General features: G+C 38.6%; 1 protein-coding gene and 1 long non-coding RNA gene across 2 annotated transcripts in view; one reads left to right on the top strand and one right to left on the bottom strand.

Moving 5' to 3' along the window:
- The window catches only part of LOC104243405 (carbonic anhydrase 2-like), a 6,301-nt gene extending 486 nt beyond the window's left edge, over positions 1-5,815 (top strand). Inside the window, exons 2-7 of the mRNA XM_009798585.2 lie at positions 1-24; positions 4,147-4,263; positions 4,436-4,489; positions 5,059-5,144; positions 5,404-5,509; positions 5,648-5,815. The exon at positions 1-24 is cut by the window's left edge and continues 25 nt beyond it. Coding sequence (XP_009796887.2) covers positions 1-24; positions 4,147-4,263; positions 4,436-4,489; positions 5,059-5,144; positions 5,404-5,509; positions 5,648-5,815 — 555 coding nt within the window. The remainder of the gene's footprint in view (positions 25-4,146; positions 4,264-4,435; positions 4,490-5,058; positions 5,145-5,403; positions 5,510-5,647) is intronic.
- Positions 5,816-46,994: 41,179 nt separating this feature from the next.
- Positions 46,995-65,432, bottom strand: LOC104219129 (uncharacterized). The gene is made up of 5 exons (XR_709168.2): positions 64,911-65,432; positions 49,672-49,755; positions 49,524-49,598; positions 48,640-48,763; positions 46,995-47,235 (listed from the first exon to the last, which is right to left on the bottom strand). It is a non-coding gene; the product is annotated as an uncharacterized lncRNA (long non-coding RNA).
- Positions 65,433-72,089: the final 6,657 nt, after the last annotated feature.

The following is a 72,089-nucleotide window of genomic DNA, read 5'->3' as shown; positions in this document are numbered from 1 at the left end:
CTCGCAAAAGATCAAAGCCCAAAGGTAAATAATAATCTATACTATATTAAAAGTATGAATACTCTTAATAAAATGTTGTTCGTCTTTTTACCTTTTAAAAATAAATTTAGTATTTGAAAAAATTATAATTTCAGTTATCCTAATATTTAGGAATTTAAAATCAATTAAATTTTTTTATTCAATCTTTCCTTATTGAATTAGGTCCTAATATTTAGAATTTAAAATTCAATTGAGATTTTACCTCAAATAAGAAAAGGATCCCTTTTAAAAATAAATAGTACTATTTCATATTATTTTACAACTCTGACAGATCTAATATAATACCTTTATATAGTACGAATGAAATATATAAACAGAAATATAATAGGCAAACCGATTTGATTTTATCAAAGTAGGACTTAATTTGTAGAGGTTTTGAGTTTTGACTCTATTAAATTTGGGTCACGACGCATATAAATTAACCTTTCGAAAGTTCCACAGTGCCATTTTCTTGAAATCTCTCAAGATTCAAACAGAGAGAAGTGAAATGTTATCCCCTCAGATTATAACAATTTTTACACCAATAAAGTATTCTTTAATTTTATTGTAGTATTTTATAACGTTTTATGAATATGCTGAGTTTCTTCGTTATACAAACTGAGAAGTTGACAACCCTCGTATATATGAGCCCAAGTTGTGACGACCCAAAGGGTCATTACCTGTTTTCTTACTCATTATGTGCTTTCGAGACCTTGAAAACCTCATCTAGAGTCGCTTCAATTTGCGTGCGCAGTCTGGGCGCGTAGCCGTAAAGCTTAAATATGAAATTCTGTGAAAAATGTTAAGTCTTGACTTTAAAATGAATAAATTTGACTTCGGTCAACATTTTGGGTAAACGGACCCGGACCCGTAATTTAACTGTCCCGGAGGGTCCGTAGGAAAACATGGGACTTGGGCGTATGCCCGGAATCGGAATCCGAGGTCCCTAGCCCGAGAAATGAATTTTTAAGTGAAATTATTTAAGGAAATTCGAAGTGAAAACTGATTAGAAAGCAATGGTATTGGGCCCATATTTTGGTTTCAGCACCCGGTACAGGTCTTATATATGACTTAAGTCATTCCTGTGAAATTTGGTTAAAAACGGACGCCGTTTTACGTGATCCGGACCTTAATTGAGAAATTTGATGTTTAAAAGAGTTTTGAGAAATTTTATTGATCTCGAGGTTTAATTCAATGCTCGTGATATTATTTTGGTCATTTGAGTACACAAATATGTCCGTAGGATATTTTTGAGGTTGTGTGTATACTTGGGTTGGAGTTTCAAGGGCTCAGGTGAGTTTCGAGTGGGCTCCGGAATGCCTTAGGCTTAGAAAGTCAGATGTTGCAGGTTCAGGAAGTTGAAGTCTCTGAACTCTCTAGTGCGGTCCGCGAGAAATCGCGTGTGACCGCGGAGGGGCCAGCGCGGTTGCGGTCACCTTTGTGCGGTCCGCGGTGGAGGCTGTGCGGCCGCAATCGCCTTTGTGCGGTCCGCCTAGGGTGCTAAACTGCAGGTCTTCAGGGAGAGGCCAGCGCGATCGTGGTCGCCTTTGTGCGATCCGCGGTGGAGGCTGTGCGGCCGCGGTCCATTTGATGCGGTCCGCACTGGGGGTTTGAGAGGGGTATAAATAAACGAGAATTTCAATTATTTTTCACTTTTCAAAACCCCAAAACATAAGAGGCGATTTTTCAAACAACATTTCTTCTCCAAAACGTTGGTAAGTGATTTCTAACTCATTCTCTTCACTCCTTAATATCTTTTAACATGATTTCAACTTCAAATCAAACATTTTCATGGGGGAAATTGGGTGTTTTGGGTAGAACCTAGGTTTTCTAAAATTGGGGATTTGGACCTCAATTTGAGGTCCGATTTCAAAACAAATTATGTATTTTGATTCGTGGGAGAATGGGTAATCGGGTTTTGGACCGAACCTCGGGTTTCGACCACGTGGGCCCGGGGGTGATTTTTGACTTTTGGGTAAAACTTTAGAAAACTCATTTTTATGCATTGGGGTTGATTCATTTAGCACCTATTGATGTAATTAAGTAACTTGTGACTAGATTCGAGTGGATTTGTGGTGGAATCAAGGGGTAATGCTATAGTTGAGACTTGAGTGGTGATCAAGGCATCGAGGTAAGTGTTGGTCCAACCCTAGCTTGAGGGATTAGGAGTTGAGTCATACTTGCTTCTTGTTTCTTGTTGAGTACGACGTATAGGCATGGTGACGAGTATTTATACGTTGGTGTCTAGCATAACCGTGAGTCTTAAATTGGAAGTTGTTGTGTTCTTGAATGACACTTGGGTGTTTTACTTAATGATCTTCTATGATTGAGCATTCTCAATAATTAAACTGAGTACAAGTTGAGTTGAGGTTGGTTATAGTTGATTCTCCCTTGCCGGGATGACTAATTCAATATTGTTGTTCCCTTGCTGGGCAAATTATAACATTGTTGTGTTCCCTTGCCGGGAAGTTATTATATTATTTATATTCCCTTGCCGGAATTTCTTGTGATTGTGTGATGAAATGTAAAAGGGAGCGGGTGGTACGTCTACCACAAGATATAATGAAATAGGAGCGGGTGGTACGCCTACCACAAGATATAATAAAATGGGAGCGGGTGGTACGCCTACCACAAGATATAATGAAATGGGAGCGGGTGGTACACCTACCACGAGATATAATGAAATGGAAGCGGGTGGTACGCTTACCACAAGATATACTGAAATGGGAGCAGGTGGTATGCCTACCACAAGATATGAGAAATGGGATCGGGTTGCACGCCTGCAACAAGATGAAAGTAAAATTTGCCTTATTTCCCTTTGGTATTCTGTTTTATCTGCTACCTCCGGAGCATGCTTCCCCTTTCCCAACTTTGATTGCTTATTACCTGTTTACTTTTCCGCCATATAATATATAACTGCACAGGTTTAACTGGAGTCTGGTCCTAGCCTCGTCACTACCTCGCCGGGGTTAGGCCAGACACTTACCAGCACATGGGGTCGGTTGTGCTAATACTACACTCTGTGCTCTTTTGCACAGATCCAGGTCTTGGACAACAGCAGTAGCGCGGGAGCCAGCTTTCAGTCCAGTGAGACGCCGAGGTAGCTTTGCAAGCGTCCGCAGGCCCGACGTCTCCTCTATCTTTATTTCAGTCTGTTATTTCATGTATTCGAGACAAACAGTTTATATTTTTCTTTCAAACGGTTGTATTTAGTACTCTTAGAAGTTCGTGAGTAATGTGACATCAGTTCTTGGGTAGAGGCATATGTTGATTTTCGTATTATTGTTTAGTTTCTTTAATTTAAGTCTTCCGTACATTTATTAAATTCCGTTGTTTTTATGTTATCACTGATAATTGTTAAAAGAAGTGATTTGTTAATGAAGTAAGCTGTTAAGGATTGACTTGCCTAACTCACATTAGTAGGTGCCATCACGACTCCCAAAGGTGGAAAATCCGGGTCGTGACACAAGCTAAGTAACGTCTATGTTCATTTCTTATAAACGAGGTAAGACTATATTGAGTTCAACTTTAAAGAGCAAAGGTGTCACTTATTTAAGACAATATTGATATATACTGTAGTTTAGTCTCTGTATATGAACTGATTTTTTTTCCCTCAATATATTGACCATGATTGAGGATTTTTATGTGGAAGTTTTTTTTCCTTATTGAGTTAGCTATATAGAATTAATATTCATTTTCAAAACTCATATTATTATTTATTTATTTTGTTTTTATTCATTTAGATAAGATCCACGCATAAGCAAATACTATTGACTACTAGTAGTAAATAGTTACACAGCAGTAGTTGAGAGTTTATAATTCATTGATCATGCACTTGGTTGATGGGGTAATTTTCACAGATCTTATGTGTATTAAAGTATGAGTATCGTTTTAGGATAGAACAATTTAACTTATATACATCAATAATGAAAAAATAATTATATGGATTGTAGCTGATTTTCTGTTTTAAGCTTATTTTCCAAGTAACTAATTTCACTTCTTCTAATTATCCTTTGGTTGACCTCACAATAACAAATATAAAATTCTTAGTAAAAATCTTGTCCCCGTTTCTCAACATATTTAGGCAATTAATAAATGCTTATAATTTCTCAATAAAAAAATATGCAGTTTTTGGTATTCGCCTGCTCCGACTCTAGAGTGTACCCATCCCACATACTTAACTTCCAATCAAGGGAGGCTTTTCTTGTTCGTAATATAGCCAACATGGTCCCTCCTTATGACCATGTAAATTATATTATCGTCTCGGTCAATTGTATATCAATATATGTCTGTGCTAATTAGTAGTCAAAAAATTTGACGGACGTTACTATTTATTTTCTTCTGCCTTGTGTGGAACAAGAAAATTACAACTTAAATTATATTCTTTGTAATATTTCCGAATATTATACGAGTACAGATTAAATATTCTGGAGCTGGGGCATCTATTGAATATGAAATTGTCCACTTCAAGGTTAATCTTTTTAACACTTATGGCGTCGTTAATTCCGAATATTATACGAGTACAGATAACACTTGCTTTCATTGTTTATACATAATCGATAATACTTGCTTTCGGTATTTGTACAAAATTAAATACATGACATGTTCTATTTATATAATGTTTTATCGTACAATCATAATTAAGCTAAAAAACAATTCTACTAATACTTTAAATATTTGTATATCAATGCTTCAATTAATAATACTATCATTCATATTAAGAAATAAAAATGAATATCAAATCACAAACCATAAAGATAAATTTTAACCTCCTATTTCTTTGATATCGAGTACTTGATTGGCTTTTATTTAAGAAAGCTATTTTAATATTTACTGACACAGATAAACTTAAGTATTTTATCCCGTGCTTGATAGAAATAAAAAATATATTACATTACATTTGTTCATAATTTCATGCTTCACTAATTAGAGATTTCTTTCCACACTTATTTTAACTTAAAAACCTTTTAAATTGCCTGCATTTTTCTTTTTCTTCCTATCTATTTCTAGTTGTAAATAAAAATTAAACTTGCATTATAGGTGGAGAATATTTTGGTGATGGGGCACAGCTGCTGTGGAGGTATAAAAGGACTCATGTTTATCCCTGATGATGGGTCCATAGACAGGTTGGTTCTTCCTTAGAAGAATTGTCCTAAATAGTCGCTCTGCTTAAATTAAAAATAATTAGCGATTATGTAATATATATATATAATCGTATATAACCAATATATAATTTATATATACCTATAAAGAAAAGTAAAAAATGAATCATCCTGACTATTTGTGTAAATTCATTTCTCTTTTTTGATTCCTGATAATGATTGAGAGTTAAACTGGACTTATTAACATATGCCACGTCTTAAACTTTTATTATGTTGGTTGCAGTGATTTCATCGAAGAATGGGTCAAAATCTGTTCGATATCAAAGGCAAAGGTAAAGAGAGAACATGGCGACAAGGATTTCACTGAACAATGTACAATATTGGAGAAGGTAATTAAAGTAGTAAACTAATTCAACTAGCTATGCTATCTTTTAGTTCAATAATTGAAACTTTACAATTTCGGATACTTAAGAAAATATAAAGTTTAGGATATATATTAAGTTAAATATTTGTGTGACATTGAGCAGGAGGCAGTAAATGAATCACTAGCCAACTTACTGACATATCCATTTGTGAGGGAAGCTGTGATGATCAAAAGCCTTGCTCTGAAAGGTGGACACTACGATTTTGTGAATGGTTCTTTTGAGCTCTGGGATCTTGATGAGTTCAACATTAGCCATTCCGGTTCACTCTAATTCTTGCAAAACTGACACTTTTCATGGAACCTATTGTCCACTATTGTTTCAAGTTTCTCTTCCATTTGTATTTTGATGTAATTGTATTATGGAACCACGTTTGTCACCAATCCTCCCAGACCCCATTTTCGGGAATGCACTAAATATGTTATTGTTGTTGTTGTTTGTCACCAAAATAAAATTTTCTTGGCTCTTTAGGCCTTTTGGGCTTATTCTATGATTTTTCTTGGACTGACACTCATTTCACAATTTTTACTTTGAGATTATTTTTGTCATGATCCGGAGTTTCCATCGTCGGGACCGTGATGACGCTTAACATTTCACTTGCTAGGCAAGCCAATATTAGAGATCATTAAGCCAATCCTTAAACTTTTCAGTTATTAACAACAATTAAACCATAACAAGTTAAAAATAGTGCGAAAACACATAACAATCTTAATATTTATACACAACTACCCTGAATCTGGAATCACAATCCACGAACATCTAAGATTTAACTATAAGTAATTTGTCTGAAGGAAATACAATTGTTTTCGACGCAAAAGAAACAGTAAAGAGAATGTATAGAAAGGGACGCCAGGGCCTGCGAACGCCAACAGGACTACCTTGGGTCTCCAATCAGATGACGTTAGCAGCTAACTCAGGATCAACTCGGTCCAGTACCAAAATCTGCACAGAAAGTATAGAGTGCAGTATTAGTACAACCGACCCTATGTACTAGTAAGTGTCGAGACTAACCTTGGTGAAGTAGTGATGAGGCTAAGATAAGACACCTGCAAATAAATCTGTGCAGTATAACAATATATATACCAATAACAGTTATAAAAGAAACAAGACACGTGATATTGGGAAGGGGACATGCTGAGGGGATCACAAGATAAAGGATCACAATAGAATTAAGGACTTTGATCAACCGATATAATTAGAACAGATAAGGACAAGTAACCATAGCAAAAGAAAGTACACGACATCACCCTTCGTGCTTTTACTCTCAACCTCACCATATGAATCAAATAAAAATGGCATGACATCACCCTTCATGCATTAACTCTCTCATAATATGGCACAACATCACCCTTTGTGCTTAACACTCACAACAAGGCACAACATCACCCTTTGTGCATTAACATTCACAAAATATGGCGCGGCATCACCCTTTGTGCATAAACACTCTCACTCACCAAAACTAGGAACAATGACAACATGGAGATAAAAATATCAAGAACAAGTCTTGCTTCAATATTTGGTTTCACAATATCAACCTCAACTTTGAATCTATACTCAATCAATACCAAAATCCGTAAATATGATAAGAATGATCAACATAACAATAAACTAGTCTAAGCATGAGTAATATGAACACAAAAAGCTACAATTTCATGAATAAGACTCACTCGCTATGACTCGACAATAATGCATGGGTACTCGTCACCTCACTTATACGTTATACTCAACATTCAAACACGTAGCAAAGAGGCAAATAAGATCTAATCCCTCAAGCCAAGGTTAACCACGACACTTACCTCACTCCTATGGCCAAACTCAAAGCTCAACCACAGTTTTTCCCTTCAAACAAGCCTCTGGACCAATAGAATCTAATAAATTACCAACTAAACGATTCAATTTAAGCCTTGGGAACTACCCACGATTGCAAAGGATTCAAATTAAGCCATTTTGAAAAAGTCAAAACAAGGTCAACACCTGGGCCCGCTTGGTCCAAACCCGAAATTCGGACCAAAATTTGATTACCCATTCACCCCCGCGCCCGGAAATATAATTGATTTTGGAATCCGACCTCAATTTGAGGTCTAAATCCCCAATTTTCGAAATTCCTAGTTTCTATCCAAAAATCCCCAATTCCACCATAAAAACCTTAGATTCTAGGTTAAAATCTTGAAAAATATAGTGAAAGAATGAAAGAAACTAGTTTAGAATCATTTACCTATGAGTTGGGAAAAAAAGGTTCTTTGAGAAATCGCTTATTGTGTTTCAGGTTTTAAAAATTTGAAGAATGGAAGAAAAATTCTATCTAAGTCATTTTTACACAGATGTAGATGTTGCAAAGGAGACCTGGGCTTCGCAAATGTGAAGCCCGCAAATGCGAGAAAGGTATCGTAAATGCGAACCTGTCACATTTATGCTGCCTTCGCAAATGCGAACATATTGTTCGCAAATGCGAACATATTGTTCGTAAATGCGATACTAGAGGATCACAAATTTGACCTCCTTCTTCGCAAATGCGAATATGCTTTCTCCCAGACCAACTTCGCAAATGCAGGGTTTTCTTCGCAAATGCGAGGCAGATCTCACAAATGTAAGACCTGCAGATCTGATGCGCACCAACTATGATTTCTACGTTCATTTCACTCTGTAGCCCATCCGAAACTCACCTGAGCACTTGAGGCTCCAAACCAAATATGTACACAAGTCTTAAAACATCATACGAACTTGCTCTTGCGATCAAATCACCAAAACAACACCTAGAACTACCAATTTAGCACCAAATCAAATGCATTTTTCCTGAAAATTTTGAAACTTCTAATTTCTCAACCGGACGTCCGAATCACGTCAGACCAATTCCGTTTCTCACAAAATTTCACAGATAAGTCATAAATATTATATTAGACCGGTATCAGATTCCGGAATCAAAATATGGACCTAGTATCAACAAGGCCAAATATCAATCAATTCGTAAAAACCATTAGATTTTCAGACTTTTAATTTTCAATAAAAATTCATAACTCAAGCTCGGGACCTCCGAATTTGATTCCGGGAATACTCCTTGCCCCGTATTTCAATATGGACCCATCGGGACAATCAAAACACGGATGCGGGTCTGTTTAATCAAAACATTGACCGAAGTCAACTAAAATTAACTTTTAAGCCAAAAATTCTTGTTTTTATCAGTTTTTAGCATATAAGCCTTCCGGGTCAATATCCGGACTCCGCACATAAATTGAGAAGGGTAGAATGAGTTTCTAAAGGCTTCGAAACATAGAGTTTGGTTCTAAATCACAAGATGACCTATCGAGTCATCACAATTTTTGTATATATATACATAATCAGAACAATATTTAATCGGTTTAATTAGGTTTTCCTATTTATAAAAGTAGCTAATGTTTCTTATAATATATATACAAATTCTTTTAAAAACTATAATCTATATACAACTTGAGTATAACTTTTTATTGTACATAATTTGGACAAATGCTATGTAACAACCCGACCGGTCGTTTTGAGCTTTTGCACTGTGCTCGCCAGTTCTCGGGCATAACTAGCCCCTTATGATGTATTATGACTTATATAAATCATCGGTTTTGGTTTTCAATGTAATCAGAATGAATTTAGAAGAACAGTTCTCAAAGTGAAGCTTAAATATTTGAAAGGTTTGACCAAATTTTGACTTGTTAGCATATGATCTCGGATTGGAATTTTTTATGATTTGTTTAGCTTCTTTAGGTGATTTGAGACTTAGGAGCATGATCAGAATGTATTTTGGAGGTCTGTTGAAGGTTTAGGCTTGAATTGGCGAAATTGGAATTTTGGCATTTTCTGGTTGGTAGGTGAGACTTTGATATAGGGGTCGGAACGGAATTCCAAAAGTTGGAGTAGGTACGTTGTGTCATTTGTGATGTGCGTGCAAAATTTCAGGTCATTCGGACGAGGTTTGGTAGACTTTTTGATCGAAAGCAGAATTTGGAAGTTCCTGGAATTCATAGACTTGAATCCGATGTGATTTTGGTGTTTTAATGTTGTTTTGAGCATCACGAAGGTTGGAACAAGTTTGAATGAGGTTATGGGATATGTTGGCATGTTTGGTTTAGGTCCCGAGGGCCTCGAGTGTGTCTCGGGTGGTTAAACGGATCATTTCATATTGATGGAAATTGCAGAAAGACTGTTGTTGGTGTTGCAGGTTTTTGACCTTCGCATTTGCGATGCATTTCCCGCATTCGCGAAGGGTTAGGGTGTGAGACAGTGGAGTGTCGCGCCCCATTTTTTCCATCCTTGCGGAGGGAGGTCCGGGTTTCGACATTCATGGGGGTGCGTTAGGGCACCTAGAGCAATAAACTCTTGGGTTGGTTTGCATTACCAGAGATTAGGGTAAGGGCTCGAAATAACTTCGAGGGGAAGGTGTTAGGCACCCCTCGGTCCACAACTGTAGGTCCCGACCGAACTTATATTTACAAATTAGTCCATATAAACAAGTAAGTTGTAAAGCTTATTGAACAAGTCAAGTAATGAAGTAAAGGTTTGAACAAATTATAAAAACGAAGTTTTAAATAAGGAGAGGATTTGGGGTAAGAAGGGGTCCTAGGTTGTTTATCCAATAGGATCACCTCACGCAATGTCCGGTAAACACTCCTCAATGAGGGGCTACATGTGACATTAATGCGTAGTCATCATATCCCATGTCTACCCTTTCTATCCCCTTATTGGTCATGCAAAGCGAGTGTTTAATCATTGATTCCTATTGCGTGTTGCTACCCGTCCCTACTTAATAGTCTCGGAGGGAGTTGGGACCTCTACCTATAGGTAGTTCTAGATGTACCCCTAAGGTTTTAAAGGCAAAACTCTAAGGCGACAGTCAAAAAGCATCTAAGGCTTTCATATAATGAGAGCAAGTAAAAGGCTCATAGTTTCCTCCGCAAACAAGCAAGCATGCAGCACGACTCAACCACAAGTAAGGTCTTTAGTAATCAAAGTCCTAAAGCAGGATTTCTAAGTGATTATGCAGAAATAAACCACTTTCAGATACAGAAGTCATAACATTATTAGCTGCCTAGGACCTCTTTTTTAAAAGCTTATTAGAATTCAGAGACGTGGAGTGACAGAAACAGCTTCAGAGAAATGCAAGTTTTGAAAATGCCTTAAGGCTTGCATATATGTAAAACTGTGTCTATGTTAATGGAAAAACAGACAAATTTTCGAAATAGAACCTTTCAACACCTATAGGCATAATATCTAACGGGATTAAAGAAATTATGAAAGGACTAGTTTTAGAGAGTTATCACTTGACAAGGCTAGTTTTAAGAAGTAAACTAGGTGAGATAAAATCGACTCATTAGGATAATTAGATTGTCAGACATAATTGCGAGTAGAAGTCCCTATAGGCATGGTATCTAGGCGTGTTACTGGTTTTAGGCAATTTGCAGTAACTTATTGAATCAGAATTATGTCCTATTGGCATGGTATTGAATTAGTTTAAAACATGATGTCTTGGAACCTGGAAACATGGTTTTTAACATAACAAATGCAGGATTTGTGAACATGGTTTATATCTAATGCAAATGACATTAAAAGTGAAAACCTATAGACATGATGTCTATTATGCAAAATGAAATCAGATTCAATAAAAGTCACACCCTATGAACATGTTTTCTATTGAGTAAAGTAGGTAGATTTGAAAGTAAAATCCTAAGAGCAGGATTTCTACCCATATTACCACACAAAGTATACATCTACCACCCCTTTTACTAAATTCCCCTGAATATCTATTTACAAAATATTACAAGCCAACAAATGAATTACATAAATGAAATAGATAACTAAGAAACTAATCTATAAGGAGCTTGCAATCAGGCCCAAGTTTCCCAACACCTCCAATGGTCTTTCAAACATCATCTCCATAGACAAATCAGGGTCTAGGTGCATCAAAGTTCCTTAAGGGTCTCAAGAACCCTGGGCAATGCTTATACCTAGACTTAGTAGCCAAGCATTAAACCAATGCAGTGTGGAAAGCCAGCCTCAGTATGCTAGAGTTCCAAGGGTTTTCAAGAGGATCCCAAGGCAGTACACATACTATAGGGGGCAGAACTTATTAACTAAGAGTAGAGTGAAAGTGCAGGACATATGTTTGAAAGAAGTTTATTAAAGACTAGACTTAAAGGTTTGTTTTGAAAGAAAATAGAGGTTGTTTGAAAGAGGTTGGAGTAGTAAACAGAGTTCAAACTCTTCAGGATAAGACCACACACAACAAGTTCACGGAATCTAAATGTATTCTGTAATTACACAGGGGTTAAGGGGTTTGAGGACACACAGACATTGCCTGCAGACACATGACCCCAACAGGAGTATTAGGACTGGTATGGACATGCTCAGAGATAGCTTGACACTGGAATAATCACAAACCAGTCATGAGGAACATAAACATTTAGAGGGGAATAGGGATTTGGGATTCACAAAATGGTAAGTGCACAGTAGGTAAAGGAAAACAATTGTCCAGACATGCTTGAATCACACAAGGGAATACATGAGCTTAAAGGGAGGGGTGTCATACTAGCATGTTTAACTACAAACTGCACAACAAAACCATAAGTAAAAGCAGGCTAGAAATAAAAGAAACTGAAACAAGAAAAGAAACATGTTGTTGTTGTGGCTATAAATTAAACTAGGACATACCAATGAATATAGAAGTAAGCAGAATGAAAGAACCAAAGAGCACAAATGATTAGCCTTGTCTTGCAACCGGCTAATAGTAATAGAATAACAAAGAGATTTTAAATAAGAGAGGGTTTTTTTGGAAGCCAAGTGTGTCTTGTTTGTGAAAGACTTAGGGTATTTATAATTGAAAGTAGATAACAGAATAAGGTAAAAAACATAGTAGTATACCAATTTAAGAACTCAAAATCAATCACTTAGAATATCAAGGAAGTACTTCTTTGAGTTAGGGGAATCAAGGTCAAACGGAAAGATTCAATACCATATAAGGGGAAGGAGGAATCAGTGCATAAGTAAACATGGAAAGGAGCCAGAGTCCATTAGGCATAAAGTAGTCGATTAGGACCAAATTCAGAAAGACCCAGTTAAGGAAAGACTAAGTAAAACCAAGTATCATAGTAAATAAGGTAATAAAATCAGTGAATTCAAACAAATGAGTAGAATTCTAGGGCCTTGAAGGAAAATCTTTCAATTACCAACAATTAAGGAAAATCAGAATCAATTATGAGGGGTCATGATTCTGCGTGTTTCAACATATAAATAGAGACGAATGAATAGAAGTAGCAAATAAAACAAGGTCAATTATATAGGCAGAAAGAAATAAAAGATGAGCAAACACAATCATATAGAGGTTATGTAAGTAGGCTGGAGATTCAGCAGAACATATTTGAAGCATGGTGACCACGAGAAATTAACAAGACCAAAGCAAAGAAAGTTATGCTAACAGACAAAGCCTAGGCAAAGAGAATCATGCTAACACACAGAACCAAAGTGAAGAAAATCATGCTCACACACAGAAGAAAGTAAGTGGAATCATGCTAACATACATAAAAAACAAAGAAAATCAGGCTAACACACAGAAACAAGTAAATAAAATCATGCTAACTCACAGAAACAAGTAAAGAAAATCTTTTAAAAAATAGGGCTTTTTAATAGAGTAGAGTTAAAAAGCAGTAGGAACATAAAATCGGTCAAAATAAACAAGGGAAAAAGGTTTAATCATGAAGAAATCGGTTGAACCAGGTATAGAAAGAATTCCGAGAAAATCCTAGTTTTCAAAGAAAGTAAGAACGGTTTAGACTAGAGGATCTTTCAGAAAAAAGCTCGAAAATAAGCAAATCATAGAAGGAAACAAGTTTAAAGCATGAAAATAACACAGATATGAGAGATCCAGAAGAGAGTTAGGGTTTCAAAGGAAACCTAAGTAGAAATCGAAAGAACCTGTTGCAACTTCATGAATCGTAACACACATGGTGTAATTTTGCTCAAAACAATATCAGAGAAGCCTTGAACAGCAGAATCAGAAACCCTAGGTTCAAATCGACATGGCCCAGGACTCTTGAATGCCTTAGAGATGATACGCAGGGTGATGAGAATGACCATTGGAAGCTTGGGGTTTGAGAGATAGTCACCGGAGATGACCGGAGAAGGAGTTGAGTGGAGGATTCTACGGTTATGTTTGAGAGAAGAGTGGAGATGAGAGAGAATATGAAGCTGGTGTCTTTGAAAAAGTGACTTAGGGTTAGGGGTCGTTTGAAAATTAAAAAGGAAAGTAATTATTTGGACCGTTGATGTGGGAGATCAACGGTGAGGATTAAAACGGGTAGGTGGGTTCGGGGTTTGGGTAAGGATTAATAGGGTATGGGTCGGGTGATTTGGGTGTGAAATTGGGTTGGAAAGGGGTCCAATTTTGGCGATAATTGAAAGCCAAATTTGGATGTTATTTAAATAGCCAATTTTCCCCTATTTAATTTATAAAAAATAATAGGTAATTTATGGAAAATAAATTAAGGTACCAAAATGATTTAAAATACATAATTAACAATTTAAAAATATAGGATCTAATTTTATGCATATAAACATAATTATATCTAAAAATGGGCTAACATTGCAATTATATGCAATTTAGCTTTAAAAATACCAAATGTAATAATACATAAAAATTACATTAGCCATATTTTGGCATAAATATAGAAATTAAATAAAATGAATTATCAAAACAATGATTTTGGAAATACTTATTGGGGTTTTATGGATAAAAAGGGAGAATAAATCAATTAAAACCCTTAAATTATGGGAAAAATAATAAAAACCTTGGGAATCCTTATGTATGTGTGTGTGTATATATATATATATATATATGCTATTTTGAAGGCTTTTATGCATATTCAAAACATATAGGGAAGAATTGGGTATCAACAGCTACCCCTCTTTACCCGGGAAGGATGAAAGAGTTTTCGGGTAAAGAAATGATGGCCAATTTTGACCGGACGGGGTGTTTTGAAAGATAGAGGCCGAGCTCCGGTTTCCAAGTTGCCTACATATCCCTGGTTTTACAAGAGTCAGGCAATGTGTAGTTCTGGATTCACCTGCGGAGTATGCTGATGGAATCATTGTAAGAACGAACACGAGATGTGGAAGCGGCTACAGTGAGCGTTTAAAGCTCGCGGCGGTTGTAGGGAACTGGAGCGAGATTGCTCCTGCTAGGATAGCAGTTGCTTACTGGTTACCTGCAGATAAAGATGCTACAAACGTGTTTACGAAAATTTAAACATGATGGAAATTCCCTTTGGACAATGAAGGTTGTCTTCGGATGGTTAAAGATGACCTCCTTGGACCATGACGTCCTTGGACATGAATTGTTTAATAAGGGATTCACAAGCCATGAAATGATGTTCTCGGGCCATAAAAATGGTGCCTCCGAACCATGACGCCTTTGAATAATGATATGCAAATTTGAGTGATCCTCAGGCCATGGCATGGTGTCTTCAGGCTATGAGGATGGTGCCTTTAGACTATGACGCCTTTGGATAGATTGGTGATGTTTCAGCCCATGATATGCAATAATATCATGTAACAAGACAAGGCTTAGTCTTGAGAAATAGAGGGCAGAACTTAGCCCGATTGAAAAGTAGGTAAATAGTAGTAGAAAATACAACAATATTGGTGCAATGAGGGACAATGCTTAGTCCCATTCAAGTGGGGAGGCAAGGATTATCCTTATTCAAACGGGGAGGCAAGGATTAACCTCATTCAAATACGAAGTCAGGGCTTAGACTCATGCATGTATGGAGGGAAGGATCAGCCTCATGCAAATTTAGAGTCAGGGATCCGACTCATGCAAGATTGGAGACATAGCTTAGTCTCATGCAAAATTCGGGACGGTGCTTAGTAGCATAAAAATGGAAGACAATTCTTAGCCTTATACAGATATGGAGGCAGGGCTTAGCCTCATGCAAGATTCGGGACAGGGCTTAGTCTCATGTAAAATAAAAGGCAATGCTTAGCCTTATGCAAAATGGAGGCAGGCTTAGCCTCATGCAAGATTCGGGACAAGGCTTGGTCCCATGCAAATATGGAGTCAAGGATTAGACTCATACAAATGTGGAGTCAAGGCTTAGACTCATGCAAATATGGAGTCAGAGCTTAGACTCATGCAAATATAGAGTCAGGAATTAGAATCATGCAAATGTGGAGTCAAGGCTTAGGCTCATGCAAATATGGAGTCAGGGCTTAGAATCATGCAAATATGGAGTCAAGGATTAGAGTCATACAAATATGGAGTCAAGGCTTAGACTCATGCAAATATGGAGTCAAGGATTAGAGTTATGCAAATGTGGAGTCAAGGCTTAGACTCATGCAAATATGGAGTCAGGGCTTAGACTCATGCAAATATGGAGTCAGGGCTTAGACTCATGCAAATATGGAGTCAAGGATTAGACTCATGCAAATGTGGAGTCAAGGCTTAGACTCATGCAAATATGGAGTCAGGGATTAAACTCATGCAAATATGGAGTCAGGGCTTAGACTCATGCAAATATGGAGCTAGGGCTTAGACTCATGCAAATATGGAGTCAAGGATTAGAATCATGCAAATGTGGAGTCAAGGCTTAGACTCATGTAAATATGGAGTCAGGGAATAGACTCATGCAAATATAGAGTCAAGGATTAGACTCATGCAAAGAGAAAATAGAAGATAAGGGTAGAGTATATCTTAACTAGGATAGGTTCAGCGTCTAACTGCTGGATGGATGGTGAATTTTCTTTGTGTACGAATGCTATCATCAAATGTGCCTGCATTCAAAGAAAAATTCTAAGTTTCATGAGGGGAGGTTGGTTCTTGCTTTGTCTGCCTGCCTTGCTTTGCTCCGCTCTGGAAGCCCCCTTTGAGTTCCCTAGGTAGCACCTGAGCGTTATGAAAAATAGAATTTTCGAAAATATGCATTCATTGATAAAAAAAATGGAATTATTTTGGAAGCGTGTTGATATATCAAGTAATTTTTGATGAACTAGCGTCTGTGACACATTTCAAAGGCATTGCAGCTCTCTTATGTTGGAATTTTGAGGGTCCTCCTCAAAATTCTGCCCTAGTTTGGTAGATGATTTTTAACCGTTTGTGGATGGCAGACCTTGCTGAATCTTCTTCGGAATTTTGAGAATCCTTCTCAAAATTCTGCCCCAATTCTTGATTGATGACTGACTTTCAGGCATGTGATGGCGCTGGCTAGACTTGCTCTAGAATTTTGAGGACCCTCCTCAAAATTCTGCCCCAGTTCTAATTTTGGGGAAAATGAAAATTTTATTATGATATGACCGAACCCATAAGGCTGCCTACGTATCCCCTCTTAAATAGGAATTAGGTCGAGCGTAGTTCAATTACATCACAAAGGAAAATGTGAAATAATCTAAGCATAGTATCTCTTGACTACGTCTGAATTGATTGGTTTTGGCCAGATCTCTCCATCCATCTCTGCAAGTATGAGTGCTCCTCCTGTCAGTACTCTGTGAACCATATACGGACCTTGCCAGTTGGGAGAGAATTTCCCTCTGGCTTCATCTTGGTGTGGAAAAATCTTCCTCAATACCAGTTGTCTTGGTGCGAAATGCCTTGGTTTGACCCTTTTGTTGAAAGATCTGGACATTCTATTCTGATAGAGTTGGCCGTGACATACTACGCTTATCCTCTTTCCATCGATAAGGGCCAATTGATAATAGCGATTTCTTACCCATTCCGCATCGCTGAGTTAGCTTCCTGCATGACTCTTAAAGAAGGAATCTCTACCTCGGCTGGGATGACCGCCTCGGTACCATAAACTAGCATGTAGGGGGTTGCCCCAGTTGACGTGCGAACTGTGGTGCGATACCCTAACAGAGCAAAGGGTAACTTTTCATGCCATTGCTTCTGATTCTCTACCATTTTCCTTAGTATCTTCTTAATATTTTTGTTCGCGGCTTCTACGACCCTATTCATCTGAGGTCTGTAGGCGATGGAATTTTTCTGCTTGAATTTGAAGGTTTCACATATAGCTTTCAGCAGATCACTGTTGAGGTTGACGGCATTGTTAGTGATAATGGACTAAGGAACCCCGAATCGGTAGACGATACGATCATTGGCAAAATCTGTGATGACCTTCTTGGTTACGGCTTTGTAAGATACAACTTCCACCCATTTTGTGAAGTAGTCAATGGCTACCAGAATAAACTGATGTCCGTTCGAAGCAGTGGGCTCAATCGGACCAATAACATTCATTCCCCAGGCGGCGAATGGCCAAGGTGAGCTTGTTGCATTGAGCTCGTTTGGTGGCACTTTTATCATGTCGACATGCACTTGACATTGAAAGCATTTGCGGACATACTGAATACAATCCGTCCCCATGGTCATCGAAAAGTAACCTGCCCTGAGCATCTTCTTGGCCAGAATGAAGTCATTCATATGCGGACCACATGTCCCAACATGTACGTCCTTAAGTAGCTTAGAAGCTTCCTTTGCTTCGACACACCTTAGGAAACCCAAATCTGGAGTTCTTCTGTACAAGTTCCCTTTTTCCATGGAAGAAATGATTTGACAACCTCCGGAGTGTGGGTTTCTAAATGTGATTTGCGTGCTCCATATATTCTCCTTTTGATAGGTACTCCTTAATGTCATGGAACCAAGGCTTTCCATCTGCTTCTTCCTCGATATGTGCATAATATGCCGGCTGATTATGGATCCTCACCGGAATGGGATCAATATAGTTCATATCTGGATGTTGTATCATTTATGACAAAGTGGCTAATGTGTCGGCAAACTCATTCTGGATTCTGGGCACATGTCAGAATTCTATCTTTGTGAACCTCCTTTTCTATTCCTGCACATGGTGCAGATATGGCAATATCTTGGAATTCTTGGTAGCCCATTCTCCTTGCACCTAGTACACAAGCAAATCTGAATCGTCGATCACCAATAACTCCTAAATGTTCATGTCGACTGCCATGTTGAGCCCTAGTATGCAGGCTTCATATTCCGCCATGTTGTTGGTGCAGGAAAATCTGAGTTTAGCAGATAAATGATAATGTTGACCCATTTCTTACAGCAAAACTGCTCCAATGCCCACTCCTTTGAAATTTGTGGCTCCGTCAGAGAATATCCTCCAACCGTCATATGCTTCCGTAATGTCTTCTCCTATGAATGATACTTCTTCATCAGGAAAATATGTTTTCAAGGGTTTGTATTCTCCTCCCACTAGATCTTCGACAAGGTTATCTGCCAATGCTTGTCCCTTGACTGCTTTTGAGTTACATAGACGATGTTGAACTCGCTCAATAGTATCTGCCATTTAGCCAACTTCCCAGTAGGCATGGGCTACTGAAATATGTACTTCAGAGGATCCATCCTCGATATGAGGTACGTAGTGTAGGCATAGAAGTAATGCCTCAACTTCTGGGTTGTCCAAGTCAAAGCACAACAAGTCCGTTCGAGCAGAGAATACCGTGCTTCATAAGGTGTAAATTTCTTACTCAGGTAGTATATGGCTTGCTCCTTTCTTCCTATCTCATTACGTTGTCCCAAAACACATCCGGAGGCTCCATCTAACATGGATAGATAAAGTAGCGGTGTGGACAGGTATTCCTTGATCTTATCAAAAGCTTTCCGACAATCCTCAGTCCAACTTGTCTCGGCATCTTTCCTTAGCATCTTGAAGATGGGTTCACATATTATTATGGACTATACTATGAATCAGCTGATGTAGTTGAGCCGCCCCAGGAAGCTCATCATGTCCTTCCTACTTTTGGGTGGTGGCAGCTCCTAAATAGCTTTGACTTTAGTCGGATCCAGTTCGATCCCTTGGAGACTGACAATGAATCCCAATAACTTTCCTACAGGAAACCTGAATGCACACTTTGCGGGGTTCAACTTCAAATTGTACCTCCTCAGCCTGTCGAAGAATTTCCTCAGGTCTGCTATGTGATCTGCGGACCTCTTGGATTTGATGATGACGTCTTCCACATATACCTCTATTTCATTGTGTATCATATCATGCAAGATGGTTGTCATTGCCCTCATGTACGTGGACCTAGCATTCTTTAGACTGAACGGCATCATCTTGTAACAGTATACACCCCTAGGCGTAATAAAAGTTGTCTTCTCGGTATCTTTTTCATCCATCCAGATCTGATGATAACCTGCGAAACAATCTACAAAGGATTGGAGTTCATGCTTGGTGCAGTTATCGATCAGGATGTGTAGATTTGGTAGCAAGAAATCGTCTTTGGGACTTGCTCTATTTAAATCCCGATAATCGACACATACCTTGACCTTCCCGTCCTTCTTCGAAACTGGCACAATATTAGCTAACCATGTTGGGTACTCAACCACTCTAAGAACCTTGGCTTTGATATGCTTGGTAACCTCCTCCTTAATCTTCAAACTCATGTATGATTTGACTTTTTTGAGTTTCTGCTTGACTGGCGGGCACATGGGATTGGTAGGCAACTTGTGAGCTACTATAGATGTGCTCAAACCGGTCATATCACCATACGACCATGCGAAGATATCCTTATATTCCTTTATAAAATGGATGTACTCTTCCTTCTCTGTTGGTGACAAATGAATGTTGATGAGAGTCTCTTTGACGGTCTCTATGTCTCCAAAATTTACTGCTTCTGTTTTTGTCCATGTTGGATTTAGGCTTGTTCTCAAAATTCTCAACTTCTCTGACAATTTCCTCAGGGATCTCATCTTCTTCCTCTGAGTCACTATTCTCATGTTGTGTTGACTCATTACATGTCACAATCACTAGTTCATTAGGAAAAGTAATAATAACATTGTAGAAAGAAAAAATATAAAAATAGTAATGAATAATGATAAAGTATAAATGCATTAGATTAAAACTGAGGAAATTGTTCAAACAAAGCTTGGCTCGGTGGATCGAGCATTTATTTTAAAACTGAGAAATCTTAAAACAAAATTGCTAAAAAATTAAAATGCCTAGAATGACTATAAATTCTGCCAAGCTATCCAAAGACTCGGTGGGCTCGGGATGGTGAGACGGTCCAGTTTCTAAGAACAACTCCTTTTGCCACAGTCTGAATGGAGAGGCCTTCTTCTTCTTCCTCCTTAATTACGGCACTGCAGTCGATATCCTCATCTTCCAAGAACAAATCCTTCAGCCTAACTCATGCTTCTTCTTCAGGAATTCCCCATATTGTGTCCGCCTGATGGAAAGCCTGTTCCAAATGGGGTATCAGTTGCTCAAGAGGGTAATATGGTTCACGCCATGGGGGCGACCATTTCTTGTACTCCTGCCATGTATACTGGTATCCGAGCTCAAAGGTGGTACCATGATTTTCAGCCGTATCGGCTTGGTCATACCCTGGACGTTCTTTCCCAACCCTTTGCCGCGTTCATATTCGGACCATGCTAGTATGCTTTCTATTTTGTTACTCTACCACTTATCTTTCTTGAATGCATTGACCCATTCAATTTGATGATAAGTTTCCCCTCCTAGCCTTCTTTTATGTCCGATGGCCGGGATGGTTTGACTAGTGTAGATGGGATTGTTCCCGTCCCAATGAATGATTACCTCCTAGCAGTTCCATTCGAATTTTACGACTTGATGTAGTGTGGAGGGTATGGATCCAGCAGCATAGATCCATGGGCGACCCAACAAAAGATTAGATGAGGCTAGTATATCAAGCACTTGGAATTCAACATCGAACCAAGTTGGTCCCATCTGCAAGCAAAGGTTGATTTCCCCAATCGTGGCCCTCTAGGACCCATAGAAAGCCTTCACATTCATGCTTCCGGTCCGTATTTCATGGAAACCTTTGTCCAACCTTTCAAGGTATCCAGTGGACAAATATTTAGACTAGACCCTCCATCAACCAGGACCCTGGCAATGAACTTGTCTTCAAATTGTACCGTAATATGAAATGCTCGATTGTGATTCAGACCTTCGGGTGGTAGCTCATCTTCGTGGAAGATAATCTTATGGCTCTCTAGCACTTGACCAACCATGTTGGCCATTTCTCCACTGGTGATATTATTGGGTACATAAGCCTCGCTCTGTACTTTCATCAAGGCGTTCTTGTATGCCTCTGAATTCTGTAGTAGTGATAGGATAAATATCTGAGCAGGGACTTTGTTCAGATGATCAACAACAGAATATTCTTTTGCCTGTAATTTCTTCCACAAGTCATCTGGTCCTGTCTCAATGACAGGTTGTCTAGCAGCGGTATCTTTGCTTGAACCTCCCAGATGTTTAGGTGTGCAGACTCTTCCAGTTCTAGCCATCCCTTGTACGGCGTCAAATTCCTCCATCTTAGTCTTCCCTTTTTGCTGAGCCACGGTGACATAATCCCAGGGTATGGGGGTGTGGTTGACACCGTCACAGTAAAGGTGTGACTACTTCTACTTCAAATGGAGCATAGGCGGCTACGGGCAGAGCTACTTCCACCTGGAATGGAACTGATGCAGTCACCTCAACGTCAATAGGTGCCTGAGTCTAAACCACAATGGGAGTAAGTGTAACTGCAACCTTAAAGTCATCGCCTTCTTGGATAAGCCCGATTGACCCTTCGGGGTCCCATTCTTCATTTGTTTCTATAACATGTACACCGTCACCTCTATGATCAGGGAGGGGATTCTTGCGGACATTAGGTGCGGCTTCCTTTGCTTGTATGATCTTGTTGTCAATGAGTGTCTGAATTTTATCCTTCAATGTTCGGCACTCAGCAGTGGTGTGCCCCTTCATGCCGGAGTGGTATGCATAGGTTTAGTTCGGATTGACCCATTGAGATGGATTTTCTAGTGCCATAGCGGGAATAGGAGTAATGTAACCTGTGGCCTTCAACTTTTCATACAATTGGTCGATGGGCTCAGCAATGGTGGTGTATTGTCTGGGTGGCTTGCGGTCAAAATCAGGTCTTGGTCTTGGATAACTTTGGCGATTTGGTGGTGATTAAAAGTGGGATGGTTGGGAATTATAGGTGTGATGGACAGTGGCTGGTTGAGAATATCTGGAGATGAGGGTTGATATGTAGGTGGTGATGCTTGGTATGTGGGCGGAGATGCTTGGTATGTTGGTGGAGATGGTTGGTATGTGGGTGGAGGTGCTTGGTATGTGGGCGAAGGTGTTTGATATGTGAGTGGAATTTTTGGGCCCTGAGCTACCATTACTTCCCTAACATCTCTCTTCTTCGATATGCCACATGATTGTAGTTCCTTGTTCACGGCTTGCAACGCCTCAAAATTTGTTACCATCCCGCTCTTGATTCCTTCCCCAATTCTTTCCCCAAGCTTGATGATATCAGGGAATTTGTGATTTTCGATGACCATCAGTCTCTGATAATATTGTGGATCATGTGCTCTGATGAAGAATTTATTGATCTGTTCTTCATCCAAAGCGGGCCTGACCTTGGCGGCTTCCGACCTCCAATAAGTAGCATATTTGTAGAAAGTCTCAGTGGGCTTCTTCTTAAGATTCTAGATGTAGAACACATCAGGTGCATTTTCTGTGTTGAAGCTGAACCAGTCCATGAAATATGATGCCATGCTTACCCAATTAGATCATTTCTTGGGATTCTGGGTGATATACCAAGACAACGTGTCCCCAGTAAGGCTCCTCATAAAGAGCTACATTCGAATCTTTTCATCTTTTCCAACCCCCACAAGCTTGTCACAGTAAGTCCTTAAGTGAACCCTGGGATCACCTGTATCGTCGAACATTTCAAACTTGGGAGGTTTGTACCCCTCTGTCAATTCCACATCGGGCTGTATGTACAGATCTTCATAGTTTAAACCTTTTATTCCCATATCGCCTTCGACACCTTGAACCCGGCTTGTTAACTTCTTGAGTTCTTCATCCATGTTCTTAATGAGCAGGTCCTTTTTGGAGGGTTCCGTTACACAGGAGATCGGCTGGGTAGATTGTGGTATAGTTTTCACATATATGGGGTTGCTCTGATGGGTGGCAAGAACTTGAGTATAATGATGTTCATTGGTGGAATTTTGTAGATCTGGAATGAGTGGTGGTGTATTTTGGAGAGTGTGGTAAGTGGTGGTTGGTGGGTATGGAATTGGTTGATGTTGTAGTGGAGTTGGTATCGGTAATGGATAGACATTTTAAGGTGGAGTTGCGTATTGATTTTGTATGGTAGAGTTTTGTGGTTGTTGGTTTTGAGGAGGTGTTGGGTTATTTGCATTCTGTTGGTAGATATCAGGGACATTGTGGGTGAGTGACAAGTTAGCCAAATTGCGGACCTGCTCAAGTTCTCCTTGCAGTTCTAGTATCTTTTGTTCAAGTCTCAAAATTAGGTCATTCGGGGCCGGAGTACTACGACCATCAGAGGTCTCTGCATGTTTTCCTTTCGAATTCCACTTAAGTCGTTCATCTTTGCTTTCCCTCTGCCTTTTATGTTTGTTGGAGGAGAAGGAGGTGGAGGGCCTCTAGATCTGGTATGATATGCTGATGAGGCCAGTATGTATGAACCAACCTATGGGGATGGGAATAATAATAATAATAAATAAACAAAACAAAAAGTAAACACACATAGTGCGAGATATAAATTCGTATCCTAATTTGGGAGCCTCATTGTACCCGATATAGGCCTAGCGACAATTAAATTTGGAAATTAAAATGCCAATAAATGTTTAATTTCATAATATAAAAATAGACCAATCTAAAGATGATACTAACATAATAATAGAACAAGTCACTACTGGCACTTGGCCTTATTACATTTTAAGAAAAGCAAGTAAATCTAATCTATTTGGTCCCAGAAGGACCTTCCCCAGATTCGACCTTTCGGACTCCATCAAACAGATCTCCCAGCTCGCACGGTCCCAGCAATAAGTAGGCTCGAGCCAGATGTCCTCCCTCGGCTCCTTCAGCATTCTGACACTTTTCAATCCTTTTTATGACTTTGCCCTCTAGTTCCACTATTCCTCACTCTAGGTATTCTAGTTTTCTGTTGGAAGTGACCGCCATCTCTTTCTATTCCTCGATCAACCTCATGTTTCTCTCATGTATCTCCCGGTTCTCATTCTCAAAGTCATGGACTCTCTTGCGTAGCCTGTTGTACTTGACTTGGGCTTCAGCTTCCTCGTCTATGATTTTGTTCCCTCAACTAGTCACCAGTGTGACCAGTCCTTTCAGATTGTCCTCCAACCATGCAGGGTAGAGAGGCTCGCACCACGCGTGATATTTGTCTGGCTCGACAATGCTTTTCTTCATAATGATATTGTAGTGCCACATGTGCTGAGCTTGGCACTTGTAAGTTATGTCATCGTCTTGGAAATCTGCCCTGAAATGATTCATCTTGATGACCCTTGGTACAACCTGCTTTCTGCCTGCTTGCCTCATAACTCGTATAGGAATATATGGATATATCCCTCTCAAACCAATCAACACCAAATGTGGAGCATCCCTGGACCTGATAATGAACTCGTCCGTTGGAAACCATTTAACCATCCACTGCACCTGTTCCTCGGTCAGATTGTTGAAGCACTCTACCCATTCACAGGTACTTTTCGGCTAAGAAAATCTATCTGAAATATAGGTCATCTGCTTAGGGTGATGGAAAGCGATGTGATCGTTCCAAGCCCTTCACGGAATTCTTAACGATAGCGACCCTTTTGGAGATGCTCTAACAACCATAACCGTAGCAGCAAGTTGCAACCCTCGAAATGTTAAACCCCTCTTTGATAGCACTCTAGGGCCCTATAGATATCAGCTATGATCATGGGGACTAGGGTATACATCTTCCCATTAATCCCCTCCATCAGATTTTTGGCGTCCATGGCCAACCTGATGTGGATTCTTCCCTTTTTCATTGGGAACACTATCATCCCCAGAAAGTACATAATGAACACGAACACTCTACGGTAGATGTGACCTAGTAAAGTGAGGGCGATATCATCATGATAAATGCGGAAGGACTTGTTGTGGCCATACCTCTCGTAGATATATTCGAAAGGTATGTACGAGTCCCATACTAAGTCGACATTCTTTTTCAGTCCCATCATTTTCAAAAATCCCCTACCTGTACGGTTTTCTGGTACCAAAAACCCGGAGTTGTCACAAGTCAACTCGGCAAGTCCTCCTATTTCCTCAAGGAGCAATGTCATTTCTATGTCGCCAAATTGGAACATGGCTCTTTCACTGTCCCAGAATAGAGTGGAAGCCTCGATCAGTTTCTTGTTTGGTTCAATATCTAGCAGGGAAGGCAAATTACCCAAGTACTTTTTCACATGCTTCTTGTCACTTGAGGGAAGATCTTCCCACCAATTTAGCAATAATGGAGGGATATTTCTAACCATACCGAATCTGGGGACTTCGTGCCTTATTTTCTACAAAATAAAAGGGTTAGGCCTTACCCCCACCGGACTCGACTACTTATATATTTACGATCAGTATATCGACATTTAGTCCTCCAAATTAATGCACAGAACGTGATTGCTTCCATTGGGATTATGGAAAACTCGATGGACTTTGAATAAGGCTTATCTTAAAGGATCACTATGTGAACAACATAACTGATCCAACTAGGTTTGACCATGATGCATGCATAATTTAAACAGAGTAAGGTTTCTATGGGGTTTTAGACGGTACCCTCAAGCGGACAACTTGAGGGGGAAGGCACGGAACCATCGACTGCACCGCTGATCGACTGCTTTTACCGCAAATAAGCCTTTCCGAATTTAAGAGTAACAAATAGGAAGAGCGCAACCACTCATTAAAGCGTTGCTATAGGATTTGAGACACACGAGTGGAATATGATGTGGAGCATAATTTATGCAGCAGTTAATAACATGCAGGCAAGTATTTTCACGTAGGAAAAAATAAATACAACATTTAAATAATTGAAAAGACAGTTACATAAAAAGAAAACAAAGAGACAAGTCAAGTTTCAGGGTAATAAAGGAATCATAAATGCTTGAAAAAAAATAAAATAGACAATTAAATCCAGATAAGGGAGCAGGGTATGGGATAAGCATGCTTGGACTAATTTGTAAAAACAAGTTAGTTATCATAATAGCATAAAGATATCCCCACCAGATTCGACATGCTGTCGCGCCCCATTTTTCCCATCCTCGCGGAGGGAGGTCTGGGTTTCGACATTCATAGGGGTGCAATGACTCATTTCCTTTTGGGAATTGGGTATTTGAAGAGTCGCCACCTAATGGATTATGGTGATTTAGGGCACCTAGAGCAATTAACTCTTGGGTTGGTTTGCATTACCAGAGATTAGGGTAAGAGCTCAAAATAACCTCGAGGGGAAGGTGTTAGGCACCCCTCTTGGTCCACAACTGTGGGTCCCAATCAAACTTATATTTACAAATTAGTCCATATAAACAAGTAAGTTGTAAAGCTCATTGAACAAGTCAAGTAATGAAATAAAGGTTTGAACAAATTATACAAACGAAGTTTTAAATAAGGAGAGGATTTGGGGTAAGAAGGGGTCCTAGGTTGTTTATACTATAGGATCACCCCACGTAATGTCCGGTAAACACTCCTCTATGAGGGATACACGTGACATTAACATATAGTCATCATATCCCATGTCTACCATTCCATCCCCTTATTTGTCATGTAAAGCGAGTGTTTGGTCATTGATTCCTATTGTGTACTGCTACCCGTCCCTTCTTAATAGTCTCAGAGGAAGTTAGGACCTCTACCTATAGGTAGTTCTAGATGTAACCCTAAGGTTTTAGAGGCAAAACTCTAAGACGACATTCAAAAAGCATCTAGGACTTTCACATAATGAGAGCAAGTAAAAGGCTCATTGTTTCCTCGGCAAAAAAGCATGCATGCATCACGACTCAACCACAAGTAAGGTCTTTAGTAATCAAAGTCCTAAAGTAGGATTTCTAAGTGATTATGCAGAAATAAACCACTTTTAGATACAGAAGTCATAACATTATTAGCTTCCTAGGAACTCCTATTTAAAAGCTTATTAGGATTAAGAGGCGTCGAGTGACAGAAACAAATTCAGAGAAATGAAAGTTTTGAAAATGCCTTAAGGCTTGCCTATATGAAAAACTGTGTTTATGTTAATGCAGAAACAGACAAGTTTTCGAAATAGATTCTTTCAATACCTATAGGTAGAATATCTAACGGGATTAAAGTAATTATGAAAGGACCGGTTTTAGAGAGTTATCGCTTGACAAGTCCAATTTTAAGAAGTAAACTAGGTGAGATAAAATCGAATCAATAGGCTAATTAGATTGTCAGACATAATTGCGAGTAGAAGTCCCTATAGGTGTGGTATCTAGGCGTGTTACTGGTTTTAGGCAATTTTCAGTAACTTATTGAATAAGAATTATGTCCTATAGGCATGGTATCTATACTTGAATTGATTTAAAACATGATGGCTTGGAATCTGGAAACATGGTTTCAAACATGACAAATGTTGTATTTGTGAACATGGTTTATATCTTATGCAAATAACATTAAAAGTGAAAACCTATAGATATGATGTCTATTATGCAAAATGAAATCAAATTCAACAAGAGTCACACCATATGACCATGTTTTCTATTGAGTAAAGTAGGTAGATATGAAAGGGAGGGGTGTCATACTAGCATGTTTAACTACAAACTGTACAACAAAATCATAAGTAAAAGCTGGCTAGAAATAAAAGAAATTGAAACAAGAAAAGAAACATGTTATTGTTGTGGCTGTAAATTAAACTAGGACATGCCAGTGAAGATAGAAGTAAGCAGAATGAAGGAACCAAAGAGCACAGATGATTAGCCTTGGCTTGCACCCGAATAATAGTAATAGAATAACACAGAGATTTTAATAAGAGAGGGGTTTTTTGGAAGCCAAGTATGTCTTGTTTGTGAAAGACTTAGGGTATTTATAGTTGAAAGTAGATAGTGGAATAAGGAAAAAAAAATAGGAGTATACTAATTTAAGAACTCAGAATCAATCACTTAGTGAATCAAGGAAGTACTTCCTTGAGTTAGGGGAATCAAGTTCAAACAGAAAGATTCAGTACCATATAAGGGGGAAAGGGAGAATTAGTGCATAATTAAACAAGGAAAGGAGCCAGAGTCCATTAGGCATAAAGTAGTCGATTATGACCAAATTCAGGAAAGACTAAGTAAAACCAAGTATCATAGTAAATAAGGTAATAAAATCAGTGAATTCAAACCGACGAGTAGAATTCTATGGCCTTGAAGGAAAATCTTTCAATTACCAACAATTAAGGAAAATCATAATCAATCATGAGGGGTCATGATTCTACGTGTTTCAACATATAAATAGAGACGAATGAACAGAAGTAGCAAACAAAACAAGGTCAATTATATAGGCAGAAAGAAATAAGTGATGAGCAAACACAGACATATAAAGGTTATGTAAGTAGGCTGGAGATTCAGCAGAACATATTTGAAGCATGGTGACCACGAGAAATTAAGAAGACCAAGGCAAAGAAAGTTATTCTAACACATATAGCCTAGGCAAAAAGAATCATGCTAACACACAGAATCAAAGTGAAGAAAATCGTGCTCACACACAGAAGCAAGTAAGGGAAATCATGCTAACATACAGAAACAAGTAAAGAAAATCAGGCTAACACATAGAAATAAGTAGAGAAAATCATGCTAACCCCTAGAAACAAGTAAAGAAAATCTTTTAAAAAATAGGGCCTTTTAAGATAGTCGAGTTAAAAAGTAGTAGGAACATAAAATCGGTCGAAATAAACAAGGGAAAAAGGTTTAATCATGAAGAAATCAGTTGAACCAGGTATAGAAAGAACTCCGAGAAAACCCTAGTTTTCAAAGAAAGTAAGAACGGTTTAGACTGGAGGATCTTTCAGAAGAAAGCTCAAAAATAAGCAAATCATAGAAGGAAACAGGTTTAAAGCAGGAAAATAACATAGATCTGAGAGATCTAGAAGAGAGTTAGGGTTTCAAAAGGAAACCTAGGTAGAAATCGAAAGAACCTATTGTAACTTCACGAATCGTAACACACATGGTCTGATTTTGCCCAAAATCACACCAGAGAAGCCTCGAACAGTACAATCAGAAACCCTAGGTCCAAATCGACATGGCCAAGGACCCTTGAATGCCTTAGAGATGATGAGCAGGGTGATGAGAGTGACCATTGGAGGCTTGGGGTTTGAGAGATAGTCGTCTGAGATGACCGGAGAAGGAGGTGAGTGGAAGAGTCTAGGGTTAGGTTTGATAGAAAAGTGGAGATGAGAGAGAATCTAAAGGCGACACCTTTGGAAAAGTGACTTAGGGTTAGGTGTCGTTTGAAAATTAAAAAGGAAAGGAATTATTTGGACCGTTGATCTGGGAGATCAACGGTTAGGATTAAAATAGGTAGGTGGGTTCCGGGTTTGGGTAAGGATTAATAGAGTATGGGTCGGGTGATTTGGGTGTGAAATTGAGCTGGAAAGGGGTCCAATTTTGGCTATAATTGAAAGCCAAATTTTGCTGTTATTAAAATAGCCAATTTTTCACTATTTAATTTATAAAAATAGTAGGTGATTTATGGAAAATAAATTAAGGTACCAAAATGATTTAAAATATATAATTATTATTTTAAAAATACAGGATCCAATTTTATGCATATAAACATAATTATATCTAAAAATAGGCTAACACTGCAATTATATGCAATTTAGCTTTAAGAATACCAAATGTAATTGAAAAAAATACATAAAAATTACATTAGCCATATTTGGGCATAAATATAGAAATTAAGTAAAATGAATTATCAAAACAATAATTTTGGAAATATTTATTGGGATTTCATGGATAAAAGGGGAGAAAATAAATCAATTAAAATCCTTAAAATTATGGAAAAAATAATAAAAACCTTGGGCATGCTTATGTATGTATATATGCAATTGTGAAGGCTTTTATGCATATTCAAATTATATAGTGTCACGACCCGGATTTCCCACCATCGGGTGTCGTGATGGCGCCTACTATCGGAGCTAGGCAAACCAAATATTTAAAACACCTTTCCTACTTTCTTTCAAACAATATAATAAACGAGACAAAAATCTAAGCGGAAGACTTTAAATCTAAAGCAACTGAAAACCAAAAGTGCGGAAGTTTGAACCAAAATGCTACCCAGAGTCTGGTGTCACTAGCTCACGGACTACTACAGAATACTACAATCAATGTCTGAAGGGAAAATACATCATGTTTGTCTGATACAAGATAAACAAACAAAAAAAAACATGGAAAGGGACTTCGGCCTGCGAACGCCAGCTAGGCTACCTCGAGAGTCCCTGGACTGAAGATAGCTCCCAGAAGTCCTACTGCTGCGGTCCGTAAGCTGCTCCCTGATCTGTGCACCAAAAATGCACAGAGTGTAGCATCAGCACAACCGACCCCATGTGCTGGTAAGTGCCTGGCCTAACCCCGGCGAAGTAGTGACGAGGCTAGACAGTACCTACCACAATTAACCTGTACAGATATATATACAACAAGTGCAAGAAAACAATAACAAGATAATACAAAGTAAAACTGGGAGGGGACATGCTATCGGGGAGTAACAGATAAAAATGAAATATCGGAAATAAGCAGAAGAGACTCCGGTTCCCATATATATATATATATAGTGGACGGCGTGCCACACGATCCCATAATATCATATATAAGTGGACGGCGTGCCACACGATCCCATAATATCATATATAAGTGGACGGCGTGCCACACGATCCCATAATATCATATATAAGTGGACGGCGTGCCACACGATCCCATAATATCATATATAAGTGGACGGCGTGCCACACGATCCCATAATATCATATATAAGTGGACGACGTGCCACACGATCCCATAATATCATATATAAGTGGACGGCGTGCCACACGATCCCATAATATCATATATAAGTGGACGGCGTGCCACACGATCCCATAATATCATATATAAGTGGACGGCGTGCCACACGATCCCATAATATAGTTCATAATATCTGACTTCATATAGTAGACCCCTTCAGGGGAGAATAACAACTCAATACCTTTAACCCGGCAAGGGTACAGCTAACAGCCCAAAATATCCCGACAAGGGAGAATATATATATCAGTCTACACATCCCGGCAAGGGAGTATTCACAACACATTCTCCTTTTAAATCATTCTTCCTCAACCGTTCACATTATATGAAACTTATCAAATAAACAAGGAGCTTGTGTCACATTATTCGAATTAAAAGCAATCAAGACTCACGGTCATGCTAGACTCCGGTGCATAGATAACCGTCACCATGCCTATACACCGTACTCCACATTAGCAAGTAGCAAATATCATCCTAATCCTATTCCCTCAAGCCAAAGTTAGAACAAACACTTACCTCGAATGCTCCAAACTCAACTCACGCTTCTAGTATAGCTTTACCTCTTGATTCCACCACCAATCCGCTCGGATCTAGTCATAAGTTACTTAATCACATTAATAATTACTAAATGAATCATCCCCAATGCATGAAAATAGATTTTTCAAGGTTTTTCCCAAAAAGGTCAAAAATACCCCCAGACCCACGTGGTCGAAACTCGAGGTTCGGACCAAAACCCGGTTACCCATTCCCCCACGAATCCAAATATATGATTTGTTTTTAAATCGGACCCCAAATTGAGGTCCAACTTCTCAATTTGTAGAAAATCTAGATTCTACGCAAAACACCCAATTTTTCCCATGAAAATCTTTGATTTGAAGTTGAAATTATATTAAAAGATGTTAAGGGATAAAGAAATTAAGTTATAAATCACTTACCAATCATTTTGGAGAAGAAAAGTTGTTTGGAAAATCGCCTCTTAGGTTTTGGGTATTTTTAAAATTGAAAAATGACTGAGATTTCCGAACATGTATACCTTTCTGAGGACCTGGCGCGGACCGCACAAAAATGTGTTGCGGCCACGCCGAGTGGGAGAAAAGTGGGGCTTCTCTGAACCCTTCCAGCGCGGACCGCACTGTTTTGGTGCGCGGCCGCACTGGCTAACCTGAAACCCTAGCCCTTAGACTCAGCCACGCGGACCGCACAAAAATGCATCGCGGCCGCGCGGCTCCAGCGCGGACCGCGCGGAAATGACCGCGGCTGCGCTGGTGTCTGCAACACCTGAACCTGCATTTTCTTAAGTCCAAGACCTCCCGGGCCCCATTCAAAACTCACCCGAGCCCTCGGGGTTTCAAACCAAATATGCACACAATCTTAAAAACATCTTACGGACTTACTCGTGCGATCAAATCGCCAAAATAACATCATATACATAGGATCAAGCCTCAAACACATGATTTTCTTTCTTCAACTTTCATAACTCAAACTCTCCATTTTTAGTCCGAAACACGTCATATGACGTCCGTTTTTAGCCAAACTTTACAGATAGTGCTTAACACATATTTAAGACTTGTACCGGGCGTCGGAACCAAAATACGAGCCCGATACCTATATTTTCTAACTCCTTTTCATTTCAATTTTTCATATCAAATTTCAGAAAAACAATTTCTTCCAAAAATTCATTTCTCGGGCTTGGGACCTTAGAATTTGATTCCGGGCACACACCCAAGTCCCATATTTTTCTACGAACCCTCCGGGACCGTCGAATCACAGGTCCGGGTCCGTTTACCCAAAATGTTGACCGAAGTCAACATTATGCATATTAATACCAAAATTCATCAAATGTTTCGCATAATTCACATATTCTAACATAAAAACTTTCCGTCTACGCACCCAAACTGCACACGCCAATCGAGGCAACTAAAATCGAGGTTTTCAAGGCCTCGAGAGCACGGAACAAGGAAGAATTACGGTGATGACCCCTTGGGTCGTCACATATAGGAAAATATTGGGTATCAAAATAGATTTGGCCTTCGCGTTCCCGAAGATGATCTCGCGTTCGTGAAGGGCTGAGGTCAATGGCCACCACATTCGTGAGGCATATGCCACGTTCGCATAGAGGAAGAGGAATAATTGGGTCCCCAAGGCGATTGTACTACGCGTTTACGTAGTAGAGGATGCGTTCACGAATTGTTGAGTTAGTTGTGCATCGCGTTCGCGAGAGGGTTCTCGCGTTCGCGTAGAAGGAATCCTGGTCAGTGAAGCTGTGTGCTTCGCGAACGTGAGGGAGTTGCCGCATTCGCGATGAAGAAAAATCTGGGCAGACAGTTATATTTTAAAATCGAGGGTTTAAGTCCAATATCATAAAAGACATTGGAGAGCTCGGGAGAAGGTGAAATTTGAGAAGATTTTTAGTGGAGCAATTGGGGTGAGTATTCTTCACTCACATTTGGTTATATTCCATGATTTAGTCTTCAATTGCATCTTTTAATTTGAGAAATTAGAGTGGAAGTTGGGGAAAAATGGAAGAAAAGTTTGAGGATTCTTTTGGGGATTTGAATGGGCATTTGATGTCCGATTTGGGTGTTCTTGGTATGTATGAACTCGTGAGAGTGTAAGAATTCTACTTTTGTGATTTTTATCATAATCCGTGATGTAGGCCCAGGGGTCGGGTTTGGTCAATTTCAGGATTTTTGGTATAAATTGGATATTTTCGAGTGGGCTTTATTCCCCTAGAATATTTTGATGGTATGGATCTTCTTTTGGCTAGATTTGGAGCATTCGGAGGCCGAGTCGAGAGGCAAAGGCATCGCGGGCTAGAGTTTGGACTGGATCGAGGTGAGTATTGATTGTAAATGTTGTCCTGAGGGTATGAAACACCGAATTTCACATCGTTGTGCTATATTGAGGTGACGCATACACTAGATGAAGACTGTAGGGCCGTTCACCATTGGGGATTGTGACTTAGTCCATCCCAAATGCTTGTTTTATCACGTATTTGATTGAAAACTGTTTGTTATCATCATGTTTTGGGCTGAATGCCGTATTTGGGCCTCGTGCCAACTATTTGGACACTTAGGGGAATTTTTACACTGCTTCTTTATATCATGTTGTTGTGCTTTACATGATTTCTTATCTTGATCAGTCTTCATTTATTATTATTACTCACTGAGTCAGAGTACTCACATTACTCCCTGCACCTTGTGTGCAAATTCAGGTATTTCTGAACCTGGTATCGAGTGTTGATTGCTCAGAGGCAGAGTCAACGGAGTTTACCGAGGTAGCTGCCCGACGTTCACAGCACTGCTTTTCTCCCTCTTGTTTTTCATTAGACTGTATTTAGTACATTTTTATACCTTTCGTTGTATTTAGACCTTAGTAGATGCTCGTGACTGGTGACACCCCGATGTCGGGCTCTATCCATTTTTGCACTTGTTCTATTTCGCTTAATTGTGGGATTTATTTCTTATCAATGACTTAAATTGACTTATTAAAATTCTTAAAAATGAATTTCAAAATTTGTGTCAACTGGCCTTGTCTTCATGAGAGGCTCTATCGTGATCGGGTCCGGTTTGGGGTCGTGACAAGTTTGTAATAGAGCCTAGGCTACATAGGTCTCACGAATCATGAGCAAGTTTAGTAGAGTCTCGCGAATCGGTATGGAGACGTCTGTACTTATCCTCGGGAGCCTGCAGAACCATTAGGAAAAACTTCACATTTTTGAATTCTTATCATGCGTCCTTGATTTAGCTTGAAATATAACTTTTTGAATTCCTTCTACGCATTCGTATGCGCACATGAGCGCTCAGTATCAGATATGCATTGATGGCTTGTGATTTCCGGATCGCGAGGTGAGACGTGATCTCTGTGTGTTGATGTTGGGCTAGTCCCGAGGACTTGAGGCCGAGTTTTGCTTACAACTTGAGCATTAAGGCTTCGTTTGTGTGAACACGTGCTTTTTGATTTATATGTCCGATAGTGTCCCTATTGGTGGGAGTGATAGCTGGATAGCTACGTGATAAGTATAATGTGTCTGCGGGATGTGCGCATATGATTTGAATGAGACAAGAAGAGGTTTTCTTGGGGTAGTAAGGACTATCCGGTGCTTGGATTCCATTGTGCTTTGATGTTTAGCTTGAGTTGTGTGCGTATTGAAGGACCTTTTCATGCTGCCTAGTTGGGAAGTGAAGCGGATTTCACGTTGTGATATGAGTTCAGACTCAGGAAGATTAAGTGACTACATAATGTTTATGCTAGTGGAAGGGTATAAAGAGATGTTAGTTTGAGGCGAAACAAGTGGGTTATCTCCTACGGAGTGTTCTGAAGCCTGTGTGATCCTTATGTTGTTTATTGGAAGATCTCTTTTACTAGTGAAATATATGTGTTGCAAATTTGGGCCACTTAAGGGGGTGGGCTTGACTGTTATGGGGGTGAATGCGAGAATTGCAAAAGATTTGAAGTACTATATGGTCTATGTTGCATGAGCTTATGAAGGATTGAGTTTAATCTCACTATGGTATTATGGCAGCAATAGAGTACATGAATTATGAGTTATTGTGTGTTTTTATCTATGGCTTTGCGCCAAGTGGGAGAGTCTGTTATTGATTAGTTGATTGCACAGTTATATGTTATGTTGGTTCCAGTTAGAGGCATGCTGGTGAATCAGTTGTGGCTTACGAAGGTTGAGACCGAGGATGGCTCGAGTAAAGGAAATTTCTAATAAAGGTTATGTTACGCTTTATGGGTATACAAGAATCACAAAATTACTTGAGTTGTTATGAGTAAAGGGTGTACACTGCATAGAACAAGAAGTTGCTTGGTTGCATTAAGGTGAGGTTACATTCTGCGGTGTCAGAGTGCTAATGAGGCACAAGTTGTTTGGTTCATTTGATCATGTTAATTGCAGTTTGAGTAGAGTGGATGGCTCTCGAGAATGGTTCTAATGTGTTCAAGATTTTACATGTAGTAATTGGAGATTTTCAAGTTGTATTTTTGGCTAGAAACTGAGGTTTGCATTGGAGGGTGTCAAGACTTGTGGCTTTTCTATATCAATTATGGGATTCTATATATCAGTATTGGGAAGGTGAAGGTAATGACTTTGGATTCGCAGGGAGTCACTTTAGAAAAAGTATTTTTTAATGTGGTACTTTTGGGAATATTTAAGAGAGTGTTCAGTGGCTTATGAGCCTTAGATGGTGTGGTTTTATGCTTGGGTATCGTGTGGAGAGTCGGGGTTGAGGAATTGTAGTGTTATAAAAAGAAGAAGTATTAAGTTGAAGGTAAATCAGAAGGAACTTAGATAGATGAGATAGCTTGGTAGTAGGCCGGGACGGCATGGTAAGGATATGATTAGTTCTTTAGATACTTACAAGGTAATGAGTTTCTACAGGTGTTTCGCGGCAATTCTCTTGGGTTTTAGTGGCATGCGTAGCTTGGTTGAGTTAGAAGGATTCAGTCATGACGGTATTGTTTTGTGAAAATGGAATTCGGAGAGTTCTTGATGGTTTATACCACAGTTAGAGAGGTATATTTTCCTATTGGCGTGAGGAGCATGGGATGTATAGTGATTTTCTTCAAGATGGGATCAATGGAAAGTTCTTGGCTAGTTGAGTACGTGGTTGCTTTTAGCTCAGAAGGGGTTATAAAGTCCTTATATTTATCATAGGATGGCATGGTATATGTGGTATGTTGTGTATAGTCAAAATTTGCATGTGTAAGGTCATGGTTCAGTTCTGAAAGGAATGTTACAAATTCTGGGTAGCTTCAGATAATTAGGGAAATGATATTACTAATTGGTACGGCTTGATGGGGGTATACGTTTCAGGAAAGGGCAATGTGAGTGAGCTGATGATATTTTATTTGTATTGCAGCACTCTCTTATTGGATCGACTACTGATATTCGAGTTTGCATGGTGGCACAGAGTACCCCTCGTGGGATGATTGGGTGTTAGAGGTGTGTTGTATATTCGGACAACGGAGTTGGGATCGGATATGGTGATTCGCGTGTTGTATGGATTTGGAGACTGAGAGTTCTCATAGACAGGTTAGGTTGTGGTTGTAGACCGTGTATATCGGTCTTGTGTGGTAACTATGGGAAGTTTGGAGACTCGAGTGGATCTTTATTGCTTGGTATGTTAGGTTCTAGATGTAATATTGGGTATAGATTGGTTGTCTTGGTGTCGTGTTATTCTAGACTGTTGTGCTAAGAAGGCGACGTTGGCTATGCCGGGAATGCCACGGATTGAGTGGGGGGGGTTCGACGGATTATGTTCTCAGTAGGGTGGTTCCATTTTTGAAGACCCAGCGAATGGCTGGGAAGGGTTGTCTTGCCTATTTGGCATTCGTTATGGATGTCAGTGCAAAGACTCCTACTATTGATTCAGTTCCGATGGTGAGAGATTCTTCGGATATGTTTCCTGCTGTTGGGCATGTCACCGGACATGGTTGTTGATTGCGGTATTGATTTGGTGTCGGGCACTGTATCGTATGGCACCGATGGAGTTAAAGGAAGTAAAGGAACAACTTCAAGGATTCCTTGATAAGGGGTTCATTAGCAGGCCAATGTGGATGTGTGTTCTAACTTGAGTCGGCTTGGTTGGCTCCGGGTTGTATTGTTGAGGGATGTGTTGATTCAATTGTTATTGAGCTTATTAGTGATCTGGGGAGATCTATGAGTTACCTTTCCTTGTTGCGAGGCATTGGTATTTGTTTGTTATAGGCACATGTGGTGCGATTTTATTGGGGTCTCTCAGTGGAATTCGAGCGGGAGAAGTATTGGGTATTGTTCGGCGGATGGTGTATCGGTTGTGTCCTTTCGGGTTGTGTAATGTTATGTCAATTGCTTCGTAGCGGTTATGATGATTGCTTTGGTTCTATACATCTAATTGCGTGTGGTTGTCAATTTAAGCATAATGACTTGAGGTGTTTCATGTTGGACCAGTGTTTGGATGAGGTTGCACATTAGAGCGAAGCTATGTGGAGGTATGATCCTGCGGGATAGATTTGTATGTTTTAGTTCTACGATGTGTGATGAGTTCTCAGCATGGTGTGTGGTGGTACTGGTGAGCTTGCGGTACAATTCTTTCATCTGAGTCATTTTCATGATTCGAGTATGTTCGGATTGTTGCTTATTGTTGCGCAGATTGCACGAGTTGTGGCTTTAGTTTGTATTGATGTGTCATGTCACCAGAGTAGTTGTGTTGGGTTTGATGAGATCATTGGGATTTAGAATGAATACAAAGGGATTCGATTTCAGCATGTTGGAAGGATAATATCGAGGTTCGGCTCAAAAAGTTTCTACGGTCCTTGCCAGAGGAGAAGTGGCTTCATGAATGGTTGATCTGAGGAATGGTTATGACTTACTACGTGTTTCAGTTATCATTGATAGTATATGGAAGTGTTGGAATGAGGCTTTGTTTTATAAGAGGTATTATCGACATTCGGTTGTTTTGGGCAACTGCTGTGATTAGAAGTTATTGCTGCGAGTGTTTGAGTATGTGGTATATCATGTAATGGCATATGAGGTGGCAGGTATGGTTTATTACATCTTGTTTGGGCCTATTCAGTGCTTAGATGTGAGATTCTGGTCTTGTGGATGATTTCAGAAGTGGAAATGTGGTTCTAAGGTTTCTGGGCGAGGTTGGATTGTGAAATTTCAGTTGCATTATGTTATCAGACCTATATGAGATAGGGTGACGTGGGATCACCCCCGGGTATGTGCATGGTAAGATTTCATAGTGATTTGATGGTTTTCAGAACAACTCGGGGCACGTTCAAGGACGAACAGATGTTTAAGTGGGGGAGGATGTAACGACCCGACCGGTCATTTTGAGATTTTACACTTTGCTCGCCAGTTCTCGGGCATGATTAACCCCGTGTGATGTATTATGACTTATGTAAATCGTCGGTTTTGGTTTTCAGGGTAATCAGAATGAATTTGGAAGAACAGTTCTCAGTGTGAAGCTTAAAAATTTGAAAGTTTTGATCAAGTTTTGACTTGTTAACATATGAACTCAGATTGGAATTTTTTATTGTTAGCTCCGTTAGGTGATTTGGGACTTAGGAGCATGAACAGAATGTATGGAGGTTCGTAGAAGGTTTAGGCTTGAATTGGCAAAATTGGGATTTTGGCGCTTTACGGTTGGTAGGTGAGATTTTGATATAGGGGCCGAAATGGAATTATAAAAGTTGGAGTAGGTCTGTTGTGTCATTTGTGACGTGTGTGCAAAATTTCAGGTCATTCGGACGAGGTTTGGTAGACCTTTTGATCGAAAGCGGAATTTTGAAGTTCTTGGAATTCATAGGCTTGAATCCAATGTGATTTTGGTGTTTTGATGTTGTTTTGAGCGTCATGAAGGTTGGAACAAGTTTGAATGATGTTATGGGATATGTTGGCATGTTTGGTTGAGGTCCTGAGGGCCTCGAGTGAGTTTCGGGTGGTTAAACGGATCATTTTGTGTTGATGGAAATTGCAGAAATACTACTGTCGGTGTTGCAGGTTTTTGACCTTCGCGTTCGTGATGCATGTCCCGCGTTCGCGAAGGGTTAGGATATGAGGCTATGGAGTTGGCCTTCGCGTTCGCGAATATGGTCTCGCGTTCGCGAAGGGCTGAGGTCAATGGTCACGAGGCTTATGACGCGTTTGCATAGAGGAAGAGGAATAGCTGGGTCCCCAAAGCGATTGTTCTACGCGTTCGCATAGTAGAGGTCGCATTCGCGAATTGTTGAGTTAGTTATGCATCGCATTCGCGAGAGGGTTCTCGTGTTCGCGTAGAAGGAATCCTGGTCAGTGAAGATGTGTGCTTCGCGAACGCGAAGGAGCTGCCGCATTTGCGATGAAGAAAAATCTGGGCAGACAGATATATTTTAAAATCGAGTGTTTAAGTCCAATATCATAAAAGCCATTGGAGAGCTCGGGAGAAGGTGAAATTTGAGGGGATTTTAAGTGGATCAATTGGGGTAAGTATTCTTCACTCACCTTTGGTTTAATTCCATGATTTAGTCTTAAGTTTCATCTTTTAATTTGAGAAATTAGAGAGGAAACTAGGGGAAAATGGAAGAAAAGTTTGAGATTCTTTTGGGGATTTGAATGGGCATTTGATGTCCGATTTGGGTTTTCTTGGTATGTATGAACTCGTGAGAGTGTAAGGATTCTAGTTTTATAATTTTTATTAGAATCCGATACGTGGGCCCGGGGGCGGATTTGGTCAATTTCGTGATTTTTGGTATAAATTGGATATTTTCGAGTGGGATTTGTTCTCCTAGTATATTTTGATGGTATGAATCTGCTTTTAGCTAGATTTGGAGCATTCGGAGGCCAAGTCAAGAGGCAAAGGCATCGCGTGCTAGAGTTTGGACCGGATTGAGGTGAGTAATTATTGTAAATGTTGTCTTGAGGGTATGAAACCCCGGATTTCACATCGTTGTGCTATATTGAGGTGACGCACGTGCTATATTGAGGTGACGAGCGTGGGGCCGTGTACCATTGGGGATTGTGACTTAGTCCATCTCGAATGCCTGTTTTACCGCGTATTTGATTGAAAACTGTTTGCTATCATCATGTTTTAGGCTGAATGCCGTATTTGGGACTCGTGCCAACTATTTTGACCCTTAGGGAAATTTTTACTGTTATTTCCTCACTATTTGATTTTATATCTGTACTCAGTCATGCTATATTATACTGAGTTCGTAACTCAGCCATGTTTACTCTATTTTAACACATTAAATGATATTTTGGGCTGAGCACCATATTTTACTGTGCCCGAGTGGCTTTTAGAGATTTCTGACTGAGTAGGGCTGAGGGCCTGTGTTGTGAGGATTATTATGGGATCGAGCTACACGTTGCAGCAGTGTTGTACTGATTATGATTATGAGGCCGAGGGCCTGAGTTGTACACCACGAGGTGACTTGATATGAGGCCGAGAGAATATTGATTATGCCACGAGATGGCTTGATATTGCGCTTCGGCTGTAAGGGCCCCCTCCCTGAGTCTGTACACCCCTAGTGAGTGTGGGTACCCATTGTGATATGAGATATAGTCCGAGGTGCTGGTGTTGTTCCATGTTATTGCCCGATGGGCTGATTCTATTGACACTGTGCCCGAGGGGCGGATTTTATATGTTTATCTTTTCTAGCTGCTTCTCATTTACTTGTTTAACTATTAGAAAGGTGTTTTAAAGAAGCTTATTCTAAACTAAGGTGTTATTATAAGATTTCACTATTTTATTGTCTTTTCTTGGTTTTACAGTGCTTCTTTATATCATGTTGTTGTGCTTTAGATGATTTCTTATCTTGCTCAGTCTTCATTTATTATTATTACTCACTGAGTCAGAGTACTCACATTACTCCCTGCACCTTGTGTGCAGATTCAGGTATTTCTGAACCCGGTATTGGGTGTTGATTGCTCAGAGGCAAAGTCATCGGAGTTTAGCAAGGTAGCTGCCCGACGTTCGTAGCACTGCTTTTCTCCCTCTTGTTTTTCATTAGACCGTATTTAGTACATTTTCAGACATTTCGTTGTATTTAGACCTTAGTAGATGCTCGTGACTGGTGACACCCTGATGTCGTGCTATGTCTATTTCCGCACTTGTTCTATTTCGCTTAATTTTGGGATTTATTTCGTATCAATGACTTAAATTGACATATTAAAATTGTAAAAATGAATTTAGGAATTTGTGTTGGCTGACCTTGTCTTCACGAGAGGCGCCATCACGACCAGGTCCGGTTTGGGGTCGTGACATGCTACAATATCATATAACTTGCATATAGTTTTTCTATGGAATCCGGTAAAAAGCTATAATTTTCATAAACTTATATACAACTTATATATAATTATGTTAGTTGTATATATTTTATATATCGTTTGTGCACCCAATATACAAAAAATATATAGTTTATTTTTGTCTTGTTTTTTTTGAGTTTCAATCTAAAATTCCAACCTAAACCTGTCATGACCTGAAATCCCAACCGCATGACCGTGATGGTGCCTAACGTCCACTTCCTAGGTAATCCAACATTAGTACACAACTAATAATTTTTAGATAATTGAAAGCAATGTAATAAGAATTATAGCTATAAAATTTCAAAGTAGATATAATAACTCCAACACTGATTAGCCTAAACTCTGAATCTGGTGTCACAAGTACACGAGCATGCAAAAAGTACTACAATTAAAGTCTGAATGAAAGTACAACTGTTCGAAATAAAATAAACAGTAAAGCTAGATAAAGAAGGGGACTCCAGAGACTACGATCACTGTGCAAGTCCTCCTCAAGTCTCCTGATAGATATGATCCGAGCAGAAGCTCCGTAGACACCGCTGGGACCAATACCAAAATATGCACAAGAAGTGTAGAAGTGTAGCATAAGTACAACTGACCTAATATACTCTGTAAATGTCAAGCCTAACACTAACGAGACAGTAACAAGCCTAAAAACATGTGCAGATATATACATAAGATAATATAAATAACTAGTAGAGCATTTAAAATAATAATAGGGAGGAAACATGTAAAAAGGGAGTAAGATAAGAACGGTAAGCACAAATTCACCAAGTAGCCTCTTTCCGAAATGAACAACAATGTAGACAAACAATTCACAAATCCGAAAATCAAGTAAAATAATAAAATCATCAAATGGCACGGCATCACCCTTTATACTTTTACTGTCATCTTAACCATGTAATATAATAAATGTGATGGCACAACATCACCCTTCGTGCTTTTACTCTCATTCTCACCATATGATAATGATATGATAAAAGAAATGGCACGGCATCACCCTTCATGCTTTACTCTCATTCTTACATGATAAAATAAATGATAATAAAGCAATAAGTGTACGACATCACCCTTTATGCCGTAATCTTTTCATTCGTGCATTCAATGATAACAATAAGTAAATATGAAATGGCAACACCCTTCGTGCTTTTCACTCTCCCTCACTAAGCAAACACAATAATCCAAAGTATCAAGTAATGGGAAACCAATTTTAACTTCTATCGTGTTGTTATGATACACAAATTCAACTTCCGATATCCCAACAACTTCAAATTAATAAATAAACACGAAGAGAACTATCTAAGAATAACAATCTAATTAAAATATAAAATGCATGGTAAAAGAAGCAACATTATATAATATATCAATTTCCATCTGCATGCTTTAACTCATTAAGGTGCATATATACTAGTCACATAGCAAATAGACCAACTAGTCCTAAATCTTTCAAGTCAAAGTTAAACACGATACTTACCTCAGTCTGTAAAAAAAACAATCAATCAAATACGGCCTTGCCTTTCGAACAAGCCTCCAAACCAACTGAATCTAGTCACTAATCGATCGAACAATTCAAAATAAGCATTAGAAACTATCCACGAATGAAAAGGTTAAATTTTGAACATATTTAAAAAGTCAACCCCTGATTCTCTCGGTAGAAATCTGAGATTCGAACCAAAATCCAATTATCCATTTATCCCTGAGCTCGGTTATGTGACTTGTTTCGAAATTCGACCTCAATTTGATGTCTAAATCTCAATTTTATAAAATTCCTACATTCTACCCAAAATTCCTAATTTCTACAATGAAATTCAAGATTTGATGTTAAAAAATCATGAACTATAATGGAGAATTGATAGAAAATGATTTAGAGTTGCTTACCAATGAATTTGGGAAGAAAACGTTCTTCAAGAATTGTCTCTAGAGTGTTTGAGGTTGAGAAATGACATAAAATGAGCTGAGTCCCGTTTTTTCCTCTTTTACCCAGCTGCAAGTGTTGCATTTGCAAACACTTATTTGCAAATGTGAGACACTGATCGCAAATGCAAACAGTCATCAGGTGCACAGATGTTGCAAATGCGACAAAGTTCTCGTAAATGCAATACACCCCTCAACCTCAAATGCGAGTTAAGCTTCACATTTGCGAAGCTTCCAGCCACTAGCTCCAAGTCACAAAAGCGACTCAAAAGTCGCAAATGCAAACTTCCAGAGTCCGCAAATGCGATCAAATATTCGCAAAATCAAAGTACAAGCCCACCAGTCCCATATCACAAGTGCAATCACTGTACGCAACACGAGCTCGCAAATGCAAGATCTGCAGACCTGAAACACCAGTAGTTTTGCACCAGCAATCCCAAACCAACCAAACTCATACGATACTTACCCGAAACTCACTCAAGCCCTTTGGATTCCAAACCGAACATACACACAAGTGTAATACCATTATAAAAACTTACTCACTACCTCCAATCATAAATATAATATCAAATAACAAGAATCGTTCCTCAATACTCAGGAATTCTCAACTTAAACTCAATTTTCATAATTTCACACATAATGCGTCAAAACGCATTCGGGTCACCCCGGACCCCAACCAAATATGTGTAGAAGTCAAAACAATATTATATGAACCTAGCGGTATTGTCAAAATACCGATCCGGGATTGTTTACCTAAAATATTAACCGTGGTCAACACTAGCCTCATTTTAAGTCAAAATTTTCATTTTCTTCAATTTTTCACATAATGCTGTCTAAAAAGTGACAAGGACCATGAACGCAAATCAAGAAATATTTAATGAAACTATGGGAGATCTCGGAACACGAAAATTAAGGATATTACTCAAAACGACCTATCGGATCATCACATTCTCTACCTATAAAAGAAACGTTCGTTCTCGAAGGACATTGAAAAATACCTAGACTGATAAAAAGGTGGGGGTATCTACTCCTCATATCGAAATCGGACTCCCGCATAGCCTCCTCGATAAGTTGACCTCTCCACTGCACTTTCATAGAAGGAAAACTCTTGGATCTCAACTTACAAACTTGCCGGTCTAGAATAACCACCGGTTCTTCCTCATAAGCTAAAATTTCATAGTCATTTTTCTGCTGCCACGTTTTAAACTTTGATTATGTTGGTCGCAGTCATTTTATAGAAGAATTGATCAAAATCGGTTTGATATCAAAGGCAAAGGTAAAGAGAGAACATGGCAACAAGAATTTCACTGAACAATGTACAATATTGGAGAAGGTAATTAAAGTAGTATACTATTCAACAAGCTATGCTATATTTTTAGTTCAATTATTGAAACTTTGCAACTTTGAATACTTATATTAAGTTAAATATTTGTGTGACATTGAGCAGGAGGCAGTAAATGAATCGCTAGCCAACTTGTTAACATATCCATTTGTGAGGGAAGCTGTAGTGAACGAAAGCCTTGCTCCAAAAGGTGGACACTACGATTTTTTGAATGGATCATTTGAGCTCTAGGATCTTGAATTCAACATTAGCAGTTCTGTTTCCCTCTAGCTGTTGCAAACTTTGATGTTCCTTTCCAACATTTCTTTCAAGTTTCTTTTCGCTTTGTATTTTGATGTATTTGTACTGTGGAACCATGTTTGTCACCCAAAAATAAAATTTTCTTGCCCCTTTGGGCAATGGTATTTGGGTTTATCTTTAGATTTTTCTTTGACTTGTAATTCATATTTTTTGCTATATGAACTTTGTCTAGTTATTTTATTGGGTTATTTACACTAGCAAGCTACTTTTTTGGCCTTGCATTTAGAATTCAAAATTAGACTTGCGGTCTGAAATCTGAATATTAGTTTTGAATATTAAATTTCAAACTAAGTAGCCACTTACAAACTTCATATCATTAGACTAATTTAGTAAAAGTGGTGAATTTCTAAATAATCAGAAAGTGGCTATTTGTGTAAATCAGATATGTTTCTTTTATTAATGGAACTATCAGTGCATTCTGAGCTTTCTGGCTCTTCGGGCTTTGGGTTTTTTCTCCAAAGATTGTCTAGGACTTATGCAACTATAGGTTAAATATTTTACTGTTACTTTTTATTTTTCATCATTTCGCTAAGAATTCAAAGGTTGCTAAACACAAAATAGGAAAAACATGTTTCGGAGAGAGTGCATACCATCCAAAAATCCTCCACAACGATTTAATTATTTCTCTATGTCCAACATGATAAAAATACATATTACTGTTATCTACTACAAGATTTGAGGAACAAATACTATTCCTTTTCTTAAGGTGGCCTAAATTTAGAAATCCAAAATGAGATGTACCTTTCAAGGGACGGGATGATGACAACTTTTTCAGTGGCTCTGCCTGTTTCAAGATAAGAGAAATGTAATGACCAGATCGGTTCACTACAAAAAAAAAAAAAACAGCGTTTAGCGACGGACATATTCCGTCGCTGTAGATGTTATTTCTATCGCTAAAAGAGTTTAGCGACGAATTCGCGACGGATTCAAGTTGGTCTCTAAGATGCTTGTATCTAAGCTCATAGCGACGAAAAATATAAAACCATCGCAGATCTATCGACGGAGTAGCGACGAAATATATCTGTAGCCAAGTTTTGCGACCAAAATATATGTCGCTATTTTGCTTTGTGTCGTCGCTATTTTGACTAATTTTGTCGCCACACTTCATAAAAAAATTCGTCGTTTGTTCTTATTAGCAACGAAACAATCCGTCGCTAGTTTTTCCTTGTTTCAGCGATAAAATCTTTTGTCGCCAATCCGTCGCAATATTTAATTTAATTCGTTAATAATTCGTTAACTTTAGCTACGAAAAATATCTATCGCTAATTTTTTTATTTTTTATTTTTATTTATTATTTTAAATGTACCCTGTTCAAGCATATTACATAAACGCTATTAAATACACTTAACTAAAAGTGACTAATATTAATATAATTAACATTCGACAAGGTCCATGATATATAATATAATGCATGTAATTGTATCGTTAAGTAAAAAACATCCACAAGCACCAACAATAAAGTCTAAACAAAATAGGCTAACTATGCGAGGCTGGAGAGTCATGGTCATCGTCAGAACCCAATGCATGAACCTCATCAATGTTAGCAGCAGCAAAAGAGGTAGGAATTGTAGGTGCTACATCTGTAGAAGAGTTAATAATTAGTATACTTGAGCAAATCCAAAAGCATAGGGACAAAAGTTAGAGCTTAATACACACAGAGCATAGAAGTTCATGGCATTGTTGCAATAATTTGAAGTTCATTGTCATTTGACATACATCCGTGATATTGTAGTGAGATTTCTCAGCTAGTAGCCTAGTAAGATAATTCAATTGTCTAACACACATTCATTTGAGGCAACGAAGAGCATCACTTGCGTTTGCTAAGATCTTAACTCAAACAAACTTCCAAAATATTTATGACTTAGCAAATTAACTACCAAAAGTAAATCAAATTTATATCCATTATAATATTTCTTGATAGGATTTCACCTGAAATACAACGAAGCAAGGAACAATTTGGTATTCTCTAGTTTTGTTACAATGCAAGTTTGTAGCTACTTGTATGGAGTTCTAGAGGTATCTAACTGGATTACAAAGATTCTTTTAGTATCGGTTATGTAGAACCCAAAATCTTACGCCAAATTATAACAAGACAAACAAAAAAAGAGCCTTACAATATTGGTTCCTACAAATCATATTAAGTAGTAGCTAAACAGATCACATAATTCTCAAAAAGCCTAAATCTATCATTTCAAAACCTCAGAATAACTTACTAATAAAGTACCCACAGAAACCAAAAATTAACTATAGAATTAAAAATCATAATGATGACCTTTTCTGGACAATTATGATGAAACTTCATGTTGCGAACAAATGAATTGGACACATAGATCTATACACAACAACTACAATATGGTCATACAACAAAAGGGACTCCACAAAATCGTGCAACTGAATGATGCATATATATAAGGTAGCATGCATCTAAATCCCTAAATACATGTTTCTACAGTAGACAAATGGAAGCACTCAAATACACATGAACCCAACAAAGTTCTATCACATATTTTAGGATAATCAAAAATATCTCCATATTTCAAATCAAAACTGAAGGCTACAAAAGAATAGTCTAAAGACCAAGAACTTAGCAAACTCAAATTAAAGAGGAAAAGTGGGACCTTTAGAGCATGAAATGCTGAAATAGAGGAGAGCATCGAAAAATTGAACAGATGAGGGATCTTAATTACACGATTTTACAGAGTTCGCAACTGCGAATTTGACTATGATATTGAAAAATAAAATAAAGAAAAGGAAGCAACTTAAGTAGAACAGAGAAACTAAAAACTAAACAAGTTCTCACCTTCAAAATCTTGTTAGTTTAAGGAAGCACCTAGAAAGAATATTTTAATTTGTTTCTTGAACTTCCATGTAAATTAAAGACTCTCCAAACCTCATTAGTGACATAGCTAGCTAATTTTGTAAAGTGATAACATTAGATTAAAGAAAAGAGGAAATATCATGGCTATCAGTGACGAGTAGCAGACCTGGAAAAAACATGAAAAGAAACATCCAAAGACGATGAAAACTGTGTTAAAGATGGAGAAATGTCCGGTACTCAACAAAAGAAGTTTTTCCCCTGCACTTGCCATCTCCAGATTTAAGAATATTCTGTAGCAGATAGGAAACGAAAGTTACAAGCTAAAAAAATTGAAACCTAAAAAATTATAAAGCAGAATTTAGCAAGAAACAAGAGGACAATGTTCCAAACTAGAGATTGGAAATACACATGAAAATCAGTAACACATGCTTTATGTCCACCGATAAGTGTATTATAAAAAATTCATGGTAACCAGATTGATACTAAATTATCCACAGCCACCTAGATCTAAGACCGACTAATGCTGAGCACCGGTAACTGTAAAAAGATAATGAAAAATGATTCAAATTTTTACTCAATTGAAGATTGCAGTCAAAGATACTACATATGAAAGCAGAAATGCTGCCTTACAGAAAGAGTCAAGAGAGCTACCGAAACAGAATCAAATGTATGCAATTTCTCTTTTCAAAAAAGGGTTATATCCTGATTTATAAAAAAGGGTCAATGTGTTTCAAGAATTCTTTAAGTGAAGGTTGCATGAGCTCTGATAATGGGTAATTTAATTCACCACATTGTAGGGCTTTCAATTTAAACTACCATCCTTAATACAATTATTTTTCCGTGGAGCAATGCCAATTTCTTCCTTCCAAGAAACATGAACTATATTACTTTGCAGCAGAAGGGATACAACACTTTTAAATTGTGAACATGAAGCTCTTCATTTTCGTGTTCTAACCTGCATAATGATACAAATATACCTCTAGCGAGATTTTATAAAGATGGAATATCACAATGTAACATACATAACGATACCAAAAGAAAATCCCAAACCTTTGAGGGTGTTGGATGCAGGAAGAAGGAAGAATCTTCCGCCATGGCCAGCCAAGCTTGAAGCAATGACGGGACCTGCAGAGTAGTGGAAGGGTCAGTGAGAAGATTGCAGAAGTGGGAGTCCTACAACCTTGGGAGTAAAGCTTACCAGAAATACTCATTAAAATTATCATAGTTTCTCCAAGCAGAATGAGGTGCTCGCCCGTTCTCATTGTTTCCAGCCTCTTGTAAGCTAACAAATCAATAAGCATAAAAAAATACACGAAAATTTTGTTTTATCATTATTTCTGCCCTTCTCCACCCTCCAATGCCCACAATTTCGAAAGACTAAGATTGTGAATTATTGAAAGTTAATATTAGCTGGTAGAGGCGGAGCCAGAATTTGAGCATGGTGGGACACCACTGTATGCTAATCCCTAGTGGGTGTTATGGAAAGGAAAAATGTTTGATTAAGCATGGTTCGCACTTTAAAATTTATAATTTATTTTTAATAAAAAAAAAAGTCATGATCAAAAGGGCATTCAAACTTCAAAGAAATCAAGATTAAGGGTATGTTAATAGTAAAAAAAACTAAAAAAGAGTCTTAAACTCGTAGTTTTCATTGCTAAGTCGGAGTCAAAGTGATTAATGAGAAAGTTGTGGCATAAGGATTTTTATTTTTCTATTTGTGGAGTGATAAATTTTAATTTGAAGCTTTTAATTTTAAGGCATGAATTTGAAAAAAATAATAATTAACTATTATGTATTAGAAGTTAGAACTAAACTATAATTGAATTCAAAAGAAAAAGAATAAAGAATAAATTAAAACAATTTGTTATTAAGTACATAAAGTTACGTTGTATTCATTCAATAACACTGAAGGAGGAACTCGAACCCGGATCATTCAGCAAACAAGGGACTTTAAGCCGCCCAGCAAAACCACTTCTTTCGTTCGCCTTTTTGTTTCAAGGGGCACAACTAAAATATTTAAGGGGTCCTATATATATATATATATATATATATATAAGGTTTTTTATTTTTGTCGAGACTAACGGGTCTCGTGACCCCTCTACATGCAACGTAGGTCCGCCTCTGTTAGCTGGTTCTAGTTGTTAATGTCTAGGAGGGAGAAATTTTTAAATCTCTTAAGAATTCCACAGTATTTTAAAACTCATAAATATGACATGCCTGCACCAAATAAGCTAGAACCAAAAAGTATACAGTGTTTCAAGGTATGCCATCAATAACAATATATTCCTAGAACCAAATAAGTTGTTGTCAAATTCAACAAAATTGCTAGAACCAAAAAGTATTTCAACACAATCATACAACTACAGCTCAATTCTAAAATAGCTGGGGTCCACTATATAATCCTCCAAATGAAAAGATTACAACAACAACAACAACAACGACCCAGTATAATCCCACAAGTGGGGTCTGGGGAGGGTAATATGTACGCAGACTTTACCCCTACCCCAAAGGGTAGAGAGGCTGTTTCCAGGAGACCCTCGGCTCAAAAAAGCAACAGGAGCCGATATATTAGTACCATAAAAATGCATAATAAAATAACAGCAGTATAAGAGATATGAAATACAAAATATGAAATACGAAATAGATGGTTGGTATAGTAAAACTAGCAGGTAACGCCCTGCATCAATAGACGACCAATTACATTCTTAGTCTAACTCCTAACTGGCTAGTCTCACTCTATAGTGCTGTAGAAATATTCACAACTTTCCCTAACCTACAACCTTAATGCTCGACCTCCATAATTCCCTGTCAAGGGCCATGTCCTCAGTAATCCTAAGTCGCGCCATGTCCTGTCTGATCACCTCTCCCCAATACTTCTTAGGTCGCCCTCTACCTCTCCGCGTGCCCACTACAGCCAGTCGCTCACACCTCCTCACCGGTGCATCAGTGCTCCTCCTCTGAATGTGCCCGAACCATCTGAGTCTTACTTCCCGCATCTTGTCCTCCATGGGGGCCACGCCCACCTTCTCTCGAATATCTTCATTCCTAATCTTATCCATCCTTGTATGCCCGCACATCCACCTCAACATCCTCATCTCTGCTACTTTCATCTTCTGGATGTGTGAGTTCTTTACCGGCCAACATTCAGTTCCATATAACATGGCAGGCCTAACCACTGCTCTATAAAACTTACCTTTTAGTAACGGTGGCACTTTCTTGTCACACAAGACTCCCGACGCTAACCTCCACTTCATCCACCCCACCCCTATATGGTGTGTGACATCCTCGTCAATCTCCTCGATCCCCTAAATAACCGATCCAAGGTACTTGAAACTACCCCTCTAAAATGAAAAGATTAACAAAGAGAATACTAGATCTAGAGGGTTAAAGCAGTATTCAAAGCAGCCATCAAATTCTGTACATGTGGTAGAACTAAAAAATGTATATAAAACCAAAAGACAGTGAAAAAAAGTAATCTTGAACTCACCAAAAGACTCATTTGAAGAAACCAGCCAAACTCATTTGAAGAAACCAGCCAAACTCATTTGATAGCGTGTTCAAAAAACCCAGGAATAGCTATGAACCAGCAAAATTAGAAAAACAAAATATGGATATCTATGTTCCCATTGAATATGAGCTTTAGATTCACGCCCAGTTTGTTGTATTCGAATACTCACATTATTGAAGATGAGAGAAAGTGGGAGAGTTTGATAGAGAGAGAATATGAGTCTGTAAGCAGATTTGTGCCCTAGATAAACTTTAACTTTAAAAAGACACAGCGACGAAAATAGCGACAGAATAATAATAACTTGGACAAAATTATTTTTACCAATCTAGCAACGGAATTTTCGTCGCAATTAAATTTGGAATGTTTTGATAAGTAAAATAAATGCAGCGACAAAGTTTTTTGTTGTTAAATTCGTCGCTATTTTTTAATAATTTTTGTCGCCCCACTTTCATCGCTATTTTTGTAGGTAAATAAAGGCGCCAATTTTAAGCGCCCATTTTTAGCGACGGATGTAAATTTTTGTCGCTAATCCATCGTTGTATTTGATACTAATTTTTTTGTAGCTTATTTGGCGACAAACAATAAAATTCATTGCTAATCTGTCATCATTTAGCTACGGAATATGGCTTGTCGCTAAAATCCCTCGCTAAAACGCTATTTCTTTTGTAGTGGTTGTTTTGACAACTTCAGGTATGTCTCTATACTCGTTTGAGAATGAATGTTTCTTTTAAGAGGGGAGGATGTAATGACTCAGTCGGCCGTTTTGAGTATTTTAGCCCTGTTCCTCTATTTATTGTCTCCTCTATGTTATATTGTGGTTATTTGGCTTACCGGGGTGGTTAGTTTGGTTTCGGGTGAGGTTCGAAGTGAATTGGGACACTTAGTCCCAAAGTTGGAAGCTTAAGTTGAAAGAGTTGACCGAAATTTGACTTTCATGTAGACGACTCCAAAATGGAGTTTTGATGGTCCGATAGCTTTGTATGGTGATTTTGGATTTAGGCGCATGTTAGAATATTGATTTGGAGGCCGCAGGTCGTTTTGGCTTGAATTGGCGAAAGTTGGAAAGTTGAAGGTTTGGAAGATTGAGAAGTTTGACTGAGAGTTGACTTTATTGATATCGGGTCACGAATTTGGTTCCACAAGTTGGAATAGGCCCGTTGTGACAATTATGACTTGTGTGCAAAATTTGAGGCGACTTGGAGTAGGTTTAGTATGTTTCGGAATTAGTTTTAGAAGTTCGAAGTTCATTAGGCTTGAATCGATATGCGATTCATGGTTTTTGTATTGTTTGATGTGATTTGAGGCTTCGAGCGAGTTCGTATCATGTTTTAGGACTTGTTGGTATATTTAGATGGGGTTCAGTGCGCCCCGGGTGTGTTTCGGATTGAGTTCGGACCATTTGTTCTTGTATTGAGAGTGTTGGTCTTCTGCTTTCTGGTTTCCTTCACTGCGATCAAGAGGAAAGGTCCGCGATCGCAAAAGGGACTTTGAGGACTGGCGAATTTTTGTGCATCGTGTTCGCTATTATTGGTTGCAATTGCGTAGCTTATGGGTCTCAGTTCTTCGTAGACACAAGATAGCCCACGCATTTGCATAGAGGAGAGGTCAGCTGGGGGCCTCGGGCATCAGGCCTACACAATCGCGTAGGTGAGATCGCGTTCACGTAGGGGCATTTCTCTTAACCATCGCGTTCGCGTCCCTTGCTCTGCATTCACGTTGGGTGTTTGAGGGCAATGCTCATTTTGTTCTTCGTGATCGCGAGGGACTTTCAGCGATCGCGGTTCACAATAACTGGGCAGCAAATATTTAATTTCCAAATCGAGGGTTTTGTTCTATTTTCATCTTTTGAGCTTAAGACCTCCGTTTTGGGTGATTTTTGAAGCGGTCTTTAAGGAGTTGATTAGGGTAAGTGATTTTGATTCGGATATGATTATCATACATGAATCCATCATTATTTTTACCTTTTAATTAGAGCTTGGGTTGGAAAAACTGGGGAAATTTGTGAAAACTTCATAGGCTATATTTTGAGAATTTTAAGGTCGATTTGAGGTCGGAATTAAATAGTTTAAATATGGTTGGACTCATTATTGAATGAGTGTTCGTATTTTGTAAGTTTGGTCGGGTTTCGAGACACGGTCCCGGGGTTGACATTTTGAGTGGACTTTTAGATTTTCTTTAAAGACTGCAACTTTATTATCCGAAATAGTTTCCTATGTTTATATTTATTGTATAAATTTATTTTGACTAGATTCGAGCTGTTTGGAGTTGGATATTCACGGAAAAGGCTTACTAGTAGATTAAGTTATCTTGTTTGAGGTAAGTATCTTGCCTAACATTGTGTGAGGGAATTACCCCTTAGGATTGGAGTTGTTTTGTGTAAATTGTGGTACGTGAAAGTCATGTACGCAAGGTGATAAGCGGGTACACAGGCTATATATGGTAATTGACCGGTTTAGGCTATTTAGCTTCTTTTCATGCCTTTAATCGTATTGTCATAACATGTTATATCTTTCATCATTAATTGATCCTTACGTGCCTTGTTTGACATTGTTAAATACTTGTTCGATCTTTTACTTGTTAATTACCCTTACATGTTTAGTTGAAGTTATTGTTTCCTTAGTGCCTTGTTAATTAATTAACTGTTGAGCTACCTTACTCAAAGTTGCTATTTCTTGGAATATCTTCATGTTGAGCTTTGGTGTTGAAGTAGTAAAATCTATTATCACATTGAGGCAAAGTTGTTAATTGGTGAAATACTATTCTTGTTGATCTATTAAATTTTAGACTCTTGTACACATTGTGGTTGAGCTATGGGCTGTTTGTGGTGGAAACATCGATACTATTGATTCTTTTTGGAAGTTATGGTAGTTGAGATCTTGAGGTGAGAGTTGTGATATATTGTGATATTGATACGCATGATGTGGTATAAGAATAGGGGTTGATACGTATGCAGTGAGATAAGATGAGCTTGATACACGTGTTGCTAGTAGGGGAACTAATTGAAGCCATACAGTGTGATAAGGTGTGCTAAAACGGGGGTAGCTATTTCAGAAAAAAATGATTTTCAAAACTATATGTAAGGCTCCCGCGGTGATATAAGGAAAGATTATGATTTTGATTGTGAAATGAGACTACGCGGCGGTACCTTGGTAGTGATTCTCGTTGTTTTCTCACTTATCTTACTTGTATTTTTTCATATTGTTTTCTTGATGTTCTTATTATGTGTTCCTTCCTAGTTACATTTATTGCTTTAGATCCAGTTGCAGTCTATTACACCCCATATTTTCGTACATGAAAACACGCCATAAATAAATTAATGAGAACCCGAAAGTGAGATATTACATCCTGCAGTACTACATTACAACGATGTTACACCCTGTAGTGTTGTACGTTGAATTTGTCATAAGGTAACTGACATCGGTCCAAGGAAAAGATTATTTGGAGATTATAAGGATTATGCTATTTCAAACAAGTAATAAGTAAATTCATAAAGGTGAACGGGGAAACAAGTCAAAGAAAACGAATTTTCGTCCAAGTTTGGCATGTTGGGATAAAATACGGCTCAAGCTAAAATACTCGGTATTTATGGACTAATATCATACAAGGTACCACATGACCATAATAATAAGGTATATAAGGTATGTGAAAAGTGAGTAATATTTTAAGTAAGTGAGAATAATTCTCAATTTTACGGGGTTACATGACATTACCTAATTAATTGGGGATATATTTGGATAAGATTGTAACGTGGCAGCCCACAATTCAAATCAATGACTTTTAAAAAGAATTGCAAGGTGTCATATTTTAAGATATATTTGTGACTAAGTCATCCCAAAAGTGGGGCCACAAATCTTTAAACTATGAGAGATTGTTACATATTGGTATTGTTCATACGAAAAAGTGTTTCCATATACCAAGTGAATGGGTTATATTTGTTCCTACTTTCACTCTATTTTTGTATTTGGATATACACAAATTACAAACTTACAAGATTATTTGAACCTCCATTTGCTGCATCATTCCATGCACACATCAAACGAGAGCTAGTCATTTAAGAGGAAATTATGGGCAGCAAGTAAAGCATGTCATTTTCAAAATAATACTTATGAACTCTTACAAGAGATCTAGGATTGCTAATGGATGGATTGCTACAATAGCGTAAAATCCGATTCTAAGAGAGCACGGTGCAATCTTTCTCAAGAATACCATACGAATTTTCCCCTACTTCGATCCGCCGTTACGCGTTTTGTCGTAATCAATGTATATTAGAGGGATTGTCAGGAGAATCGACTCAGGTATGTTACGGCTATCCCTTCTTTCTTTTGGCATGATCTATACGATATGAACGAAACGCGAAAATGACCAACTTCCATAAATGACTCTATTCATAGAAGTATTAGAAGTGCCAATGTTCTTGATTCTCCATGTGTCCTATTATTCTTTCATCTGTTCATGGGTCTCAAAAAATACGTAAGTTGATAAGGTTTATTTCATGATATTACTCAACAGCAAAATGGTCTTATGACATTCCGAAAGATTTTATTAACGTAATTTTCATGCATTGCATTCATGTACATTGACCCATGACCGGATGGTGTTATATACGCGTATATATGTATGTATATATATGTATATAGGATATGGGAAAGGTTATGACGTTATATACGCACCACCACCTGATCATCTAGTATATGTTGATGATTTTGCCCACAGTGGACAAGATGATATGATGGGATGTCCTCAGAGGCTGGTGATGTTATGAAACATGTACCTATGCACGCCATGACATTCATACGCATATGCATGATACTATAATTGTTTCATGATTTACAAAGTTATTCGGACTTACAGGTGGAGTCATTTATTCTATATTTCCTCCATGTCTGTTATGTACTTATTTATGTGCCTTACATACTCAGTACATTATTTGTACTGATGTCCCTTTTTGCCTTGGGACACTGCGTTTCATGCCCGCAGGTCCAGATAGACGGGTCGAGAGCCCTCCAAGTAGGCTATCAACTCAGCGGAAGATGTTGGTGTGCTCCATTTGCTTTGGAGTTGCGTTTTTGGTTAGTATGATTTAGACGTGTATTATTTGGTATAGCGGGACTCTGTCCCAACATTTATGACATTTATATACTCTTAGAGGCTTGTAGACATTTGTCGTGTACATGAAAGATTGTACGGCCTTGTCAACCTATGATTTGAGTTTATAAAGGATAATTTGGGCCTATTAGGCCCGTATGTCACATGTATATGATAATATAATAAGAAAGATACATTACGTTGGTACTCGGTTGAGTAGGATACCGGGCGCCCGTCGCGGCCCATCGGTTTGGGTCGTGACAAAAGTGGTATCAGAGCAGTTATGTCCTAGGGAGTCTACAAGCCGTGTCTAGTAGAGTCTTGTTTATGGGTGTGTCGTGCACCACACTTACAAGCAGGAGGCTACAGTGCATTTAGGATTGTCACTCTTTCTTCTTACTCTAGATCGTGTGGTAGAGCTCACTTATAAGAATTCAATTTCCAAAATTCTATTTTATTTGAAATAAGACAATACCTACACCCGGAAAGAAGGTTCGAAAGAGAGATAGTTGTGGAAAAGCTGAGTAAGAGGAATTGGATTTTTGTATGATGCCTACGATAAGTAACTGTGAGGTGTTCAGCAGATCATGTGCGTACTGAAAGGTGTAATCCTCTTGATAAGGAACCTTAAGGCAAGAATATTTATCCACCTTTATGGTGAAAGACAATGCTTTCAAGAAGTAAAAGAAGCAAGGTCAAGAAGGGTATGAGGCGCCCAATTAATGAAGATTATCAGTATTACAGTTCCGACAGAAAAATATAAGTATTAAGAGTTACCTCAACAGTAACAGAGGTATGTACAATTGGACGTACCCATCTCAGTTATGCCCTATGAGGGCTAGCATGTGTAGTGTAAGAAAAGGACAGAACATCAGGATTTGGCCGGGGTTAGAGTAAACCAAAATGATGAATGAATTGTTTGTGTTAGTTGACATTTTCGAAGGATATTGCAAGTGTGCTAGTAGATCTCCTTGTGAGACACCCAGATGGTACACTCTAAAATAGTGCAACCAGATATGAGTACTACAAAGACATGCACTATAAGCCTTGAAGGGATACATATTACCTTAGTGTGGCTCGTGTCCCTAGTAAATAGAGAACGTTAAGCAACTTGATGAGCCACTAGATGGAACAAAGGGAAGCTAAAAGCAAAAGAATTTCTTGTTCGAGTTTTCAGAATAAAGTGATCGGCATAAATGTTAGCAGGAAATAAGAAAAGAGTTAATGAAGCATTATGAGTAAGATGTGGTACATGGATGACAATGGTAGATCAAAAGATGATAATATTACAAAATCTATATTCAAGTAAAGGAAGAGACGAGAGGTGATAAGCCTTAAGACAACAAAAGAGTATATGCCATACAGTTATGTCCTTATTTTGAGAAATAAGATCGCAACTCTAGAGCGATTACCAAGAGGAAAAGTTAGACCCCAGAGTAATAGGAATCAGTATGGGCTGGTGAACAAGATAAACTAAACATAAATTAAGGACTGAATGATTTGATAATAGTCGGCATCATGAGAATTTTAGATTTTGTTCTAGCGATAGTAGAATGGACAACAGACAAAGATTCAGAAGAAATTCAAAAAATGGTCATTCAGGAAGACGCTTCCCTAAAGAAAGCAATGTGAGCAAAGTTTAAGCTTAAGGGACTATGTGTGCCAGTTATACTAAGTGCCACTTTCGCGAGTGAGAAATTTCATTTTCTTGGTACAAAAGGATTACCACAAGGCGAGTAAGGGTCATCGATGATGTGAGAAAACGCCAAGGCTAAAGAGGTAAAACATCTACAAGTAGATCATCATAATGCTAAATCTTAGTACTCCCCTAAAGGGAGGAATATGAAGTGATGTGACATAAAGTCAGAATTAAGTTGTTCTAGTAATCATGGAATGGTAAATGAAGAATGCGGTAAACACAAAAAAGGAATGAGATTACACTTATTCAGCTCCTACGTATATGCTACAATTCCAGAACATTATGCAATTATGACGTCAATGAGAGGAAGTACGGGTCCCTGCCCGAGATGTTATTGATAGATAAGGAGTTAGTGTGAGACGTAAGTTAAGACAAAGAAAATAACCCAAGAAAGATTTTGTGGAATATTGACATGACAATGGGCCAACGAGTAGTTAGTAGTTGATTCAGGAAGAGCCTAATTATGGCCAGTCAAGAGGAAACAGACATGACAATAGGTTGTGCAAGATAAAAATAGTAAAACCCAATATAGTGAATTCAGCCCCGCAGTTATGACATTGTAATAGTTGAGATATATTCATATAGGAGTTGGAGAAGTGAAAAGGTACTGTATGAGTGTTAAGGAAATAAAAAAGAGTTCCACTAGGAAGATGGTCAAAATATCAGTCCAGAATCAACCCCACAAGCACAAGGGCATGGAGATAAGTAACTACAGACAAGTATAGGCAAGGAAGGACATTAGATGGTCCGTCAAGTGTACAATGTAATAAGCTCACAGCTTTACAAGAGTCAGAGAGTCCTCCCTAAGTACTACAATGAAAGACAAGTTAAGGACAATAAGGAAGAAGGCTGCAACCTGAACTCAGCGACTTAAAGAGGAAATGGTCTTGTAACAACAGTTTCACAACAACATTGTACGTTCTCCACAAGAAAGAGGAACCTACCGCGGCGAAGTGAAAAAGGTACTGTATGAGTTTTACGGAAATAAAAAAGAGTTCCACTAGGAAGACGGTCAAAATATCAGTCCAGAATCAACCCCACAAGCACAAGGGCATGGAGATAAGTAACTACAGATAAGTATAGGCAACGAAAGACATTAGATGGTCCGTCGAGTGTACAATATAATAAGCTCACAGCTTTACAAGAGTCAGAGAGTCCTCCCTAAGTACTATAATGAAAGACAAGTTAAGGACAATAAGGAAGAAGGCTGCAACCTGAACTCAGCAACCTAAAGAGGAAATGGTCTTGTAACAACAGTTTCACAACGACATTGTACGTTCTCCATAAGAAAGAGGAACCTACCGTGGCTAATGAATGGGAAGTAAAATCAAAAGCAATATTCGAAGATCATATGAGTTGTACGAAAATTCCGGTATGCGTGAGAGCTAAGATAAGCTAAGTATGCACGCAACAAGGGGGAAGAAATAATAGGAAAGGTAATGGCTTACGTTTAAAGAAAACTAAGAAGGAATGAAAGAATCATTCGATCAATGATCCAAAGTTTGGTTACTTTATGAATGCACTTGAGAGTTCAGGGTATTATCCATGCAGCATGTATGTTGACAATCATATAGCCGTAGAAGATTTCGGTATAGTTTAAAAGAAAGAATTGAGCCCAGGTCATAGATAAAGGAATGAATTATTAAAAGATTGTATCATGGATATTCCATAACGTCCATGGAGGGCTAAAGTAATGACTAATACCACGAACCTCATATCGGTAGGTGGCTTAAGCCTACATAAAGGCTGATAAGAAAGAGGAAACTAAAGATATACATCAACGAAGTAAATTAGGAATCTGATTATTGGACCCTGAAAATTATAGAAATCGTGATTGAAAACATTGCAGAATCACCCTTACTATCAAAGGTACGAGAGAGATAATGCAGTAGCTATATTCTATAACGGCACTACGATAAAGCCACTTAGAGGTGTCTCACCTCATAAGAGATTAGTATGAAGCTCTCACGAGATTGTGTAAAAAGGTGCATGTATTATAATAGAAGTTCAAGACGTGGATGTGAATTATATCTATGTGGAGGGAAGGTTATGAAAGAGATATAAGATGTGATGTGAGGATTTAAGGAAAGTAAGGTAAATGTGAACAATGAACGAGATACTCAGAAGCAAAAGGTTGAGAATATTCCATACTTGGGATAGAAGGCTAGAAGCGCGGGGAATATCCAGGAATGATAGCAACAACGTCAATAGCATATCTTCTAACCTATGGTCTACGTATCGAAAAGCTTGATTGTGAGAGTAAAGAATAGTTAGAGACAATGTGATGTCTTACTTGATGTTCCAGAACAACATAAGGAAATCTATGGTGCAAGCAAGTTGAAGGAAAGATGTGAATAATATAAATAGATATGTATGGGTCCCATGCTAAAATATAGTAAAGCGACAAAGTTTTATGACAGGAGTAAGAACGAGAAAGGGCGAGTAAGATGGTGACGAGAACGGATAAGTCATCGGGATTAAGAGCCATGAAAACAAGAAAGCTAATGCTTTCTCTAAGTTATAGAAAGTTCAGTATAACCTGAATGAACTCAAAGGAGTCTAAGACTAATAACATTCAGAAGAGATGGAGTGCTGCCCTGTTAATAAAATGAGGGTGTAGTTATTATAGACAAAAAAAATGATGTTTAGGCCTTAGATTGAGTAATGATCTGACGAATAAAAGAAAGGGATCTCATGAATTGGACAGGATTAAAATACCCATGCACGATGAATCACATTGGGATGCCATGAGATATGGTTATGAAAGCAGGGTATCTCCTCTGGTGGATCATTCTAACCATTTCAGATGTTCCCCGATAAAATGTGATTCCTAGTAGCAATATTACATAAAAGGTTGAGTTATTAGGGGTAGATTATGGATCGAAATTGAGGTGAATCGACAATGGATGGTTAAAAGTTATAAAGTATGAGAGGAGATTATGCCGTCATTATTAAAGATGAACAGTAATATGGAGACATTAGAGGATATAGATTTATATGTATGAGATAAGCAATGAAAGTAATCTGAGATTTGGTAGAAGACTTCAATAATGAGAAATCGAGGTAAAAATTATGGTATAGTATGACCTATGTAGGTGTAGTAAAGCCATACGAATGGATAACCAGGTCTATAAAATAAGATATAGCAATATTCGTAAGTTCGACAAATACCAAGCGAAGAACTTCAGGATTGGCTAAAATCTGGAGGAAAAAGGAGAGGAGAGTCGCATAGGCATACTTACAAGGTTCAATCGTATAAGCAGCATAATGGAAGGCAGCAACAGTTACGAGAGTGGAAGGAATTCGATCACATGTCATGGCGTGGGAAAGAGGCCTAAAGGAGGGAATGTCCTGGCCTTTGGACTTATTCACAGAATAGTTGCCTAGGTGACAAAAGGACTACTAAAGTATTCGCAAGAGCTTTGGGATATGATAACAATAAGCGCATCATTCAACATTCAAGGATGAATGTTCCAAAGGGGGAATGATGTTACACCCCATATTTTTGTACATGAAAACACACCATAAATAAATTAATGAGAACCCGAAAGTGAGATGTCACATCCCACAGTACTACATTACAACGATGTTGCACCCTATAGTGTTGTACGTTGAATTTGTCATAAGGTAACTGACATTAGTCCATGGAAAAGATTATTTGGAGATTATAAAGATTATGCCATTTCAAATAAGTAATAAGTAAATTCGTAAAGGTGAAAGGGAAGCAAGTCAAAGAAAACGAATTTTCGTCCAAGTTTGGCATGTTGGGATAAAATCTAGCTCAAGCTAAAATACTCGGTATTTATGGACTAGTACCATACAAGGTACCACATGATCATAATAGTAAGGTGTATAAGGTATGTGAAAAGTGAATAATATTTTAAGTAAGTCAAAATAATTCTCAATTTTACGGGGTAACAAGACATTACCTAATTAATTGGGGATATATTTGGATAATATTGTAATGTGGCTGCCCACAATTCAAATCAATGACTCTTAAAAAGAATTGCAAGGTGTCATATTTTAAGATATATTTGTGACTAAGTCATCCCAAAAGTGGGAGCCACAAATCTTTAAAATATGAGAGATTGTTACATACTGGTGTTGTTCATACGAAAAAGTGTTTCCATATACCAAGTGAGTGGGTGATATTTGTTCCTAATTTCATTCCATTTTTGTATTTGGATATACTCAAATTACAAACTTACAAGATTATTTAAACCTCCATTTGCTGCATCATTCCATGCACACATCAAACGAGAGCTAGTCATTTAAGAGGAAATTATGGGCAGCAACTAAAGCATGTAATTCAAAATAATACTTATGAACTCTTACAAGAGATCTAGGCTTGCTAACGGATGGATTGCTACAATAGCGTAAATCCGATTCTAAGAGATCACGGTGCAATCTTTCTCAAGAATACCATACGAATTTTCCCCTACTTCGATCCGCCGTTATGCGTTTTGTCGCAATCAACATATATTAGAGGGATTGTCAAGAGAATAGGCTCAGGTATGTTAAGGCTATCCTTTCTTTCTTTTGGCACGATCTATACGATATGAACGGAACGAGAAAATGACCAACTTTCATAAATGACTCTATTCATGAAGTATTAGAAGTGCCTATGTACTTGATTCTCCATGTGTCCTATTATTCTTTCATCTGTTCATGGGTCTCAGAAAATACGTAAATTGATAAGGTTTATTTCATGGTATTACTCAACGACAAATTGGTCTTATGACATTCCGAAAGATTTTGTTAATGTAATTTTCATGCATTGCATTCATGTACGTTGACCCATGACCAGATGGCGTTATATATGTGTATATATGTATGTATATATATGTATATGGGTTATGGGAAAGGTTATGGCGTTACATACGCACCACCACCTGATCAACTGGTATACGTTGATGATTTTTCACACAGTGGCCAAGATGATATGATGAGATGCTCTCAGAGGCTGGTGATGTTATGAAATATGTACCTATGCACGACATGACATTCATACGCATATGCATGATACTATAATTGTTTCATGATTTACAAAGTTATTCAGACTTACATGTGGAGTCATTTATTCTATATTTCCTCCATGTCTGTTATGTACTTATTTATGTGCCTTACATACTCAATACGTTATTCGTGCTAACGTCCCTTTTTGCCTGGGGATACTGCGTTTCATGCCCGCAGGTCCAGATAGATAGGTCGAGAGACCCCCAAGTAGGCTATCAGCTCAGCGGAGGATGTTGGTGCTCTCCATTCGCTTCAGAGTTGCATGTTTGGTTGGTATGATTTAGACATGTATTGTTTGGTATAGCGGGACTCTATCCCGACATTTATGACATTTATGTACTCTTAAAGGCTTGTAGACATATGTGGTGTAGATGAAAGATTGTACGGCCTTGTCGGCCTATGTTTTGAGTTTATAAAGGATCATTTTGGCCGATTAGGCCCGTATGTCACGTGTATATAATGATGTAATAAGAAAGATACATTATGTTGGTACTTGGTTGAGTAGATTACGGGGCGCCTGTCGCGGCCCATCGGTTTGGATCGTGACACAGTTAATCTTGTTGTATTTCCTTATTGCCTCATTTTCCTTGTTTACATTCTTAGACTATATTATACTTGTTCAATTTCTTTTTCTTATCCTAGTAGGTGTTTTGACCTGCTCTCATCACTGCTTACCGATGTTAGGCTTGATACTTGCTGGGTATATTGTGGTGTACTCATACTACGCTTCCGCACATCTTTTTGTGAATATTCAAGTGCCTCATACCAAGCTAGGCACCAGTGAGTAGAACTTCCAGATTGGAGACTTCAAGGTATATCTGCCGGCGTTCGGATGTCTCGAAGTCACCTTCTGTCCTTGATTTTTGTTGCATACTCTTATTATTGATATTGATGTATTAGGGATGTTTAGTTTCTATTATTATTTTTGTTATTTTTCATGTATGTTAGGCTTACTAGTCTTAGAGACTAGGTGCCATCACGACACCTTAAGGTGGGATATTGGGGTTGTGACAAGTTGCAATTAGAGCATAAGTTTGTACAACTAAACTTAACTTAATTAAAACGAATTCAGACCAATAACAGTTAAACACATAATTAAACAATTAAGAATAGGAAGAGAAAGATATACCTGTTCTAATTGAATCAAGATGACAAAAATGAACTCCGACGTGAAAAGATTATTGCTACACGAGTACTGGCCGTGATTTCTTCATTTCGGACAGTGCTACATATAACAATAACTTTAGCACGCCAATTAAAAATGAAAGGTGAAAGTTTTGGGGGAAATTGGCCACCAGAATTGAAGTGAACTAATGACCCCAAATGAACGGTCTCTCAAAGACATATCATTTGTTGTAAGAGTTAGATAAAGATGACACTGGGTTGATGGTAATTAGGAAAATGGGCCAAAATATATTCCTAGGTCTTCTAATCGGCGAGGTTGAGAGGGTTTTTAGGGAGTATGATGCTGGATTAGGGTTGAGGAGGTGGTGAGGAATATTTGGTGAAAATTTGGGGTCATTTGGTGGTAGTCCCTGCCAGATGCCGATTTACGGGCGACGAAAGACGGCGGGGTAGAGAGGAAGATTTGAGAGCATTTTATAAATTAGGGAATCTACGGTTCTTAGATGTAGGGGGTTGTTTGGATTATAAGACAAACATGGGGATTTGGTCATTTTATTGAGTGAAGAAAAGGAGACGACGCCCTTTTGGGGATGAACGACATCGTTTCGGAGCTAGAGCCAGGCAGGTCAGGCAGCACAGGGATTTGGATAGGGGCTTGGGTTCAAAAGGATCTAGGCAAAGACATTGGCCCAATCTTGGGTCTGAACACAATAAAGGTCCTCTTTTCTTTTCTTTCTTTAATTTTAAACTCTAGTCATGTTAGTTAAAATCCTAAATTAAATCCAGATTTTCTACAACTAGCCTATTTTTCTTACCTAGTATTAAACTAATTAAAGTATATCAACCAACTTAATTATTTAATTAAACCTCAAAACTAATAAACACATTTTTTGGTGATTTTTATGTTTCAACCAGTGCATTAAAATATGATTAAATCCTAAGATGCAACTAAGATCGTAAAATAAGCTAAGTGAACGAAAATATGTTTTTGATGATTTTTATTATTTAAAAAATTTCTAAATATACATGGAAAAATACAAATAAATGAAAAGCAAATCAGATAGAAAGAGAGAAAAATTCCAAAATTCTATAAAAGCAAATAAAACTATTTTTGGACTATTTTTACGAGTAATTATCCATGGAGCAAAAATTACGTGCTCAATACTAGTTAATACGTCGCCCCAATGACTTGAGAGAGAACCCATTAATATAGTTAAAACTCCCCATTTATTGACTAATATGTGATAAGAGAATAGTTCGACCAATTTGAACAAAAAAGGTGAAGATGTCTTGGTATAGTAACAGATGGGTCCATCTCAAAAATTTTAAATTTCTCATATTTTCCCATTCATAAACTTTCACAACACAAAACCCAACCCGTCGTGATGGAGCCTATCATGCAACTAGGCCAGCCTCAACTCAACAATCAACATGATAACAATAAGTTGAAAGTATTTACGGAAGCTTTTAATAGTTAAAGAACTATTTGAAACATAAGAAAATTCCAAGAATAATTGCAAACCAGCCCAACACCGGAGTGTCACTAAGTGCATGAGCGTCTAAGGAAAATACATAGTCATATTAATATCTAAAGGAACAACTGAAATACAACTGGAAAGTAAGGTGGAGAGCTAAGGCCTGCGAACGTCGTGCAGATACCTCAATAATCTCCTAAGTCAGCAGCCTCGATCAACCATTTGGCATTGGATCCAAAGTGCCTGAATCTGCACACGAGGTGCAGGGGGTAATGTGAGTACACCAACTCAGTAAGTAACAAGTACAACCTTTGGACTGATAGGTAGTGATGAACTCAACCTCCTCAAGGATAGCAGAAATAATATACAGAAACGTAGGCATGCTTTCAGTTAAATAAACTGCTCGAACCGTAAAATGAAGCAAGTATAAACAAGGTAAAGAAGTGTAACTCTGCTACATCTACATGTTAATGCACATGCTATATGAAATGCACCATGCTAAGTGCCTCATTTTCCCACAATCTCAAATGCTCGTCCACTCAGTACTGTATATGGCTTGTACGGCCCAGGGAAGATCCATCTCGGAATATATACATCTTTGACAATAGTCACTCAATACTGAGGAAGGCCATTCCAGCCTGTGGAGAAGATCCATCTCCAGATAATAACAATAACAACCTCACAACCACTCGGTACTGTATATGGCAAGGCCCAGGGAAGATACATCCCGGAATATATATATATACACACATCACTGACAATAGTCATCCAGTACTGAGGAAGGCCATTCCAGCCTATGGAGAAGATCCATCTCCAGATAATAAGTGCTTCGGAAAAGATCCATGTCCAGGGAAGATCCATCCGTCAATAATATCATCTGCGCTTACTGGAGGTGTAAAGATCTCCGGAGGGGCTTCTCTTAGTCCAAGCGCTATAACAAGCCAATGAAGGCATGTTCAATATCTTGCTGCGGCGTGCAGCCCGATCCCATACTGTCACTCAATATCGGGCTCTCGGCCTCACTCAGTCATCACTCTCCAATCTCACACACGGGGGCTCAAAATGTCATGATACAAGCCCAATAATGATATGATGTGTAGAATAACAATAATCAAGACTGAGGCATGATATAATACGCATGAACATGACTGAGTACAGAATATCAATGAAGCTAATGATATGACAGCAAGAAACGACCTCTCGGGTCTCAACAGTATTGGCGTGAAGCCTTAACATGATAATTAGCATGATTTATAGCTTATTAACTTAATCACTTAATTACAACACAGATATCATCAAGAAAGAGTCACTAAGCAGTGCCATGTAATTATCCATGCCGCGATTCTCACGGTGCATGCCCACACGCCCATCACTTGTCATTTGTGTCACCTCAATAGTAATCATACAATACATAGTTCGGGGTTTCGGCCCCTCAAAACCAAGTTTGAAAGCGTTACTTACCTCAAGCCAAGACAAACTCTAGCCCGCGATGCTCTTGCCCTTCAATTCGGCCTCCAAATGGTTCGACTCTAACCAAAATCAGTATATTATCATCAATATACGCTAAAGGTATGAAACCCATATGAAAATTATCAAATTAGTTCAAAAATCCCGAATTTGCTCAAACTCGACCCCGGACCCACGTCTTGGAACCCAACAAAAGTCGCCAAACTAGAAACTCCTCTCACTCCCGAGTCTATACATACCAAAATCATCAAAATCGGACCTCAAATGGTCTCTCAAATCCCCAATCTAAACTCTCCTATTTCAAGCCCTAATCTCCCAACTTTCTTCCCTAATTTTCACTAATATCATGAGTAAACAATGAAAAACTGGTCAAACATAGATAATAAAGCCCAAGTAACTTACCCCATTGAAAATCCTTGATTCCTCTTGAAGATCACTACCCAAAGGTCAAATCCCGGCCAAAATCACTGCCCAGCACTTCCGCATCTGCGGTCCCCATTATGCATCTACGGGGCCGCATCTGCACAAAATCCTCTGCTTCTGTGGAATTTCATTAAAAGGCATTTTCGCTTCTGCGGTTGCCTGACCGCACCTGTGGTCATCGCAGATGCGGGGACCAAACTATACCTGCGACCCCTGCTGTGCACTTGCGCTACATAACCGCTTTTTTGGACCTCGCACCTGCTGTCCCCAATCCGCAGGTGCGTAAATAATAGGAAAAACAAAATCTGCAGCACAACTCAAATACCAAACTTCCTGTCAACCACTCAAAACCACCCCGAGGCCCTCGGGACCTCAACCAAACATACTGACAAGTCACATAACATCATTCAAACTTAGTCGAGTCTTCGAATCACTCAAGACAACACCAAAACACCGAATCAGCCTTGGATTCAAGCAAGAACTTATAAACTTTCAAATTCCACAAACGATGCCGAAACCTATCAAATCACCTCCGAAGGACCTGAAATTTTGCACACACGTCCCAAATGACACAACGGACCTACTGAAATTTTTGGAATTCCTTTCCGACCTCTATATCAAGATTTCCACTGCTGACCGGAAAACGCCAAATTTTAAATTTTTCCAATTCAAGCTTAAATCTACCACGGACCTCAAAAATACATTCAGGACGCGCTCCCAAGTCCAAAATCACCTACCAGAGCTAACCAAATCATAAAATTCCAAAACCGAGATTGAATACTAAAAAGTCAAAACTTGGTCAAACCTTTCAAATTTAAAGCTTCAAGCTGAGAATTGTTCTTCCAAATCTATTCCGCTTATCTTGAAAACCAAAACCGACAATTTATATAAGTCATAATACATCGTAAGGGACTAGTCATGCCCGAGAACTAGCGAGCGTAGTGCAAATGCTCAAAACAACTAGTCGGGTCGTTACATCCTCCCCCACTTAAACATACGTTCGTCCTCGAACGTGCCTCGAGTTGTTCCAAAAACCATTAAATCGCTGTGTAACCTTACCATGCACATACCCGCGGGTGATCCCACGTCACCCTATCTCATATAGGTCTGATAGCACAGCGTAACTGAAATTTCACAATCCAACCTAGTCCATAAACATTAGAACCAAATTTCCACTTTCGAAATCATCTATTATATCATAATCTCACATCTAAGCACCGAATAAAACTGAACACGCTGTACCAAGCCATAACCACAATTCAAGATGGAAATTACAGGTTATACCATACTACTCGAACACTCATAGCGAAAACTTCAAATGACAACACTGCTCAGAACAACCGAATACCGATAATAAATCTCTTATCAAATAAAGCCTCATTCCAACACTTTCTTACTGTCAACGATGAATTAAAACACGCATAAAGTCATAACCATCCCTCAGACCGACTAGTCGTGGATCTCCCTCTCTTTCGACAAGGACCATAGTAATTTCTAAGTCGAATCCCGATATTATCCTTCCAACATGCTGAAATCAAATCCGATAGTATCCATTCTAGATCCCAATGACTTCATCTCATCCAACATGACTACTCTAGTGACATGACACATTGACACAATCTAAATCCTCAAGTCGTGCGACCCGTGCGCTAATAAGCAACAGTCCAAATGTACTCAAATCATGGAAAGATGACTTAAATGAGAGAGCTGTGTCGCAAGATCACCGGTACCACCACAACACAATGCTGAGAACCCATCACACATAGTAGAACCAGAACACATGAATCTAACCCGAAGGATCATACCTCTGCATAACTTCACTCCAATGCGCGACCCCATCCCAACACTAGTCCACATGAAACACCTCAAGTCGCTATGCCTAAAATCAACAACCATGTGCAATTTGTTATCTAGAACCAAAAGTAAATCATTATAACCACGGCGAAGCAAATGACATAACACCACACAAACCCAAAAGGACACAACCGATACGCCATCTATCGAGCAATACCCAATACTCTTCCCGCTCGAATTCCACTATAGGATCCCAATAGAATCGCATCATATGTGCCTAGAACCAACAAATAATAATGCCTCGCAACATGGAAGGTAACTCATAGACCACCCCAGAATACTGATAAGCTTAATTACAATCGAATCAACACATCCCTCAACAATAGCAACCCAGAGTCAACAAAGTCGATTAGATGCAGAACACACATCCATATTGGTCTACCAATGAACCCCTTATTAAGGAGTTCCTGAAGCTGCTCCTCCAACTCCTTTAACTCTACCGGTGCCATACAATATGGTGCCCGGCACCAAATCAATGCCGAAATCAACAACCCTGTCCGGCTGCATGCCTGGTAGTAGGAACACATCCGGAAAAATCCCTCACCACCGGAACCAAATCAATGGTAAAAATCTCTGCACTAACATCCCTCACAAAGACCAAATAATAAAGACAACCCTTCCCAACCATCTGCTAGGTCTTCAACAACGAAAAAAAACCCACCCTACTGGGAACATAATCCATCAAATCTCGCCACTCAATCAGTGGTATTCCTGGCATAGCCAACGTCGCCGTCTTAGCGCAACAGTCTAGAAAAACACGCCGTAGAGACAAATAGTCCATACCCAATATCACATCAAAATCTAACATACTAAGTAACAAAGGATCCACCGGGGTCTCCAAACCCCCGATAGTCACCATACAAGGCCGATACACGCGACCCACAACTACAACATTACCTGTTATAAGAACTCCCATTCTCTATATCCATATAGCACACGAATCACCATATATGATCCCAATTACACCGCCCGAATATATAACACACCTCTAATACCCAATCATTCCACGAAGGATACTCCTAAAATTCTTCTATGCCACCAAGCAAACTCGAATATCAGCAGTCGATCAACCAAGAGAGTGCCGTAATACCAACGATGTATCATTACGCAATCACATTGCCTATCTGAAAAACATGCCCTCATAAAGCCATACCAATTAGCAATATCATTTGCCTAATCATCTGAAACTGCCTATGCTGCCTTAGAATTTATAACCTTCCTTTCATAACTGAACTGTGACCTTTCACATGCCAATCTCAACCCTACACAACATACCGCATATACCATGCCATCCTATGACAAATATGAGAACATTATAATCCATTATGAGCCACAAGCAACTACGTACTCCACTAGCGAAGAACTTTCCATTTGATCCAATCTAGAAGAAAACTACTATACATCACATGCTCCTCAAGCCAGTAGAAATTATACATCTCTAACTGTGGTAGAAACCATCAAGAATTTCCCGAATAAAACTTGCACAAAACCAAACCATTAGAACTGAATCCTTCTAACTCAACCAAGCCATGCAAGCCACCAAAAACCCAAGAGCATTGCCATGAAACACCTATAGAAACTCATTACCTCATAAGCACCCAAAGAACTAATCATATCCCTTACCATGCCGATCCGACCTATTACCAAGCTGTCCTATTTATCCAAGTTACTTCTAAATTTCTTTCAAATTGATATTTCCCCTTGCCATAATACCGCAATCCTCAACCCATACTCACCACACAAGACTCAAGCAAGAAACCACACCGTTTAAGGCTCCTAAGCCACTGAATACTCTCTTAAATATTCCAAAAGCACCACATTCAAAATACTTACCCTGAAGAGACTTCCTGCGAATCTAAAGCCATTACTTTCACCTTCCTGATACTGATGTGTAGAATCCATAATGATATAGAAATGCCACAAGTCTTAACACTCTCCAATGTAAACCTCAGTTTCTGGCCAAA

This window comes from Nicotiana sylvestris, chromosome 10 (assembly GCF_000393655.2).
Source record: "Nicotiana sylvestris chromosome 10, ASM39365v2, whole genome shotgun sequence".
Lineage (NCBI taxonomy): Eukaryota > Viridiplantae > Streptophyta > Magnoliopsida > Solanales > Solanaceae > Nicotiana > Nicotiana sylvestris.
This window is presented reverse-complemented; position numbering and strand designations above follow the sequence as displayed.